At 41.3% G+C, this 60,948-nt stretch overlaps 2 protein-coding genes and 1 pseudogene across 2 annotated transcripts; 1 reads left to right on the plus strand and 2 right to left on the minus strand.

Moving 5' to 3' along the window:
• Window positions 1–5,926: 5,926 nt before the first annotated feature.
• Homez (homeobox and leucine zipper encoding) lies at window positions 5,927–16,486 on the plus strand. The gene is made up of 2 exons (XM_052191478.1): window positions 5,927–6,116; window positions 11,855–16,486. The coding sequence occupies exon 2, from the start codon at window positions 11,875–11,877 to the stop codon at window positions 13,411–13,413; it is 1,539 nt and encodes a 512-aa protein (XP_052047438.1). The 5' UTR covers window positions 5,927–6,116; window positions 11,855–11,874; the 3' UTR covers window positions 13,414–16,486.
• Rnf212b (ring finger protein 212B) lies at window positions 16,336–60,716 on the minus strand. The gene is made up of 14 exons (XM_052191479.1): window positions 60,617–60,716; window positions 57,774–57,826; window positions 57,491–57,565; window positions 34,136–34,251; window positions 33,081–33,141; window positions 31,971–31,999; window positions 29,580–29,626; window positions 29,309–29,351; window positions 29,080–29,140; window positions 28,657–28,705; window positions 21,536–21,575; window positions 20,845–20,939; window positions 19,709–19,770; window positions 16,336–16,401 (listed from the first exon to the last, which is right to left on the minus strand). Exons 1-14 carry the CDS (start codon window positions 60,714–60,716, stop codon window positions 16,339–16,341), a joined length of 894 nt encoding a protein of 297 aa, XP_052047439.1. The 3' UTR covers window positions 16,336–16,338.
• LOC127691095 (60S ribosomal protein L34-like) lies at window positions 46,649–47,022 on the minus strand (annotated as a pseudogene).
• Window positions 60,717–60,948: the final 232 nt, after the last annotated feature.

Raw genomic sequence — 60,948 nt, forward strand, 5'->3', positions numbered from 1 at the left:
AAAAAAAACCCAAAAAAGAAGAAAATGTCTTAATATGCTTACACTTATGGAGGCATTTTCTGTTCTCTTTTCCTTCTTCCTTCCTTCTTCTTCCTCCCTCCCTCCCTCCCTCCCTCCCTCCCTCCCTCCCTCCCTCCCCCCCCCCTCTCTCTCTCTCTCTTTCTCTTTCTCTCTGCTTGTTTTGTTTTTTGAGAAGGGGTTTCTCTGCATAATACTGACTATCCTGGAACACACTCTGTAGATTAGGCTAGCCTCCAACTCAGAGATCCATCTGCCTCCCGATCGTCCCGAGGGCTAGGATCAAAGGTGTGCACCTGGCATAGAGGCCTTTTCTTAATTGAGGTTCCGTCCTCTCAGATGGCTTTAGCTTGTGCAAAGGTATTAGTTACTTGAAGCTATCTAACGTAACACCTTTGCTCCCTGAGCTGTCTTCCCAGCCCTACTGGAGTCTTGGACCCTGTGAAAGCTGGGTGAGAAAATGCTACAGAGGGGTTGGCAGCCCTCACCCTGACACCTCAATCAGCTCCTTTTATTATTGATAACAATGAGAACTGAAAGTTTGGAGGGAGGGCTGAGCTCTAGCTGCCTGGCCCCCAGGGCTCGCTCTGGTGCAGTTGGAGGGACCAGCTTGGGAGGAGCTGATTTCTTCTTGGGTCAAGGCGCTTTATCATTCAGTGGCTAAGTTATATCCTGATTCTCAGGAGAGCAGTACAAACATAAGTTCCAAGCTTATCAAAGGCAACTCCGAAGCAAAGCAAGGGCGTCTAATCCACGATGGATGGAAAGACATCTTGAAGTCCTTGAGAAGGATCAGGTTTGAGCAGAACTGGTTCCCACACATCTGCATAATTAGTAATGGGATCAGCCACAGTGTAATGAGACAACAGCAGACCTGGTAGGGAAGCCCTAGCTTGTAGTGTAAGTAAAAGCATTAATTTAGCACAAACATTAGAATGAAATGTTTTTTCAGTGTAGATGGGGTAAATAGAATGAATCGTTTTCTAGAAGGACTTAGAGCTGGAAGGAATTATTGTGGAAAACGGTGATTGTTTTGTGTGATTTATAGAGGTACATTGTTGAAATAGCTTTACAGTATTTCCGTGACTTTGGACACAACAATCCTGGCACACTGGGGTGTCAAACATTATTGGGTACTGCAAACAGTGCAGAATAATCATGAAGTCACAGAGGTGTGATATTCCCATCACTAAACATAGGTCACATCAGGCTTTGGTATGAGGAACTAGTTTTACCCAAAGACTAACTTCTCTGTGACAATCAATAAATATGCCTTTGTACAGTTCAAGATTCAGTTCACAGTGGCCGGATCTCCCTGGGGCCAGCAAGGCCTTATTTCATCTGTGAGTGACCTTTCTTTGATCATCCCATGAGACTTGAGACTCAGAATACCGACACCAATTGGAGCATAGTCACAGGCCTCCTCATTACATCATAATAGTCAAGCTGTGATGTCATTGCAGAGCACCCACTCAGTATGTTTTGAAAGTGATACCATATGTGAAGGAAGACTCAGCATGAGGACCAGACACCCAGGGAGAGGTAGGTGGAGGCTGTGCAGAGGTTCTGTGGTCCTAGTCTTCCAAACTTAGACATCTTAGTTTGGTGGTGGGTTCCTCCGAACTCTTTCACAGAGGGCTTTAATGTAGTGTTTACTGTTTCAAATCCATCCCAGATTCCCAATACCCACACTTCCGATTATTCAGCCTTTCAGCTCCCTTGAATCTGGCATTTCATAGGAGAGAAGACACAGAAAACTGGTCAGAAACTGAACATGGTCATTCAGTTACAGAGTAGAGTCAGATGTCTGTGTCCCTGAAGTATACAACTTTTAGGAAAAAAATAAATACAAAAAAGGGCATAAAGTGAACATTTATAGAATGGGAAAATGCAAATAAGTTATAGTTTTAAAACTGACAAAAAATTATCTATCTGGCAAACAACTTTTTTCTATATGTTTGAATGCAAAAAAACATATTGAACCTTTTTGTTTTGCTTTTTGTTGTTTGTTTGACATGAGGTCTCAGTATATAGCCCTGGCTGTCCTGGAACTTACTATGTAGAACAGGCTGGCCTCAGACTCACAGAGATCCACTTACCTCTGCCTCCTGAGCACTGGGATTGAAGGTGTGCACCACCACACCTGGCCATACAAAGAGGCAGAGGACAGCTTTTTGGAATGGTGCCTGTCTTCCAGGGCGTGGTTCCCATAGCCTCAAACCTAGGCTATTAGGCTTGATGACTGGGCCTGTACCCACTGAGCTGCACCTGTCCTTCTGCACAGATAGCTTTCTCATAGAACAAGTAAATAATACTGTGAAGAGTAAGGTGCTGAACAGCTAGTCCCATCACTGGGGAGGCAGAGGCAGAGGCAGAGGCAGTTGGATCTCTTGAGTTGGAAGCCATCCTGGTCTACAGTGAGTTTCAGCACAGCCAAGGCTACAGAAAAAGTCTTGTATATGAAAAAAACAAACAAACAAAGAAAAAGGAATTTCAGTTTTCTAGCATGTTAATCTTCAGGTTATGGTAATTTTAAAAATTATCTTTACACCTTGTGATTGTTGTGGAGTATCCACCATGGAAGACTGCCTGGATACAGGTTTAAGCCATTGGGAAGCCTGTCAGTCAGCTGGTGACTATACTAGGTATGCAGGGTCCCAATATAGCTCTGATCCTTTCTCAGAGAGAACTTTTAAGCACAAAAACAATGTTCTCAGTTGACATACTTCAGTTATCAAGAACAGCTAAACAGAAGTAGAACTAAAAAAGCTAAAAAGCAAAGTTAGTACATTTTCAGACTTTCCCAGAACTATATCAACTGTGATGGATTAGGTCTTTGTTTTCATTTTGGCAGGAGGCACTGTCTGCATGCTGAGTTTTATAGCCTGAATGGCACTTCCATCATGGAATCAGTTATGCTAAGGTCTGGGGCCTGTTACAGTGCTTATGTTATAAATTTTTTTAGACCAGGCATAATGGCTTACACCTATAATTCTAGCCCTCAGGAGGCCAGTGGAGTTTGCCCAGAGTTCAAGGCTAGTGAGCCTTGGCTGCTGTTGAGAACATGTCTTAAAATACAAACAATATTTTTGCCAAACTTGGAAAAATGGACCATTTGTTTCATATATGGTGTACAGAATTAGACTAGGGATGTCAGAACAAAATGGTAGAAATGAAGCATTTTGTACCTTTTCTTTCATTTATTTATTTAATTTATTTTTGTGGGTGTTCTGTTTCCAGTGCTGGGGCTCCCACCTAGACCCTTGCAATCAATCGCTAGGCCAGCACTCTGCCTCTGAGCTAAGACCAGAAGCCTAGGATGAAGATTTTAATTTCATTCTGAGCTCTTTCCTTATCTTACAGCGTCCTCCACCCCCATGCTGGGTCTTCATGAAGCCCCTGAACGTGGCCTTGAATATAATCACTCTGCCTCTGCCTCTCAGAGTGCTGGGATTACAGCTGGGTGCCACAGTGTTTAGTGTCACTGCACCTTCATGTGATTCTCCATTCTCAATCACAGCCATGTCAGAACCTCCCTGCAAGGACAACAGTCACATTGTGTTAGAGTTTAAGACATCAATTACTGCTTCCAAGGTCTCCAGATGGCTTCATTGTGAGGCAGTGGAGTTCCTACTGCTGTTTCACCACTTTAACAAGGATTAGGAAGGATAGATCAGTCCAGAAACTCTGCTGTGGAATAATAAGTTATTAATAGGCATAACTGAAGATCACATAAGTATCCTTACTAAGCCCAAACTAAGTGTTTCCCAGCTCAGCCAATCTCAAATGTCTATGGCATTCATTGTCAACTGACAAAAGGGGAAGTTTGATGGAGGGAGAATTAAGAAAGGAAGGACACATCAATCTTAGCAAGTTAGCCTCTCCACTACATATATTTTCAAACATTACACCAACCTACCACCATGTTAATATGTTGCTGTGTTTCTCAGGGACTTTGCAAGAGGTCTGTTAAGAGAAAGACTCTGGAACTCCATAGGTTAATTGTTCCTCTGGTCAGCTAGTGTACCTCAGCCATTCAAAAGGAGAACTTTTTTTTTTTTAACTTAAATTTTTTTTCCTTCAAGACAGCTTTGGCTGTCCTAAGATGCACTTTGTAGACCAGGCTGGCCTCGAACACAGAAATCCACCTGCCTCTCCCTCCCAAGTGGTGGGATTAAAGGTCTGTGTCACCACTGTCCGGCAGACTATTTTTTTTAAATGATCTTGTGTGTGTGTGTGTGTGTGTGTGTGTGTGTGTGTGTGTGTGTGTGTGCCTGGGCGCATAAGTATGTATATGAATGGGCTCATGCAATGGATGGTGTGGAGGTCAGAGGACAACTTTCTGGAGTCAGTTCTCTTCCTGTGCGATCTAGGAACCAAACAGATGGCATCAACTCAAGCCATCAGACTTGGCGGCAGGTGCCTTTACTGCTGAGACATCTTGCAAGCCTGAGAAAAAAATTTCACCAAAGATAGGACATTAACATCTTTTGAGGATGACATGAGCCCCCAGTCTTAAGTACAAGCCCTGGAAGAGTTGTACTGCTAAAGGAAGGTTCTTTTTTCTATTTGAGCTTGGATGACTGCTCAGTAATTTTCACACCCAAGTCCACACCAACTTCTAAATCTGCAGGTTAAAACTTATAGGAAGCCTTTTAGCCTCACTGCTCCAGAACCAGGGGTTTCTTCTTTTTGTGGTTTCTTTCTTCCCACCAACCCCCCTCTCCTGATTATTTACTTTGAAATGTTTGAGTATTTTATGCCATATGTGTACCACATGCATGCAGTGCCCACAGGGGCCAGAAGAGGCGTTAGATCTCCTGGAACTGGAGTTTCAGATGGTTGTGAGCCATCCAGAGTGTTGGCAATCAGTACTCCTGTGAGTGTTGGCAATCAGTACTCCTCTGGAAGATCAAGTGTCCCCCCCCCCCTTTTTTTTTAAGATTTATTTATTTATATGAGTACACTGTAGCTGTCTTCAGACACACCAGAAGAGGGCTTCAGATCCCATTACAGAGTGCAGAGACTATTGCTCTGACCAGTGGGGGTGTAAAACTTACCCATTGGTGGAAGAGGCTTAATATCCCATGGTGTTTCTCCTTCCCGGCCAACTGCACCAATGAAGGACTTTGGGGTTAGGTGAGTGTGGCTAGGTGGCGTGGGGGAAGGTGTCCAGGCGGGCCCTTGCCTGGGCACCTCTGCCCCTGAGGGACCACACACACACACAGACATGGTATAGAATAGAGTTTATTCAGAATAGGGGATGGGAGTTAGTGGTAGAGAGAGAGAGAGGTAGAGAGGGGGGGGGGAGTGGAGGCCGGCCATGACCACGTGGAGGGGGGGGGGGAAGAGCCCCAGGGGCAGAGAGGTGAGAGTATGTGGGAGAGCGGAGAGCAAAAAGAGAGGGAGAGGAGGAGCAAGTAGCCCCTCTTATAGTGGGCCAGATCTCTGGGGCGGGGCATACCTGGCTATTGCCAGGTAGGTGTGGGGTGGAGCTTAGACAAAACCCCAACACTGGGTACTTAAGATGCTTGTCTTTCTGGGGGCTAAGCATCTGCTCCTTGTGCACAGTCTCGATGGCTTTAAGCGTTTCGTCATGGCTGCCGCTGCTGGTGGCGCTTGGGCTCCAGTTTGACTGGCGGTAGATTTTTAAAAGGTCTTCCGAAGGGCTTCCTGTGGGACCCGGGGCCAGCTCAGTGAAGAACTTTGGAAGGACCACAGGGTGCAGAGGTCCACTGCAGGCGCAGTGTCCATGTCCAGGAAAACATGTTCCCAGTCCCACGCTCCTACACAGACCGGGTCTCCGCAGCCAATCGCGGACCTTTGCCGGCACCCACGTAGCCAATGGCCGGCCCAGTACGTTGTGCTGATGCCCGCCCACCAATCCCGACCTCGGCCCCGCCTCCGCTTCCAGGCCGCACTGGTAGGGGCGGATCGCCTCGTTCCAGGGGCGGGGGGCAGCGGCGGTCCAGGGCTTCGCGTGGTGCCAGGAGTCGGGCGTGCCGCAGCCCCTCTCTCTTGGATCCCCTGCCCTCTTCCCCTTTCCCGCCCTGGCCCGCGGTGCGAGGCTGGGAGCCGCTGCCCGGGGCCGCGTCGTGGTGAGTGACCGACCCCACCCCCGCCCCCCCCAGGCCCTGGGCCTGCCTCCCGGCCGTGCGACACCTCCGACCCTCAGAGCCCCATCCTCGTGGTGGGAGGAGTATCCTCCGTTGGAAGTTGTCGGGTTCTGTCCTCCTTTCCTCCCCTAGACTTTCGAATCTGTGTTGTTGTAACGGGGGGGGGGGGGGGGAGGCTAAGGAGTGTACGTAAGGGGGGGGATGGGAAAGGTTGGGTCGGGACGCCCCCTGCGAGGATGCAGGTTCACCTGCCTCCTGGAGCTCACCGCCCCAAGTGCTGCAACTTTTTGTTCTCTGACCCAGTCGCTGGCCCTTCATACTGCCTCCCGGGCCTCCCCTGTCCCCATCACTACCTCCTGGCGACCTCCACAGGCATATACAACTAGACCTCACTTCTGGGGATGAAAATTCTCACATTTGGGAATGAAAGGGTATTTTTTGTTTGTTTTTTTGTTTTTAAAAACAAAACAAAACAAAACAAAACAACCACACTGGCCCCCGACTCTCTTACCCCGCCATACTGAGAAAACCAACCGGGAAACGAAAGCCCTCATAGGTTCCTGGTGTTGCGTCCCTGTCTGAAACTTGTCAGCTGGAAGAAAACTCATGCTTGAGAATTGTCTGAAAATCAGTGTAGGCCTAGATCGATGCATATTATGAGCTCTTCGTCATATATTTCAAATCCATTTATGGTATAAGGATAGGTAGGCAGCAGTAGTTACAAAAGCCAGAAAATAATTAAAACACATAAATTATCCTAAACCTTACAATTGAAAGTAAATCTCACCAGTCTTTTGTGTATTGTTTAACTCGTCTTTTTAGTATTAACTGCACCCTGAGAACTTTTAAAACGATGAATGCCTGTGTCCCAGTGCATTAATCAGAAGAGAATGGGGAGGAGGGTGGCCTTTTAAGTTTCTCAGGTAATTCTAGTATGCCACTCTAGGAGAGAGCTCACTTTGATCATGTTATCTCCAGTTTGGCTTTCTTTAAAATGAAGTGAGATTGGACCTTTGGAAGCTATTTGAGTTGGAACACCATCATCTTGCCCACTCCTAACGGGAGGGTTTTAATACATATTCCAAGTACACTGTAGCTGTCTTCAGATACCACAGAAGAGGGCATCAGATCTCATTATGGATGGTTGTAAGCCACCATGTGGTGCTGGTAATTGAACTCAGGACCTTCAGAAGAGCAGTCAGTGCTCTTAACTGGTCAGCCATCTCTCCAGCCCCTAATACATATTCTTGAATTAGGCTCTCCAAACATTTAATTTTTGTGTTTACACAGTTTTGCTCACACTGGCCTCAAATTTGCGATCCTTCTGCCTCAGCATGCTGAGATGTCTTAGTTTCCACATTTCAATAGGTTTGCATGATGTTTTAATTAACATTATTATACAGATACCCAGATATGACGTAGAAATGGGCAACTGTGTCAGAGCATAAGCAGCTGGAGAAGCACACTGTTTCAAGCATGACAACTGAGTAAAGCCAGTGTGCTGCACTAGGCAGTGGCTAACTTGTGTATCCAGGACACTGGATACTGATCATGTCATCTAGTGGGTCACTTAAACAAGGCTCCTGAACCACTGAGCAACTTTCCCACCCTATCTGGTACCACAAATACCCTGTCCCTTCTAGACAGCGTAATTCTTGTCTCCCACTTTTTCTATTAATTTACACTAAATTGCTTGTTAACTTTTTTTTGTTTTTTGGATTTGTTTTCGAGACAGGGTTTCTCTGTGTAGCCCTGGCTGTCCTGGAACTCACTCTGTAGACCAGGCTGGCCTCGAACTCAGAAATCCGCCTGTCTCTGCCTCCCAGAGTGCTGGGATTACAGGCGTGCGCCACCACCACCGGGCTGCTTGTTCACTTTTAAGTCAGATATCGCACTGCCTTCATTAAGTTCATAGGAAGACTTATAAAGCAGAGATCTGAAGCTGACCTCTTGGTAGTGATGTCTGTGAGTACAAGTGTGACTTGTATTGGGCATACATTTTTAAGTTATAAAGTTTGGAAGGTGTGGCTCTTAAAAAAAAAAGATTGATTTGTGTGTGTCTGTATTTGTGTGCAGTACACACAATCAAGCCCATGGAAACCAGAGGGATTTGGATCCCCTGAAACTGGAGGTATAGGTGGTTATGTCATCTGATATGGGTGCTTGGAACTGAACCTGTGCTGAGCCATCTCCTCAGCCCAAAGCTCTATGATTTTTATCTGATTCTCAAAGAAGTTGATCTAAAAAGTTCAGAAGCACGTAAGTTAAACATCACAGAAGTCCTCAAGGCCCTCAACACTATATCACCCAGACATACCTTAGGTGGTATTTCACATCTTCTTTGAATAAAGACTTAGGGATGGAGCAGGATTGTATCCAGTTTTCTGCTTTGTCTTCTGTTTTAGTGCAAGCCTATGTTCAACTGAACATTCCAAAGTCCCTTTTTTCCCCCTGCCAGTGAATGGACAGCATCTAAATTTCAAGTTTAGGCTGCTTGTCCTTTCTGTCTGTCTGGGTATATTAGAAATCAAAGGGAAGGAAGAGTGTTACGAGCATATTTTTAAATTAATGACTATACAGAATAATATATCTAATATCTGTAATAAGGATGCAGGTGTGATTATTCATAAAACTTACCACCACCCTCCAGTTTTGATTCTTTCTCTATCCAGTCCAAAATGGAGACACAAGAAACTATGTTGAGAACACTGGTCTATCCTATTGTCACTCTTGTTTTTGAGACAGTCTCTTTACATTGTGCCATTGTGGCTGGCCCCTGTCATTCTTATGAGCCATCCTGTTGTAGTGTGCTCCTAATTGAAAGACAGATTCTTCCAGAGAATTACCAGCTACACAGGGAAGTCTTGATTCTAGCTGGGTAGAGTGATACACACCTTCAATCTCAGCACTTGGGAAACATTTATGCCTGTGAGACATATCCATAGCCCTATTTTTCTTTTTTAATTTTATTTTACATGTTTGCTTATAATGTTGCACTTACGTCTGTTCAACACATGCATGCAATGCCCACAGAGGCCAGAAGAGGGCATCAGGTGTCCTGGAACTAGAGTTACAAAAGGTTGTGAGCAACCTTGTAGATGTTAGAACTGAACCTATCTCCTCTGGAAGAGCAGCCATGTACTCTTAAGCACCAAGTCTTCTCTCCAGCCCTTATATTTTTTTTCAAAGCAGCAAAATCTATTCTGAAATTGTTTCAAAACCTCAAAATACAGAATATAAAATCATGGAGCTGGAGCTGTATATAGCTCATTGTTAAACTGCTTGCCCACCAGAAGACTCTGACTTCTGCCCAGTTTAGAGTTCCCAAGTTAAGGGTATCTTTTTATTTGATAAGAAACTAAGCCACAGGTGAAATAACTTGGCTAAGGACAAATAGCATTCTAGAAAGCAGGGGAGCTGCAGTTAACCGCAAGCCTGCTATATACCAAACCCCATCTCCCAAAGCTGCTGTTTCTGACTTTATAATGCCTAGCATACAGATGCTTGATGACAATATGTAACTTTTCTGTAAGTACAGCATTCTTTTTTTTTTTAAGATTTATTTATTCGTTACATTTAAGTACACTGTAGCTGTCTTCAGACACACCCAAAGAGGGCATCAGATCTCATTATGGATGGTTGTGAGCCACCATGTGGTTGCTGGAATTTGAACTCAGGATCTTCGAAAGAGCAATCAGTGTTCTTAACCACTGAGCCATCTCTCCATCCTCTAAGTTCAGCATTCTTTACAGAGGAAGAAAATAGAGCGAAGAGTCATTAGGGTTTCAGTGACTAACGCAGAGCTAGATGCTAAGTACTAGTAGCTTAGAATTCATAAGCCGCTTCCACTTAGCTTTACCTCCTCACCTGTAAAGTCCCCTTCAAGTATAATGCTTTTAGGGTCTGCATGGCTTCTGGTCTGTTAGGTTTGATTGTCAGGAGCTATGGCAAGCAAACACTAGAAGGAATGTCCAGTTTTATAATCATAAAGCCTCTAAGGGCTGGCTCATCGGTTAGCACTTGTTGCCCTTGCAGAGAGCCTGGGTTCCATTCCCTTATCCACATGGCGGCTCACCACCAACTGTAAATCCAACTCCAGATCTGGTGCCCTCTTCTGATCTTTGAGGGCACCAAGCACGCACATGGTGGATATGTGCATGTAGATAAAAGTTATACAATCTAAAAAGACTTTTATAGAGTAAAATAAAGCTCCTAAGACTGGACCTTTTGGAGCATTTGTCTAGGCATGCAAAGGTTTCCAAAGAAGTGAAAACATTAGACACTGTCTTTGTGGACTTGAAATTTGACAGTTATTCAGTATTTATGTAGGAATCTTATCCTGGATAGACAAGAAGTAATATAAAACCAATGGGATTCCTTCAAGAATAAAATGTGATAAAGTATCTCTAATACCTAAGGAGGGAGCTGAATTAAAATGTTATAGAATGGGGTGGAGATGGCTCAGTGGTTTAGAGCACTGACTGCTCTTCCAGAGATACTAAGTTCAATTTCCAACAACCACAACCACATGGTGGCTCACAACCATCTGTAATGGGATTTGATGCCCTCTTCTGCTGAGTCTAAAGAAAGCTAAGGTGTACTCATATAAATAAAATAAATGAATTAAAAAAAAAACAAACTAAAAAAAAAAGTTACAGATTATTCAGTGAACAGATTTTGCCGGGCATTGAGGAATGAATAGGTCCCTATCCCACAAGCCTGGGATCTAGCAGTATTGTTTAATGAACTGGCCCTGCTGGTTCTGAGGAGAAAGCTGGACTGGAGAGATAAGAGCAGAGCCCTGTTGCCCTTTGTGGAGTAGGCTATTAATGGGGAGGGGTCATCTCTGGGCTCCTTAGACTGAGCTGAGAGAGGTGACAAAGACTCAGGGAGGGATTAACCTTTATTAAGCTGATTTGAGGGAGAAAACTGCCCTCTCCACAAGATCTAAGCCAAGGGGAATAAGGTTCTTTTATACCAAGCTTTCCTACTGGGATTCGGAAGAAAGTCTCTCTAGAGTTTAGGGTTTTAATGTATTATGAACAGTTTCCTGTTCCCAGTACCCCTGTCACCATGAAAATGGAGTGGGCATTTTTTAGGGCTGGGCAGACTATCCCACCCTGTTTTGCTTGCTGTTTGTATGCTGTGAGACAGTTTTATGTAGTTCAGGCTGTCCTTGAACTCCCAGTGCTACCGACTATCTCCCAAGTGCTGGGATTGTAGTTTTGTACTCCTGTGTCTGACTTGACAGGTTGTTTCCCTGTCTCTACGTTCTGGAAGTTATCCAAGATTGTTAGGCACTAAAGAGTGGTCATTCTGAGATGACAGCACGAGGTGCTGGATTTGTGTTAAATACAGTCTTGAGTACTGTTCCATAACCTCAAAGGTGAGAGCTGAGTGACAGCTGTCAGAAACAAACTGAAGTTGGAACAGTAAAGGCTGTGGGAGGATAACTTTTTTCCTTAGCCTCTAAAGACAGATTTTTGTCATGTGGCTTAGGGTCATTTTTATCCAAGCTTCTATGGACATTGTGTTTAATACAAAGAATACAGAAATTACAGCAGGTTCTGATGACTTGACAAGACTGTAAAAATTGCAAAATGATTTAAACATTTTAGGAGCAATACAACATGATTCAAATAGAAATTGTTTGGTTTCAGCAGTTTGGTAAAGATTAAATGGTGATGGAACTGTTTCTTTTCTTACATCTGTCTCTGCAGGGTACAAACCAGAGCACAACATGAGCCCTAATAAAGATGCTAATAGTCTCAACAGCTCAGCAGTGGGCCTTATCTGTCTCCCCCCAGTCTCCGAGGAGCTACAGCTTGTGTGGACTCAAGCCATCCAAACCAGTGAGCTGGATGGAAATGAGCACCTGCTACAAGCCTTCAGCTACTTCCCTTATCCAAGCCTGGCAGATATAGCTCTCCTCTGCCTGCGGCATGGGCTGCAGATGGAGAAGGTAAAGACCTGGTTCATGGCTCAACGTCTCCGCTGTGGCATTAGCTGGTCATCTGAAGAGATAGAAGAGACTCGAGCCAGAGTGGTGTACCACCGAGATCAGATCCTTTTCAAGTCTCTTCTCTCTTTCACACATCAGGCAGTGAGGCCCCCGCAGGAGATGCCTCCAGTGCCCCCTCCAGAGCAGGTTGCTCTTGGACCGAGTTCTCTGGCGCTTAGCGAGCCCACTCATGTGAAAGGATTGAAGGCTGAGCCTGAGGAGCCCTCTCAGGTATCACAGCTGCCACTGAATCATCAGAAAGTTAAGGAGCCTTTGATGACAGGCAGCAGAACATTCTCTCACCAATCAGATTGTCCGGATCTTCAGATCAGTGGCCTCTCTAAGGAGCAGGCAGGCGGGGGTCCCAACCAGTCATGCGGTGGAAAGACTGCTTCCTGGAATCACTCCACAGCTGTCCATCAGCCAGATAAGCTCCCACTGATCTCATTACTTGATAATAGTTGTAAGGAGGAGTCCGAGCCTAGTGGAACACCTCCATCTTCCTCTACCTCTTCTCCCTCTTTCCAGGTATTGGCTAATGGAACCACTGCCACCCCTAAACCCCTCCAGCCTTTGGGTTATATCTCACCTAGTGAGCAGGCACTGTCTCTACAAGTAGAACCACTCTGGCCCCAAAAGCTCTGGAATAACTCAGTACCAAGTAGGGTTGGCCCCACAGAATACCTTTCCCCAGATATGCAACACCAGCGAAAGACTAAGCGTAAAACCAAAGAACAGTTGGCCATCCTTAAATCCTTTTTCCTACAGTGCCAATGGGCACGACGAGAAGATTACCATAAATTAGAACAGATCACTGGTTTACCTCGCCCTGAGATTATTCAATGGTTTGGTGACACACGATATGCCTTGAAGCATGGGCAGCTGAAATGGTTTCGGGACAATGCGGTACTTGGTACCCCTAGTTTTCAAGATCCAGCCATTCCCACACCATCAACTCATCCCTTGAAAGAATGGGCCAAGACACCACCTCTACCAGCCCCATCGCCCCCACCAGATATACGACCTTTGGAGAGTTACTTGACAGTCCACCAGCAGCTACAGGAAGCTGATGTCCTTAGACTGAGTCAGGCATCAAGACTAAGCACTCAGCAAGTGCTGGACTGGTTTGACTCTCGATTGCCTAAGCCAGCAGAAGTGGTAGTTTGTCTAGATGAAGAGGAGGATGACGATGATGATGATGAAGAACTGCCAGAAGATGGTGAGGAAGAAGAGGAGGAGGAGGAGGAAGATGATGATGATGTAATCATACGGGACTGAGGGAGGCTGAGGCAAAGGGGAGTCTATTACTGAAATATTAACCAACTTAGTGACTGTTCAAACCTTTTTGAAATTGCTCTTGTAAAAAGTTTTGTATTCTTGAGTAGGCAAAGTGGGTAATCTGACAGTAGACTGGAGAGGGTGACCAGGATAAACTGAATGTATTGGATCAACAGAAATCCAATTCTCCAGCCTCCATGTAGAGCGAGTTTGGGATCTGGGCAAATAATGGCTGAAAAGAGCTCTTGCTTTGCTCTTGTTCTTAGGATTTTTAAGTCATGTCTCAGCCCCACATCTACAGGGAACCTGACTGGAGAAGTATTGTGATCCACCTGATCCCACTGCAACCTAGCATTTGTCAGAGTCCTTTCTGCCTGTCCTGTCTGAGCATGTCCAAGCACACTGCAGCTAGTGTTTGCAGTGTCTTGGTTTTGTAACAGACACGTCCTCAGACTCCTCTGATGTCTTACTTGATTTGTTACTAATTCCAAGCAGACTGTTCTTGCTTCTGATACTGGGACCAATCTGCTCTCTACCATTTTATTTCTATGAAATCCCCTCTTTGCTCACTATTGTCTCAGGGTAAATCTTTACATACAGAGTTTGTGAAATTTTTTTAATAATCAGAGTGTGAATATTAGTCTATATTTATTGAAGGCAGGAATGAGCCAGGCATAATGCCTGTGACTACTGTGCATGGCAGGTAGAGGCATGCAGATCAAGGTGTTCAGCGTCAGCCTTGACTACATATGAAGTCAGAGCCAGCCTGGACTATGTGCGAACCTGTTTTGAAACATAGCAGTGTGACAGAGGAGAAGGGCAGTAGGGTAGTTACAGGTTTGGATTTATAAACCTGACACTACTTTAGATTGATATAGATTGTTAGGTTGGTTTTGTTTTGTTTTTTGTTTCTGTTTTTAAGAGACAGGGTTTCTCTGTGTAGCCCTGGCTGTCTTGGAACTCACTTTGTAGACCAGGCTGGCCTCCAACTCAGAAATCCGCCTGCCTCTGCCTCCCAAGTGCTGGATTAAAGGCGTGCGCCACCACTGCCCGGCTTGTTTGTTTTTTGTTTTTTTTTTTTAATTTTGTTTTTCCTTTTTTACTAGTGCTTCAGTTTGTATCTAACAAGAGATGTTTCCCTCTTTATAGGATCTGTCTTGTGGACAGAAGGAGCATGGTCTTCTAACTCAGTGATGTTCTAGAACGGGGAATCACTGGTAACAGTTGGTTAGTCATCTGAAAATAGAGTGCAAGCCCCAAATTGCTAAATAATAAAAAAAAAAAGGCCAAAAATAAACTTGTTTCTCTTCTCCACTTTGCCACTCATATGTTTAAAGATATATCTCTTGTCTATCCATCCACTTTCATTTATGTGAGTACACTGTTGCTGTCTTCAGACACACCAGAAGAGGGCTTCAGATCGCACTTCAGATGGTTGTGAGCCACCATGTGGTTGCTGGGCATGTACTTAGGACCTGTGGGAGAGCAGTGTTCTTCACTGCTGAGCATCTCTAGCCTCATCTTCATTTTGTAAATGCCTGCCTTGAACTTGTGAAGCCATGGCTGTTGTTCAGCTTCTGACCTATCTGTTTCCATCTCCTAAGTGTATGTGCCATCATGCACAGTTTATGCAGTTCTGGGCCTCTGTGTATGGTAGGCAGATACTCTGCCAACTTGGCCACATCTGTACCCAGCCTGAGTCTAGGGATTTAATGCTGGCATGTAGCTCAGTGGTAGACCTCTTACCTAGTGTGTGTGACACCCTAGTTTCAAGCCCAGCACCACTTTAAAATTATTTCTGATTTAGTATATATTTATTATTTTTTAAAGAGAACATACTGCAGTAAATAAAAATAGAAGACAGTAATTCAGCATCTGTTGACACTCGTGGTTTCCAGCAGTCTGATGACAAGACTTAGTGGTCCTTCGGCAGTGGCAACAGGTTGTAACTCCACTTACTCATCTCACCATTCTAGAAACTGTTTAGCAAGAGTTGCAGTAGCCATACAAGGGTATATTTCTAATGATTTTTTCCTTTTTATTACTCTATATACCTTACTAAGCTAGAAATCTACCTGTTTTAACAGCAAAATCAAAGCTGGAAATGTATTCTACCTATTTTTTGGACAAAGGATATTCAAAACATTTCATAGCAGCCAGCTGTAAAACAAGAGGTAAACAGTATAATACCTTAGGGTGGGGACAATTGTTTATTTACATCGGCCACAGGATAGCAAAGTCCAGGGCTAAGCAGTGAAATCCAGAAATGAACCACGATAAATATATTAACCTAGTCTTCCTATGCCAAAGCATGAGGCTAAGGATTTTTGCAACTTTAGTTTCAAACTAGGAAATGAAAGGCCGTACACACGGGGGAGAAATGATGATCTTCCTGAAGCCCAGTGTAAGACCTCATCGCTTTCTTGTGTATTGATATAAGACAGAGCCATTGAGATGGCTTAGTCAGGAAAGGTACTTGCCACCAAGTCTAGTGACTTGAGTTGGATCCCCAGGACCGACTTTGTTGGAAAGAACTGACTCCTACAAGTTGTCCTCGGATCCCTCACAAGTACATACACAAAATAATAAAAACATGAAGGAGCTGGAGACAGTTCCCCAGCACCATGTCAGTCAGCTCACAAGCTGCCTATAACCCTGGCTTTAGGGGCTCGCACGCCCTCTTCTGGTTTCTGAGGGCACCTGCATCACAGGCACTCATAAGCAAGTAGTATACCCTCATATGACACACACACAAATATTTTTTTAAAAATTTTAAATGTTTTGGAGAGAAAGACATGTAAGATAAAGTTGAAAAGAACAAGCTGTAGGCTGAAACCAGGAAACACGTGCCCATACCTCCTAATAGTACTGGACACTGCAGTTCAGTCTTAGCATTCTGCAGAGATCAGACCTGAAAGAGGGATTCTATCTGGAAATGCTCCATCCGTCTCTCCTGGCTAGTCCCATCTGCCTCTGTTGGTAGAATGTCTGCAGCAGAGAACAGATTTGCATGTTATGACAACACAGACTAGTAAGAGTGTTCTGCCAATAAAGTTTTATTGAACAAAATCAACGCTATTGCTTCCCCATGGTTTTTCCTTATTGTATGATGACTAACTTCCAAACTAAAAACTTTTGTTTGAGACAGGGTCTCACTATTGCTGTTGGCTACATAAATCAGGCTGGCCTTGAATTCACAGAGATCTGCCTGCTTCTGTTTCCCAAAGGGCAGGGATTAAAGGTGGTCCACCATGCCCAACTTGATTAAGATCTGATGCCTCCTGTATGATGAGGGCTTTATTGTTACTTAAACTGTATGCTTCAGTGCTTTATGATGAGGTAAAATGTCTGAGAAGCTTTAGGAAGATTTGGAACATATGACTATTGTATCAAAAGACAATTACCAGGGAGGCAGAGATCTGACACCTTTAGTGATATGGCACTTTTCAGTAACTATTTTTAACTTTATAATGTTTTATCTTTAAGATTTTACATTTATGGATGTTTTGTTGCATGTATTTCTATGCTCAGATGACGACTCTGGAGATACACTGGGACTGGAGTCATAGAGGGTTGTGATCCACCATATTGGTGCTAGGAATCAACCCAGGTCCCCTGGAAGAGTAGCCAGTATTCTTAACTGCTGAGTCATCTCTCCAGGCCCAATAGGTTTTGTTTTAAAACAGTGGTTCTTAACCTGTTGGTCTCCACCTCTTTGGGGTCAAATGACTCTTTTACAGGGGTCACATATCAGATATCCTGCATATCAGATATTTATATGATTCATAACAGTAGTGGAGTTACAGTTATGAAGTAGTAACAAAATGATTCTATGGTTGGGGTCACCATACTTGAGGAACTGTATTAAAGGGCTACAGTAGTAGGAAGACTGGGAACCACTGTTTTAAAGAATAGACCAGAATAATGAACCTGTCATCCAAGCTCAACAAAACTCATGGCCAATATTACTCTTTCTATTGCTTCTTTTTAGTAAATTATAAAGCAAAATCTAGTTATCATTTAACTTCATAAAATTTTTATTTACATATATATGGGTATGTACTTATTTGTGTTTGTATATTTGTGTATGTAAAACAGTCATCAGACCTGAACTATTCCTCATGTTTACAGTTCTTTTAATAACTTCTGGAATAGCACACACCTTTAATCCCATACTCAGGAAGCAGAGGCAGGCAGATTTGTGTTTGAGGCCAGCTTAGTCTACAGTTCTAGACCAGCCAGGGTTTCAAGTGAGAGCCTGTCCCAGAAAAAAGTCTTTAATAGTACCCAACAGACTAAGATTCCTCAATTGTCTCATACAAGCAGGGTTTTTTGTTTGTTTTGTTTTTGAGAGAGGGTTTTATATAGCTCAGGTTAGCCTCAAAGCTTGCTATTTAGTCAAGATGATCTTGAACTCCGAATCTTCATACCTTGGTCTCTCAAGTGCTGGGATGACAGGTATGCACCACTATATCCAGTTAGAAATAACTGTTTCTTAACACAATTCAACTTGGAGCCACATACTTAGAGATCTGCATTTCCTTATCAGTTTATCTCTATCTTTGAGGTTCTGTGAGAGGACACTGTTTCTTCAGTATTACTTCTTACAGCTTAAATCCCAGCCTTTTCTTGGTTTTGAGATAGCTTCTGTTATCTCAATCTGCCCTTGAACTCCTAATCTTCCTGCTTCTACCTCCCAAAAGCTGGGCTCGAAGGTGTGGGTCCCTATGCTGGGCTCCTGATATCTTAAAACAAAACAAAAACAAACAACAGAAACAACAAAAACACCTTCCCTTCCTCTCTCCTCTCTACTGAGACATGGGCCTTGAACTTCATATGTAAGCAAGGATACCTTTGAACTTCTAGTCCCTCTTCTGAGTGCAAATACCTAGATATATGAAATATAGGGGATTGAATAGTAGGACTTAGCACATGCTGGGCATGTACTCGACCAACTAAGCTATATTCCTAGACCTTTTGTTTTAAAACTTAACATTGTTTTAAATGTCCATACAAAGTTTAATTATTAAACCTTAATTTCTTTTTATTCTCTTGTTTCAGGGGTTGATATCAACCAGGGCCTGGTGGATGCCAGGCAAGCATACTTACTATTGACCAATATTCCTAAATAGACCAGGTTTGTCTATTCTTTGACCTGAGATAAGGTCTCTAGCCAGCCTGGCCTGGAACTTGATGTATAACTCAAGATGGACTCAAACATGTGATTCTCCTACTTCATCTTCTGAACCCCTGGGATTATAGGTACCCTATACCATACCTGGCAACTTTTCATTTTTCAGGCAGGGTTTTATTAAGGCATGAAACTCACACTATAGCCCAGGCTGGTTTTGAACTTTGTGTTTCTTTTTGCTTCAAGCTCTGAGTAGCTTGAATTACAGGCTTTTGCCACTAGGCTCTACTTAAATTTTGATTCCTTGCTGATAAAGGGCATTTTAGATTATGGAAATAAATATAACCCAGTTTTACTATCCAGGAGCTATTCCTTGGTTTGTGAGAGACTTTCAGTGAAAATAATCTCAAAAAACTGCAAAGACACAAAAGTGGAATTAAAAGGCAAAACTGAATTTTTCACTTACTGGATATCCTTACAAACTTCTACCATACCCATTCTTTTTGTTCTTTGAATTAGAATTAGTCCCATAAATTCACCTCTGGAGGCATACATCCTTTCCATAGTTTGTGCAAAAGATACATTCCATGGAAAAAGAGTCTTCATTGCCAGAGCTGATAGTGAGGCCTGTGCTCACTGCTGTGTGGTAGGCTGAGTCAAGTAAGTCCATGGCCAGCCTGGGCAACTCACTTAAGATCTGACTTAAAATGAGAAAGGTCTAGGGAGACAGGCAGCTGGGAGAGCACTAGCCTACAATGTACTAGGTACCCAGTGCCCAAGACAAAACAAATACTTTGTTATGAACCAAGAAAAAACCAAAACAAAACAAGACACCAAACCAGTGGATAGTTCTCTGAGTTCAAGGCCAGCCAGGTCTACAGAGTGAGTTCCAGACAGAGAAACCCTGTCTTGAAAAACCAAACAAACCGAACAAAATTACATTGTTCCCCCACAACCAAAAAACAAAACAAACAAAACCAGCAGCAAACTAATTTTACAGTAAGAATCATTGAAGCTGAAACCATCCTGAAAACTGAATGCCTGCTTATCACAGGGATATCTAAGTCACTCTCCGTTGGTTGTCATCTAACTAAGCCTCAGCCTTTAGCACGAAGGCCTAATTTGCAAAGTTCTATACACTGATAAGTTACTGTCAGGCCTCACCTGTAGGACTGGAAGTTGGAAACCAGGAAGACTCTTTGGCGTGGTTCTGCTTTCCCTCTGACCTGAAGGGCAGGACAGAACTAACCGTAAGATAACTTTCTCAGTTTCTCAGCCATGTTACTGAGGACCATAATATCTAGGAAGCTCTAAAACAAAGAATACTACAAAGGGAAAGACAGCTTGGCACAGTGGTGTTTGCCTGTAATTCTAACACCTATAAAGCAGAGGCAGAAGAGTTATGAGTTTGAGACCAACCTGGCCATAGACAGTTCAAAGTCAGCTTTAGCTAAATGGAAAGGGTACTCTTTAAGAAAGGGTACATACCTCTAATCTTACACTTGTAATCTTGTCTCAGTTACAATGGGAATTCTAGGCCAGGCTGAGCTACTTGAAACAGGACAGTCTGAGACTTAAGTTTAATTATAAGTTGAAAGAGGCAGGATAAACATTTGAGTAAGCATTGAAGGTGACAACAGAGCTGGTGACAGAGGTACTTTAAAAACATACTGGTTTTTATAACCTTTGGACCAAACACCCAGTATGTTCACTGTGGGATCTAAAAATCCACATCTTATTTTCTTTAATATTTATTACTTATTTGTGGTGTGTGTGTGTGTGTGCACCCCTGCCATATACACATATGTCCAAGGACAACTTTCAAAAGCTGCATTTCTTCCTTCCATTATACAATTTTCACACCTGTGAGTCCTAGGGATCAAACTATGTCATCAGGCTTGACAGAAAAATCTCTACCTGCTGCCCTCTTACCAAATCCTAACATGAAATGTAGAAAAAAAAGCCACACCTAGTAGTATATGCCTGTAATTAAAACACTTGGGCAGTAGATGCAGGATGATCACAAGTTTGAGGTATACCTGGACTTCATAGATAGTTGAAGGCTAGCTGATCTGCACAAGACCTGGCTCAGAAAACCTAATTTGTGGTTAGTAAACACTTTTAATAAGGTCCTGGTCCTGGGTTTGATGTCTAGCTTGTGGAGATGGGGATGGGGAGCCAGCCTGATCTTATAGGTCAATTTGTATATAATAGGATTCAACTGGTACAGGTTTGTACTAGTCAGGCAAAATTCAGACCATTCCCCTAACTGTAAAGAAAACTTGAGAACATTAACTTACCAGAATTGTTGGGAGTGAGGACTCTTGTGTGGCCTGAATCCCCACTGAAGAATGGTCTAAAAGAAACCCCCTGTCCAGAGGAGGCAGATGAAGGTCTAAGGAAAGGAAATAAAAGCATCAGCAAAGCTAGAATTGTACCAACCCAACTGTAATCCCAGGGGGGTGATGATCCATAGAGACAAGAGGACTGAATCAAGTTCAAGTCCAGGCCAAGTTACAAGACAGAATTACAGACCAAGAGTTGTCTTAAAAACTAATCAACCAACCAACAATAAACAAGGTAAACTCAATAGTGAAAAGAAAAGATAAAGGTAAAAGTGCATGTAAATAGTAAGCCTTTAGGCCAGAGACGAGAGAAAATCCTGCCTACAACTAAGAAGACAATAATCTTAACTGTACATTATATATAGTACTACTCTATAAACTACAGATTTTGAATGCCAGTAATATAGGCCATTGGGCAAGAAACACTAGGAATTCTGGTAGAAATATTGTGAACACAACCCTAGAAAAGGAAACAAGACAACTAGGTATGGTTGTGCTTACCTATGATCCCGGAACTTGGGAGGCAGAGGCAGGAGGATTAGGAGTTCAAAGGCAGACTCAGCTACATAGTAAATTTGAGGTCAGCCTGAGCTACATGAGACTCTGCCTCCAAAACAAAACAGAAATGAAGTGCAATGTTACTTACCTATAAGAGAGGCTATGAGTTGAAGCTGGTGAAGGGGTTTCTGGAAAGCAATAAATATGAACCAGTGAGAATTCAGAAGGGATTCAGGGTCTAGGGCAAGAGAAATAGGGCCAATGATTTCTCACATATATTTTAGTTTGGTAAAGGCTTGTAAATCACATGGCAGCACCCCATCAAGGTGCTCTGTTCACTTGAGTTTGGAGTTGGGCCCATCACTGTCTGATGCGTGTTAATGTAGCTGTGTTTCAGCTCTCTAAGACAGCACTAAAAAGTAGAGCTGAAGGAGAGACATCCGTGAAGAGTGAATCAGAGCTCCAAAAATGAGCCCCAGCATCCAAGGCAAGGAGAAAGCTGGCAAAAGCAGTCAGAACACCCTTTCAGGACTCCTGGAATTATAAAGATCTGGTGGCAGTCTAGAGAATGTACATTAAGAAAACCAAAACCAAAACCAACAGTAAAAGTGAGTAGAACTCACACACCTATAGTGAACACTATAACTTTTCAACTGTAGTCATGTCTCCTCTGGCTTCATGGTAGCTTTGAAAACCAAAAGGCCATAATCATGTATAAAACAGGTTTAATAGTTATTAGAGGAAAGGACTGGGGTTGGAGTTTTTTTCAAAGCTGCCATCTCTATATATGTGTTCTATAGGTGTGAATGTGTATGCACATATATGTGGAACCCAGAAGTTGATGTCAGGCATCTTCTATTGCTCTGTGAACTTTTTTTTTTTTTTTTTTTTTTTTTGGATTTGGTTTTTTTGAGACAGGGTTTCTCTGTATAGCCCTGGCTGTCCTGGAACTCACTCTGTAGACCAGGCTGGCCTCAAACTCAGAAATCCACCTGCCTCTGCCTCCTAGAGTGCTGGGATTACAGGCATGCACCACCACTGCCTGGCTGCTCTGTGCACTTTTAAAAGCAAGGTCTCACTATGTAGCCCTGGCTGATCTATAGAGTTCACAGGGATCTGCCTACTCTACCTGCCAAGTGCTTGGATTAAAGGCACATGCCATTACACCTAACTAGTACCTTATTTTTTTAAAAAAGGTTTGTTTAAAAATTACATATATATGTGCATATGAGGATATGTGCCCAAGTCATGGGATCCCCCAGAGCTGGAGTTATAGGCAGTTGTGAGTTGCTGTTGTGGGTGCTGGGAATAAGGGCACCATGAGCCCTTAACCACTGAGCCACCTCTCCAGTCCTAATACCTTCTTTTTTAAGACAGGCTCTTATATAGAATTGGGAGCTCATTAGTTCTGTTCATCTAGACAGCCAATTAGCACTTCAGGAAATCCTCTGTCTCTACCTCCCTGATGCTGATACATCCCCCTATGTAACCTGGACTTTACATGTGTGTTGGAGAGTCAAACTGAAGTATATGCTTGGGCCTGCCAAACTACTGAGCCATCTCCCAGGCCCTTAAAGCTGCAGTTTTAGACAACTGCCATTATTTGAACTGTTTAGCTCCCTGGAAGACCTCATGCAGGACTGTTTGATGACTTAGTTTTTTATGTCAGAGTTCACCACACACCAGCTTCTTCCCCTGCAGTACTGTTGAAAACAATTAGAGGCACTTGCTTTGGCCACTTCAGAAAACATCAGTTGGGACAAATAACAGTCTGAAAGACAGAGGACTGGGGGAATGAGATGTGTGAGAACTTTGAGATGTTCTAACATGTCCAGGATCTAGGCTCAGAACTGTGTACAAATGCAGGAGACAGTTGAAAAGGCCTAAGCTCTCACCTTGAACTAACCATGAGGCTATACAAAGGGAAGGTCTCAAAGAACAGTTGTCAATTAGATGACTGAGTGCCAAAGTATGCAAATTGTGACATATAAAGAAAAGACTATGGCATGTATAAAGAAAAAAAAATAAATAATCCACAACTGAATTTTCCAAAGATCCAATCACCCTTTTAAATTACATTTAAAGAAGGAAAGTAAATTATGTTTAAAGCACCAAAAGTGGGTTGCTGAGATTTTCATCCCATAAGAATATTTGCTTTGCTATACAAACCTAAGGGCCTGAATGCCTGGGTCTGATCCACAGAACCCATAAGAGAGAGAGCTGATTCCCAAAAGTTTCCCTCTGTCTACCACATGTGTGTTAGACCTAGCACTAGAGTCCTGCCTGCCCCACCCCTCCATTATATTAACATGCTAAAAGAAAGGATGAGAATAGTACTTTATCAAATCAAGAAAAAAATTATACAAGAAAGAACTAGTAGGGTGGAGGTAGGGGAGGAGGGACGTCTCAGATAGTAAAGGGCTTGCTATGTAAACATGAGGACCTGGGTTTGGAACCCCAGGACCCATGTAAAACCCAGGCATGGCATTGCAGTGTGAGCTTGTAACCCCATCACTAGAGAAGACCAGAAAATCCCTAGAATTTTGTACCCAGGCAGTCTAGCAGAAATGGCAAACTCAAGTGAGAGACATTGTCTAACAAATTAAAATGGAGCTTCACAATGTTCAGGAAACACTAAGATGGGATGAAAAATCTAGGACCCTGAGGATTGGGAGGGCATACTATGTGCTACTGCATTCATCAACCCCCAACAGCAATGGTTACCTGCACAGGATGAAACCAGTAAACAACTTCACTATGGACAGTGAGGGGGGAAGGCTATGAAACTTCATCCCAACTGAGGAGTTCTTGGCAATTGAAGGGCATTATTTTTCTTTGGGGAAGTAGTAGGTAGGTTGCCTATGTTCATATAGGCAGGGCTGACTGGACTCAGTGGATTATATGTATTTTTAAAAAGAACATGAAAGTGGGAGGGAGGAGTGGGGTGACTGAGGGTAGATACATATGTATGATCAAGATACATAAGTATGTATATAAATAGGAAATTACCAAATAAAATTTTTAAAAAACCTGGGCATGGTAGTGAATATTTTGATCACAGTGCTGGAGAGGTAGAGGCAGGTGGATCTTTGGAGTTTGAGGCTAGTCTGGTCTACATAGTATGTTCTAGGGCACATAGTGAAACCCTGTCTCAAAAAAAAAAGAGGAGGAAGAAGAGGAGGAAGAAAGAGAGAGGAAGAAAAGAAAGGAAGGAAGGAAGAGAAGAGGGAGGGAGAGAGGGAGGGAAGGAGGGAAAGAGGAAGGGAGGAAGGAGGGAGGAATCAAGGTGACTGGGCTGGTGAGATGGCTCAATGGGTAAGGTACTTGGTACCAACTGATGATTGGAGTCAGATTCCCAGAACCCACATGGGGGAAGGAGAGAACCAGTTCTCAAAAGCTGTCCTTTGACTTCTGCACAGACACTATGGCTCATTTGTACCCACATACATATACACACTAAATAAATTAGTAAATGTAATTAAAACATTTTTCTTGGGAGCAGGTATTAAGACAGAGTCTTTCTATGTATCTTTGGTTGTCCTGGAATTCTATGTACATCACGTTGCCTCGAACTCAGGGATCTGCCTGCTTCTGCCTCCCAAGTTTAAAGGTGTGTGCTAGCATACCCAGCTAATAATCATGCTTTAAAATGAAGTAGGTAATGATTGAGGAAGACACTCAAAGTTAACCTCTGGACTAAATAAAAGACAAAAATCTACTTAAAAACTATCCCTAGGACTGAGGTCCTTTGTATGGAAGACCCAAACATTTGAGAAATGCTGTTTTACACTTGGGTAGAGAAGGAACCAACAAAGGGGACTCTGGTGGAGAAGCCAGAGAAGTCAAAGGAAAATTTGAATTTAGAATAAGAAAAAAAAAGTAAGAAATTATTTTAAGAAAGGATTAAAACGATCAATGCTGGAAAATGGCTCAAGGTCTTGTGGGAGAAGACTGAAATGTTTTCAGTGAATCTTGTGGTTGCAGTGAAGTTGAAGGGTAGAGGATAATTGAAAAAGTCAAATGGTATTGGGAAAAAATTTAAAAAGCAGCTAGGCATGGTGACAAATACCCAGAATCCCTCCCAGTACTTGGGAGGATGATGCAGAAGAATTTTGAGTTCAAGGCCATTTTGGTCCAAACAGTGAGACCCCATTTAAAAAACAAAACTGGCCAGTCGTGAGTTGTGAGTTGTAGAGTCCCCCTTTAATCCTAACACTTAGAAGGCAGAGACAGGGGGATCTTTGTTGAGTTTGAGGCTAGCCTAGACTACAAAGCAAGTTTCAGGACAGTCAGGGCTATTACAGAGAAACCCTATCTTGAAAATTCACCAACCCCCAACCCTCGATATACACACACACAAACAATAAAAACAAAACAAATAAAAACTAAAACAAAGCTGGCAGGATGTGCAATACCATTTAACTTACGAAACAACAAGGAGTTTCTCTAACAGTTGCCTATATTTTGCTTCTTGTCATAAAGGTCAATGATTAATTGACCTTGTTTTTTTTTTTTGTTTGTTTTGTTTTGGTATTTATTTATTTATTTATTTTTGGTTTTTTCGAGACAGGGTTTCTCTGTATAATTTTATTTATTTATTTTTGGTTTTTTCGAGACAGGGTTTCTCTGTATAGCCCTGGCTGTCCTGGAACTCACTCTGTAGACCAGGCTGGCCTCGAACTCAGAAGTCCGCCTGCCTCTGCCTCCCAGAGTGCTGGGATTACTAGGCATGCACCACCACCGCCCAGCCTTAACCTTGTTTTTTTGAGACAGGGTCTCAAGTATCCCAGGATTTAGCCAAAGATGACCCTGACCTCCTGTTAGTCCAGCCTCAGTCTTCCCAGTGCTGTAATTATAGGTGTGTGCCACCATGTACAGTTGAAGACATGCTGGGGATGGAATCATGGCTTCATGGACCTATGGGCTCTACACGCCGGGCCACATGTCCACTCCCTGGCAAAGAGTCTTAAAAGTAGCAAGAGAGAAGCTACTCATCACAGATAATACTCAGCAAGATTAATGTTGACTTCCTCATCAGACATACAGGGACCAGAGAACACTCAAAGTTCCCAAAGATTATCAACCAGAAGGAAACTTATTTCCAATAACACTATCTCTCAAAACAGGAGGAGGAATTAAAATATTCCTATATAAACACAAATTTAGACAATAAACTTATCACTCTCAAACTTGCCTTATAAGAAAAACTAAATGGAGTCTTTCAGGCTGAAATGAAAGGAAACTAATTAGTAACTCAAATGCAGAAAAGATAATTATATAGGTAAATACAACAAGACAGTTTAAGTGCATTTTTCTTGGTGGCTCCCCCCCCAACAGATTTAAAAGACAATTGTATAAGGCAGTAATTTAAAATTTGTGTTGCTGAGAATATAATTTAACGGAACCATGAAGTTTTGGCAAGTATTGATGTTAACTGTGGTACTAAGTTAAACCAGGCTTTTATAAATTATGTTAGCTGTAATCTCAAAACAGTTTTGAATATGGTAAAGAAAATAATAGATCTAAAATCTACACTAGAAAACAATCAATTTAACAAAAAGGAAAGCAGTAATAAAGGAATTAACGTCAAAAGAATGACATTCATAAAAGAAATAGCAAAATGGCAGTTCTTTCTTATTAGCAATTATAGATATATTAAAGTTTCCAATTAAAAAGCAGAAAATCAGGACTAATGCTGCTTAAGCCTGGGGACCTGAATTCACCCCTAGAAACCACCTAAGGTAGAAGGAGAGAACCGGCTCCACAGAGTTGTCTTCTTACATCCACACAGATGTCATGGTTTGGTATGCATTCATGTGTACACACACTAAATTAAAAGAAATTTACATAAAATCAAAACAAGCTGGGAATAGAGCATAGGCATTTGCTTAGAATGTATTTGATTGAAAAGAAGGAAAAAATGAAGGAAAACAGAAAGCAAATAAGGAAAGAAAAAAGGAAGGAAAGAAAAAGATTGTGTATGTACCTCAATGGGAGTACGTCCCATTGAGTGAGTTCCCAGATTCCATCCCCAGCCCTTCATACACATGGCCTTCCAAGAAGAAAGCAAACAAAAAGCTCAAGTGGCTGTAGTAACAGATAAAACAAGACTTTAAAAACATTGTTGCCACAAGAAAGCCCATGGTTTACCTTTAATACAGCATGAGAAAACAGACACCTTTCAGGTTACAAACTGCTATTTTCTGTGCTGGTGAGAAGGCTGAGCAGATAGAGCTTGCTCAAACCTAATGACCTGAGTGTGACCCTGGAACCCACAAACATGTCAGCAGGGAGAATTGACTCCACACCTTCACATGTGTGTCATGATACAGGAAAGTAGAAATAAATTGTCGTCATTACAAAAGAAATGGTTAACTTTCCTTTTAGACTTCATTTCTACTGCCATCTTGTGGCAATTTTGAAAAGTCAAATCACTTAAGTTATTCTATTCTGATCAGTGTTTTTTGTTTTTGTTTTTTCTTTTAAGTAGAGAGAGATAGAAGAGATAGAAGACAGGTAGAGAGGGAGAGGGGCAGGGGCAGGGAGACACTGTTGTGCCATGGTACACATGTGAAGACCAGAAAACAACTTTTTTTTTTTTTTTTTGGATTTGGTTTTTTCGAGACAGGGTTTCTCTGTATAGCCCTGGCTGTCCTGGAACTCACTCTGTACACCAGGCTGGCCTCGAACTCAGAAATCCGCCTGCCTCTGCCTCCTAGAGTGCTGGGATTACAGGCGTGCGCCACCACCGCCCGGCTGAAAACAACTTTTTAGTTGGTTCTTTCCTTCCATCTTTTTAAAGATGATTTATTTATTTTTATTTTATGAGCATCGGTGTTTTTCCTGCATATATGTTTGTGTGAGGATGTTGGGTTCCCTGCAACAGGAGTTACAGACAGTTGTGAGCTGCCATGTGGGTACTAGGAATTGAACCTGGGTCCTCTGGAAGAACAACCACTCTTAACCACTGAGCCATCTCTCAATCTTTATGTTTGTTGGGGGAATCAAACTTGGATTAGCAGACTATAACCCACTGAGCCAGCCTTTGATCAGGTTTTCAATGGCTATTTCTCAACTTTTTATTTTCTCACTCTCTGCTTCAGAAAAAAAAAATCGTATTTGTTAAACTGTAATCCATGTCTGAATACCTAGAATCATTTTTTCAGGAAAAAAGTAAACCAGCATTATGTCATGCATAGAACACTAGAAATTTCTAGTATCTGGATAGAAGACACAGACTTCAGATACCTTCCCCCTCCCCTCTCTCACCAGTGTAAGAGTCTCTGGGAGTGTTCCTTTCGTGCAGGCCTCTGCTTCTCTGACAGAAAAATAATGACCATTAATTACTTTACCCTGATTCTCTACATTCCCGACTCCCCATTGTTTCTCAGTAACAATTCATTCACACATATATTATTCTCCCACATTGTGTGGATTGGTCTTAAGAGGATCTATGCTCTTTTACTTCAAAAATGCCTGTGGTAGATACTGTGCATTCAATTCTTGAACACTTACACTACAGCCACCTCTGTTGATTCTGTGTCATTTTCTAATACTGAGTATCCAAAATAGGCTCCACATGGCATGAAAAGATTTGTGCCAAAACCAATAAAAATTTAAGATTCTTGAATTAGTCTTGCCTTTACTAAGCATTAGAAACCTCAATATAAAAAATAATATGACCACTCTTACCTGTTCCACATGACCAGTGCCAGCTACTGTGTAAGGGATGGACTCCGCAGAAGAGGAGCGACTACATAACATGAGGGAAAACAAGAAGGCAAACAAAACAATAACAAATACAAAAACTGGTGTTACATCTGACTTGGCAGTAATTCTCTTCAGTTTCGCTTTGAGCCACCTCATTCATCTTCCAACTTTGTCAACAGCTACACTGTTCAATAATAGGCTTTCTACTCACCTGACTACTTGGCTGCTATGCTGGGAACTGGGTTGTGGAGCAACTGAAAGAGCAAGAGGTGTAGGGGAAAATTGCCATAAGTGGTACACGTTGCCTTATCTGGCTAATTCGCTTTGAGTGGTTATCTGGCTATATCATGTTTTACACATTATATGTAAGATTAGCAAAATCATATTATGGTTTCTGAGAAAAAAAAACAGCTTCCATATGAGGAAAAGATATTTAGTCATCTCACACAGATATCTGGAAAGAATTAGTTTTTGTTTGTCACCTGACTGTGATGGAGAAGTAATACCCACGGGTCGAGGTGTGGTTAACCTACAAGAAAAGAAAAAGAAGGCAGCTTCGATCTCATGGAGCAGAATTAGAGGTCACATTAGAAAGTCAATCAATCATTGATTATAAAAACAGTAGCTTTGAGGCTGGAAAAATGGCTCAGTGGTCAAGAGCAGGGACTGTTCTTGCAGAGAACCCCAGCTCATTTCTGAACATCCATGTCTAGAAAAGAAAGGAAGGGAACAGCAGCTTCTTCTCTAAGTATAGAATACTTACTCCGCCATAGTAAAGGCATCGATCGTCACAGCAGACAGAAGTCAAGTTTCCTTGTGAGGTCCCTTTACTCTGCATTTCCCCAGTGGCTCCTTTTTCTACTCTCTTGTAGAGTAATTCTGGAGTCTTTTCTTTCTTCCTTCTTATAGCACCCTACCAAATATTCTCAACTTTATATCTATTCATTCATTCATTCATTCATTCAGCCAGCCAGCCAGCCAGCTAGCCATTCAACAAACATACCTATGCTCTATGCCTTGAGATTAAAACAATTAGCTATAAGAGATTCATAGGCTACTAAGAGAGAAGGAAAGACTCAGGCCTGGATAGAACCCAGTGGCAGAGTGCTTAGCAAGTCTTGAGATCTGACATGCCAAGACCACAAAGGAAACAAACAAACCCAAGCACAACAATGTTTATATATTATAATGGATATAGAAAAATACAAAAATTTGAAATACTAATGCAAATCAAAACAACCCTGAGATTTCACCTCACACCAGTCAGAATGGCTAAAGGTCAAAAAATCAGGAGACAGCAGGTGTTGGTGAGGATGTGGAGAAAGAGGAACACTCCGCCACTGCTGGTGGGATTGCAAGATGGTGCAACCATTTTGGAAATCAGTCTGGTGGTTCCTCAGAAGTCTGGGCATGACACTTCTGGAGGACCCTGCTATACCATTCCTGGGCATATACCCAGAGGATTCCCCGCATGCAATAAGGACACATGCTTCACTATGTTCATAGCAGCCCTATTTGTAGTAGCCAGAAGCTGGAAAGAACCCAGGTGTCCCTCAACGGAGGAATGGATACAAAAAATGTGGTATATTTACACAATGGAGTACTATTCATCCATTAGAAACAATGAATTAATGAAATTCTTAGACAAATAGATGGAGCTGGAGAACATCATACTAAGTAAGGTAACCCAGTCTCAAAAGATCAATCATGGTTATGCACTCACTGATAAGTGGATATTAACCTAGAAACTTTGAATACCCAAGACATAATCTACATATTAAATGATGTCCAAGAGGAATGGAGGAGTGGCCCTTGGTTCTGGAAAGACTCAGTGCAGCAGCATAAAGGAATACCAGAACAGGGAAGTGGGAAGGGGTAGATGGGGGAACAGGGGGAGGGAAGAGGGCCAGAAAAGGGGAAATCATTTGAAATGTAAATAAAGAATATATCAAATAAAAAAAATTTGAAATACTGATAGTAACCTCTGTGACTTCAGGAGTGCTATATCTTCTGAATACTTTCACCATTAAAAATATTTAGTAATTGGTAGGGCACAGACATGAATAGAATGCCTGCTGTTGCTGTGCATGGCACTTAATAGATAAACAGTATTGCTGAATGAATATTTATTGTATGAACAAATTCCAACTCCGTCTGATGCAGTCATGATGGAGAAAGTAATCCATGTTGGGCTCTTGAAGGATCAGTAGGAATTTACAAGACAGTAATCAAGGGTGAGCATTACAATCAAGATTTCACTTCAGAGCTGAGCATGGTAGCACATGTAATCCTAGCTATTCAGGAGCCGAGTCAAGAGCACTAATTCAAAACCAGTCTAGAAAACTTAGTGAAGCTGTCTCAAAATGATTAGTAAAAAGAGGACTGGAAGGGTGGGGTGAGGGACCATGGTGGTGCGTACCTTTAATCACAGCACACAGAGAACAGAGGCAGTCAGATCTCTGAGTTCCAGGATGGCCAGGGCTACACAGTGAGAGTCCCTGCTCCATGGAAAAGGGGGTGCTAGCTCAGTGGGGGTGCTCTTGAATGCATTAGCTCATTGGCAAAGATCTCACAAGACCCTAGCCCCCACTGTACAAAAAATAAAACAAAAAGATGTCACTTCTGTCAGAGACTCAGGAAAGTAAAAGATAAATTCATCAACCACTGTATCCATCATGGAAGCACACAATTAGGAGTCAAGAAAATGGTAAAGGATTAAGAAGAGAGAAATGCTAGGTACCATGAATTGTTCATTACACACTGTACACATGTAGCACATCATCATATATTTATCTACAATTGTAAAACTGAAAATGTTTTGAAGAATAAATCAGAAAATTTCAAGGTAGAGGGCTAGTATGGTAGAAACCGACCTGCTTCCGTAGTAGCAGCGTGGCGATCCCTGTAGGTGGAAAATGGAAGTGAGGGAAGCTATAGTTAAAGGTTCTAATTAGTGGATTTTAGACTGATTTGTTAGATAATTTACCAGAAAACTCCCCTAGCTAAGGCTGCCAACAGAAGGACAAAAAACTGTGTTTCTTTAGAAAATTATTAGCTTTAACAGAATAAAAATTTCGTTTCTTTTTATAAAGCATACTGGGGAGCTAGGCATGCAGCACATACTTGTAATCTCAGTACTACGGAAGGGAGACAAGAGACTCCAGAGGCCCAGGCTAGCCAGCTCAGTAAGAGGGTGCAGTTGGTAAAATGCCTGCTAAACCTGACTCCATTTTATCCCTCATTCCCACCGTGGAAAGAGAAAACTGCTTCCTTAAAGGTACCCTCTGACTGACACCTGTACTCATGCACACAACACATACACATCACACATCTTACACACATACACATCACACATCTTACACACACACACACACACACACACACACACACACACACAATATTAAACAAACCTTTAAAAAAAGAGTTCAAAACTGAGGATATTTTAGACTCAATCTCAAACAAACAAATAAACAGAGCAAGGAACAGATCCCGAGGTATTCAGGACTTCTTTAAGAGAAATGTTAAGTTGAAATACATTTCTTATTGAGGAATTCTCATCAGTTATAGCACTACTCACTGACATTTCAGAATGGGTCAAAAATGTGCTAACTATTGATGCTTTCAACCCTCCAAAGTCCTCTGTATCCTTATTTATTTACTACAGTGTGCTTACTGAATAAATACAAGTTTTCTGAAAAGCACTATGTTTTATATTCTATGTAGCCATCTAGAAAGATGGACACGGTAGGAAGTAAAATAATAATAGTCTTCTTCAACTGGGCATGGTGACATGGGTGGTAGTCCTGGACCACAGGAGATTGGGACAGAAGTATTCTGAGTTTGACGCCAGCCTGGACTACACAGTGAGAATCCTGGGTATGCAGCTCAGTTACTGAGCATGTATCTAGCATGTGTATGAACCTGAATTTGATTTCTAGAAACACAAACCAAAAAATGTGAAAAATAAAATCTATTTCATTCACCTTTAGGATGTCTAGAATTTTCTTCAGTTCTTCATTCTCTTTTCGTAAGACTGATAGCTCTCTAGGCAAAAGATGGAAACAATCAGGTCCAGGTCACTACGATAAAAATTATTACTATTATCAACATCTTAGTTAATGCTTACTGAGAGGTGTTTGCAGGTATCGGATCTGGTGATTCAGGGAGAAAATGGCAGGGTTTGATGGTAAAAGCAAATGAAGAAAATAAGCAGTTATTTGGTATGATTTCAAGGGGGTTTTGCATAGAATTCCATTTCTTCTTCATACACAATCTTGGACTATTGATATGTGAAAGTTTCCAACAATGGGACCTTTGAGAAGGCTCAGTGGAGAAAGGCCTTGTACCAGATCTGACGACTTGAGTTCAATTCCCGGAACCCACATAGTGAAAGGGGAAAACCAACATCTCAAGTTGTCCTCTGACCTGGCATGTTCAAAGGACAACACATATCTATAAATAAACATTAAACAATTTAAGTTTCCAACAAGGATTCTAGTTTTTTCATTAGCATCTTATTTTATGTACATTGGTATTTTGTCTACATGTATGTTTATGTAAGGGTTCCCAGATCCCATGGACCTGGAGTCACAGGCAGCTGTGAGCCACCAAGCGGGTGCTGGGAATTGAACTGAACGTGGGTCCTCTGGAAAAGCAACAGTGTTCTTAACTGCTGAGCCGCCTCTCCAGTCTCAAAGATTCTGTCTTTTAGCTTAAGATTTACAAAATGCACTCCTTCCACAAAAACATTTTCAATGTTATATCTCAGTGTTATCAGTATGAGTCAGCTACATCTGATTTCACTAAAGAGATGATTTTGGATATAATGAAGTAGAAAAGCTATAAAGTAAGGAGAGTCCATGGAGTGAAGAATGAAAAATAAGAGAGATTAAGGGGAAAAACCAAAAATTTCACACCTAACTTTCCTAAGACAGATACAGACACACATAGGGCAACTTTCAGTGTTTCTATCTGGAAAGGCCTATGGTTTTACTCAAAGAAAGAAAAGATGCTGGCTGGAGATTTAACTGGGGCTTACTTGTTCTGGCTGGCCACTCTTTCCTGGGCTTCCTTCATAGCTGCTTCTAATTTTGTAATTCTGTCCTTATAAAAGGCGATAAGAAGATCTGTTTGTTTCTTCTGGAAGCACCACACCTACTAGGAAAAAAGAAGTCTTTGGCATACACTTTTATTAACTCCTTCATATTACTTTTGACTATAAAGGGAAGTCCACTAAATCGTAGTTTAGAACTAATTGTTCTTCTCCTAGACTCTTTAGTATAACTTGTAACTCAGGCTGGAGAGATGGCACCAACTGCTCTTCCAGCAGTCCTAAGTTCAATTCCCAGCAACTACATGGTGGCTCACAACCTTCTGTAATGGGATCTGATGCCCTCTTCAGGAGTGTCTGAAGACAGCAATAGTGTACTCATGTACATAAAATAAATAAATAAATCTTTAAAAAAAAACTTGTAACTCTCCAAAACTGTAGCGTTTAACACTACTAGGGAGAGCTGAAGCTTTCCATTTTAGGACATTGGCTTTCTCTTACCTTAGTGAGAATATTCTGGCATTATAGAATATATGTATATATTCATATATACTCATTCTACATGTATATGTGTGCATGTGAATATATATGTATATATTTATATGTATATGTATATATGTATACATATATTTATATGTATATGTATAATATGTGTGTGTGTGTGTATATATATTTGTTCTGAGTCAAAAAAACAAAACAAAAACAAAAGAACTTTCAAGCTCCTAATTGGTTCTAACTTACCTACTTATTTAATTTCCACATTTAGCTATTACAACGTATTTTCTGTAATACTTAGACTGTGCTATTTGAAGGTTGTTTGTGCTGTTCCAGTACCCAGGATACAGGAGGTAGAGGCAGAAGGATGAGGACTTCGAGGATAGCCTTGGCTGGCCACAATGTGAATTTGAAGCTGGCATGGGCTATGAGATCCTGTCTCAAGGAGGAAGGACATAAAAGGATATTTCTGATTTTTTTTTAAGTTTTATGATTTATTTCTGGATATAGGCATATAACTTTATCTTTTGTGTTATTTTGCCATTTGCTACACTAATGTACCTATCACAGGATTGTTGAATCAGAGTTAATATTTACAAAATGTTTTTGCTGTGTCAGGCTCTATTCTGAACACACAGCAGATTTTATGTCTCACCTGCTTTCTCCCTGATCTGACCCTAAGTCTTTATCAAGGCCTCCCTGGGTGTTTGTACTCTTCTCATCATTTTTTTCCTCATCTGATTTGTTTATAAAAGTAAGATTTTAGAAAAAATTGAACAGAGCAGAAGCAGAAACAAAAATTACTTAGAATCTTAGGAATGATCTGAAATGGTGGGAAGGTTGTTTGGAAGTAATAGTTGCTATAAATAAATATGTAATAAGACACAGTATCACCGACACTCTAGTTTTAGCTGTGGGATCAACATGGAATGAAATGAGTTATTATAAGGCATTTAAAGTCTTACCTGACTTTGATAGTTCATGACTATATTCTTAGGTCTTACAAGGCTGAGGTAGGAGGATTGTAAGTTTGAGGCCAGCCTGAGCTACATTAGTGGCCAGCAAAGCAAGATCCTGTGATAAAAAAGGCAGGTAGGCCGGACTAATGAGATGGCTTCAGTGAGTGCTGTCAACTTCATGACTTGAGTTCAATCTAGGGACCCACATGTTAGAGGAAAAAACAGACTCCTGCAAGTAGTCATCCGACTTCCACACATGAGGTGTGGCATGTGCACATAAGCATACATACACTATACTACACACACACACACACCCCAGTTATTAGACACCATGCTCTAATAAAAGAAGTATTAATTGGGGCTTGTTTATAGTGTCAAAGGGTTAGTACATGCTCATCATGCCAGGGAGCACAGTGTCACACAGGCAGGCATAATGAAGAAGTAGCTGAGAGCTTTACATCTGGATCTGGGGCAGGGCTTCAGAAACAGAAACACACTGGGCCTAGTTTTGAGGTTTCAAAAGCCTGCAGTGATGTACCTCCTCCAACAAGAACACACACTCCAGCAAGGCTGCACTTCTTAAACCTTCCAAGCAACTAACTAACTGGAGACTAATCATGTAAATATATTTTTGGGGGGAAGGGCTATTCTCACTCAAACCACCACAACATGCATTCACATAAAAATTTTAAAAATAAAATGTATAAAACTTTAAAAATTAACAAAAAATGGAGACTGATCAAAGCCAAATCCTACTTTAGTCAAGATACAGCTCACTTTGAGACTGCCAAGAGTCACAGGTACACTGAGACTAGATCATACTACAGAACTGAAGGAACCAGATTAGATTATGGGAGATCCCTTTGACTAGTTTTAAACAAGCCTTCTTTGCCTTCTTACTGCCAACCCCCCCCCCCCCACCACCACCACTGAAAGCTATATCTCAGATGCAGGCATTGGTTATGTAGCAATTTCCTCTCTATAAAACTTCCTATTTTTGAAAGAAGCTCTTTAAGACACGGGATGGTCTAAAGGGACATGAAACATTTCATTCTGCAGAGAAGCTCTTTAAAATTCAGCAAATAACTCAGCTTCAGGAAGTCCCTAAAGCTGACCAGACTCACTAGGCCCCATCATCCCCAAAATATGTATTGGCCAGAACTGCTGAAACTCTCAGATAAGCTAAGCTACTTGGAAGAGGCAGATGAGCCAAACTGCCTGGAAGAGCCTCAGACCAACTGAGCTGCCTGTTAACTCCACCCTGTTAAATAGATCATTTTTTTTTAGATCATCATTTGCTTTAATATAGTGACCCAGAGCAGATAATAAAAGTTGTTATGCTACTGACTATACCATCTAGATAATGCGAGTGTTAATACTATTCCTTTAATTATAACACTATGTATTATAATTAATACTACTTCCAGAACCAGACACCATTCCTTCACCTCTACTCTACTATCAGAAGGTAAGTACCACAGCTTCATGTTACAGACTTTTGCTCACATTAGGCTGGCAGTGCATGCCTTTGATCCCAGCCCTCAGGGGCCATGTACATTTTTGTGAGTTTAAAGCTAGACTGGTCTTCACAGCTAATTCAGACCAACCATAGTTACACTGTGAGATTCTGTCTAAGAAAAATAATGTACAAAATTTAGCTTATAGATACTAATAGGCTTTTATAAAATTTACTGAAATACTTTAGATACTAACAGGCTTTTTATAAAATTTACTGGAAGCTTCACTATAGTGACAACTTTAAAATTTTGGTTTCTTTAAAAAAACAGAAATATTATGAAAATACACTTTCGTTTTGATCCTAGGTATAGGGATGTGGGGATACTTCAGATCATATGAAGTAGCTGGCTATGATTTACCTGGTGCTCTAACAGAGATTTGGTTTTGCCAGCTGAAGATAGCTTTTGCAACTGTGTAATGTTTGAAATTCTGGGAACTTTTCAGAAAATATATGTTGCAGGATATTTGATCATACGGTGAACCCTGAGATTGTATACTGAAAAACCCTGTCTCTAGTTGTGGTGTGGCTCAACCCAAGCACACACCTTTAATTCAAAAGTGTTACTGGTTATTTGATCACACTGTGAGAGTGTGTACTGGAAAAATCTGTTTCTAGTAATGGTGTAGCTCAGTCCTAGCACATACCTTTAACACAAGAGCTTTCTGTTTATTGTAAAAAAAAAAAAGATTGAATAAAATCAACCATAGGTCAAGAGATGGAACAAGCACCAGTTGAAAGGAAGTAAACAGGAAAAAAACAGAGTGAGAGGAAGTCAGAAAAATGGGGAGATGCAAAGGAGACAGAAAGGAGGTTTTTAAGGTAGTATGAAAAGAACTGTTTAAGGTAGTATTGAGAAGAACTGTTTTTGTTTTGTTTTGTTTTGTTTTGTTTTTCCTTTTGAGACTTCAGATGAGGAAGATGATCAGCTGGGTGCTTTCTCTGCCTTTCTGAGATAGCAGGCTTTTACCACAGTGCCTGATCTTCATTTGGTAAAATGTAATGTTTACAATTTTGTTTCAAAAACAACAGGTATGGAAAGGCTTGGACCCTGAGAGGTGAGGTAGGTGGTTGTTGGTCACTGAGGGAGATTCATTTCAGTTTGTTATTAGTCATGCTCAAAGAAGACACAAGATATTAGATTCAGAGATCTTTCTCTATATATATACTTCCTCTCCTATCTAGTAAAAGTAGTGAAATGGGGATAAGATCGGGCAAAAGAAGAACCCACAACACAGCAAACACCAGCTACACTTCACTTTTCTGGGATTTTAGTTAAACAGGGTGCAGTGTGGTTTAAAGTATTTTCAGATCAATCCTTGTAGTACTTGTGTTTGAGTAACTTTTACTGTACTTAAATTGATGCTGGCAACTTGGAAACGCCAACAAGAAACCATGAAGTGCTTCCTTTAAGTGAAAAGGTACAAGTTCTCAACTAAAGAGAGAGGGGAAAAATGTGTGGAAGTTGTTAAGATTTTGCTAAGAACAAGTATACACATGTATCTTAGGGTTTCTATTGCTGTGATGAAACACCATGGCCAAAAGCAACCTGGGGAGGTAAGTAACTTAGCTTCCATTTCCATATCACAGTTCATCATCAAAGTCAGGGCAAGAACCTGGAGGCAGGGGCTGAATCAGAGGCCAAGGAGGAGTGCTGCTTACTGGCTTGCTCCAAATGGCTTGCTTAGCCTGCTTTCTTTTAACTTTAACCCAGGGCACCACCCTAGGGGTGGCACCACTCACAGTCAACTGTGTTCTCTCACATCCATCATCAATCAAGAAAATGTACTACAGGTCAATCTGGTGAGGACACTTTCTCAATTGAAGCTCCTTCTTCCCAAAATGACTCTGGTTTGTATCAAGCTGTCATTAAAACAAACCAGCACATCGTAAAACTGTGCAGAAGGAAAAAGAAGTTCTTCAGTTTTTGCATTGTGAATATATATTTTTTTAAAGATTTATTTACTTATCTATTTCTTTCTTTCTTTTGGTTTTTTGTGACAGGGTTTCTCTGTGTAGCCCTGGCTGTCCTGGAACTCACTCTGTAGACCAGGCTGGTCTCAAACTCATAAATCTGCCTGCCTCTGACTCCCAAGAGCTGGGATTAAAAGCATGCACCACCATTGCCTGGCTTATTTAACTATTTCATGTATGTGAATACAATGTAACTTGTCTTCAGACACACCAGAAGAGGGCATCTGATCTCATTACAGATGGTTGTGAGCTACTATGTAGTTGCTGGGAATTGAACTCAAGACCTCTGGAAGAGCAGTCAGTGTTCTTAACCCCCCTGAGCCATCTATCTTTCCAGCACTGCATTGTGAATATATTATTGTGCCTAATTTACAAATTCAGCTTTACTATAGGTTTATGTGTACAGAGGAAAACTATAGCACATATAAATTTTAGAACTATCTGCTGTTTCATGAATCCACTGGGGATCATGGTATTCCTTGTGGCTAAAGGAGGACTGTATTGTTTATGATTCCTAAATTAGGTGTTATCTCTCTATAAAACAGGTAGATCTTGATAAACTGAGAATTAGAGGCAGAAAAGGGCTGAAGAAAACAGCAACAAAAAAGCAGATTAACAATTTTTAAATATACCGGGCGGGCGTGGTGGCGCACGCCTGTAATCCCAGCACTTGGGAGGCAGAGGCAGGCGGATTTCTGAGTTCAAGGCCAGCCTGGTCTACAGAGTGAGTTCCAGGACAGCCAGAGCTATACAGAGAAACCCTGTCTCAAAAACAAACAAACAAAAAAGCAAAACAATTTTTAAATAAAGTTTTAAAATAATTTGAAAATTATTTTATGTAGCCCAGTTGACCTCAAACTCATGATCTATTTCTTCACCCTTCCAAGTCCTGGAGTTATAAGCATATACTACCATGCCATCTTCATATTAGTAATTTCAAAGTAAATTTCTTATAAAATTAAAAACAAAAAGGATCTCTTTATCATTATGAATAAAACTTTCATGTTTAAAGTTGGCTATTTTCCCTCTTCTCCCTCTCCACCCTTCTTAGGCAGTCAAATAAACAACTTAGTTGGGACTCGGTGGCATGGAATGTCTGCATGAATAGGTCTATTTGTTTTGGTCTGCTGGGCAGCTCAGTCTAATCCAATAGTCTCCTACAAATTTTATATATAAATTTTATTTAATACAGAACATATTTGTTTTTGTTTTGAGACTAGGACTTACTACATATCCCTGGCCATCCTGGAACTTGCTACAGACTTGGCTTGCCTTTATCCCACCGAGATCTACCTGTCTTGCCTCCCTAGAGCTGGTATTAAAGGTATAAAGGCACCACAATGCCCCACTAGAACATAACTTTTTTTCTGATGCAAAAGCAAGAGGAATTTATTGTTCCAACATGTTAGGGGTCGCCCTGCACATGGAGAGAGAACAAACATGCACAGCCCATCCGGAAAGCCTTTATACAGTTCTCAAGGCAGCAGCCATTAAGCACAATGTGATTGGCAGAACAATGTGACTTTTAAACTTACTGGTCTTTAGGGAATGAGATAGGTGGCCAACAGTCACAGACTGTGTCTATGAGCATCTCCTGTACCTGCAGGAGGCTTGGTGGTCAGTCCCTCCTCCCTGTAATTAGCCCTTCAGGAGGGGAGGAGCGCATGTGTTTTTTATGACCATTCTCTTTCAGGAAAGGAGGGGTCTGATGGAATTTTTCAAAGTTTCTGAGCTGACCTCTTCATTCCCTCCCTTTTCTTTGTGCATGCTTCAATCCTGAAGCTACTGCTAGAACATAACGTTTATTTATTGAGGAGAGCATTGTAAAACTTCAGTTCTGAGTTAGGTCTATCAAAAGGCTGGAGAGAGTAAAGGAAAGACACCTGAAAAGAACTGTTCATTAGCTTATGTCTACAGTGACAATATAATGCCAATTATGTATGAGAAGAAAAGCTTTGGGGGCTTATTGTCCTCTAGGTTATAGTCTATGCATACCAATTATATTAAGTACTTTTCTGTTGCTGTGATAAAATGCTATGGCCAAAGGAACAAACATAAAAACCTAATCTATGCTACTGTTACAGAGGGTTGAAGTCCACAATGGTAGAGCAGGAAGCCAAGGGTTTGTTTACACAGAGAACTGCAGCATAAAGGTGAGTGAACTGGGAGCAAAAGGCTCTGACTTCTTAGAGCCCACCCCTAGTGATGGACTTCCTCCAGCAGGGTTACATTTTCTAGACTTCCCAAACATCACCATCAACTGGGAACCAAGTGCTCAAAAATCTGGGAAGGGGTGCATTTTCATTCAAAGCACCATACCAAGTAACCTTGGTTTTGGACCTGTGGCAAGCACAGTGGTAGGCCTTCAACTTTAAATGGCTGGCAGAAAGAGAGAGAGGAAGGGACCAGGGTTTCCATGTTTTCAAGGACATGTCAATTATCTAACTTTCTTATACTAGCTTCACTTAGAATAAAACAACACAAAAACCAGGGTCTTGAACTTCATGTAGCTGATGATGCCCTTGAACTTCTCATCCTCCTTGCTTCACTTCTGGAGACCTGGAATTAGGCATGTATCACTGTGCTCAGCTTTATGCTAGGGCGTGAATCCAGGGCTTCATGCATGCTAGGCAAACACTATCAACTAAGCTACATTACCACCGCAAACTTTATCTCCTCTAGGTTCCACATACTCTAATAGTGCCATAGACAGGTGGCCAAGTGTTTAACATATGAGCCTTTAGGAGACATGAGCTTCCAAACAGTAGCAGAGGCATGGTTATGGAAGCAAAGCAGGAGCTCAGCAGATTTACTTTGTGTGTGTGTGTGTTTTGATTTTTTTAAACACTATTTTGGGAGGGGGCACATGTGGTCATCAGAAAATAGTTTGAAGGGTTCTGTTATCTTCTTTCATGATGCAGATTCTGGAGACTGAATTCAGACCATTAGGCTTGGTTGTGAGCCCAGCCTTTAATGGCTGAGCCATCTTTCCGGGCCAGGTCATTCCACTTGGAAAGAAGTGCCCTACCCACTGAGCAATTCTATTGACTCCAAATGTGGGTTATTAAAACAAAGATTTTGTTTATAAACTGTTTTAGAAATGAACATTACTTGTAGCATTATTATTATTTTATTATTATTATTAATTGTTTTCTTTTGAGACAAGGTCTTAGTATAGTTCTTTCTGGCTTGGAACTTGCTATGGAGACCAAGCTGACCTCAAACCTGCTGTGATCCTTCTGTGCTGGAAGGTATATGCTTGACAAAAGTGGCTTTCTTTTTTTAAAAGTAGTCTTACTTTTTAAAGTTTCCTTGTGTGTATGTGCAGATACCTGTGTATGCTTGGGGAGACCAGTGGTTAATGGTAAGTGTCTTCTTCAATTTCCTTCGCCAAACTTGACTTTATCATTTCCACTAACATCACTGGCCTGTGGCCAACTAGAACCAAAATAATGTGTGTTGTTTTTGGTCCCTTTAAAAGCCATTCATTGCCCACTTTGATGTCTGACCTGATACTATCCTGTGACTACTAAAACCTTTTAAAATGTATCCTTAGCAGACTATTATCTACCGTCAGTTTTGAAGGCTAAGAAGGTTGTGAGAAAGCTGTGAGACAACAGCAGAATTTTCCTTGCTTTGCTGTAACGCACCTATCTGTGTTTTCAACTTTATGACTTTATGACTTTGTCCTATAACTTATAAAACTTTATGCAACCACTTCTACATGACACTTGCCCTCAGGACAATGAACCCACACTGCCACACTGCACCCACTCACATTCATCTCTAGAGTAAACTGTATTTTTATACTGCCTTTGTGCTGAGAGCTATTGTTTGCACTGACACTAAGTTGATTTTCTGAAGAATGCATTTGTGATATGAACACAATTCCTAAAATTCATGGCACTGTCCTCAGTGAGAGAATCCAGTTATTCACAGCCCCTTTCAACCAGGCCTGAATTATGTGTTAATGAGATGATTCTTGATGAGATGGGAGTTGGTTGCTGGAGAAACCAGCACTGATTAGAGGGTCAGAACTTTCAGCCCTAATCCTTCTCTTTTCTCCAGATATCTATGGAACGGATAAAGGCTAAGAGAGTAAGTTCAATCACTAGTGGACAATTATTTAGTCAGTCATACCCAATGAAATGTTCATAAACTAATTGAACAAGAAGGTTTGGGTGCTTCTGAGTTGCTGAACAAGTTAGAAGGTGCTAGAAAGATGGTTCTATTGCAAGAACAATACTCAACTTCATATGGAAAAAGAAAAACCCAGAATAGCTAAAACAATCTTGTACAATGAAAGAACATTCAGAGGTATCACAATCCCTGATCTCAAACTATACTATGAAGCTAAAGTAATAAAAAAAAATGTGTGGCATTAGCATAAAGAGAGATAAATTGATCAATGGAATCAAATCAAAGTCCCAGACATAAATCTACATACCTATGGATGCCTAATTTTTTTGATAAAGAAGCCAAAATATATATAATGGAAAAAAGAAATCATCTTCAACAAACATCCTGGTCTGACTGGATGTCAGCATGTAGAAGAACACAAGCAGATCCATCTCTATCACCCTGTATAAAAGTCAAGTCCAAGTGGATCAAAAGCCTCAACATAAAACCAGACATACTGAACCTGACATACTGAACCTGACAGAAGAGAAAGAGGGAAAGAGTCTTGACTGCATTGGCACAGGAGACAACTTCCTGAACAGAACACTGATAGTATAGACTCTAAGACTGACAATAAATGGGACCTCATGAAACTGAAAAGTCTCTGTAAGTCAAAAGGACAAAACAGCAGCCTACAGAATCGGAAAAGATGTTCACCAAACCTGCAGCAGACAGAGGACTAGTATTCAAAATATAAAGAAGTCAAGAAATAAGACACCAACAAACCAAATAACCCAATTAAAAATGCAGTATAAAGAGAAAAGATAGCACTCAGAGAAATACAGCTATTTAAGAGAGGTACAGATGAAGATGAAGCCCAAAAGGACACAGTCCAAGTTGGTTAAGATATTCAAAGGATATTTCCAAGCAGAGAAATAAGACTTCAGATATGGCAAAGAGAACATTTATAATAGAAACAAAAATTATCTATTGATTTTGATGAGGATGTTGATGCCCTTAGCAGGGGCAGTTTTTAATGCACCAGTTAGAAGCCAGATCACAGAAGTCTGTTAGGAGGTAAAATAGATGAGAGATGCTGGGCAGTGGTGGCGCACGCCTGTAATCCCTGCACTTTGGGAGGCAGAGGCAGGTAGATTTCTGAGTTCGAGACCAGCCTGGTCTACAGAGTGAGTTCCAGGACAGCCAGAGCTATACAGAGAAACCCTGTCTCAAAAAAATCCAAAAAAAAAAAAAGATGAGAGATAATTACCCAGCAGTAAACAATATAGTGTTAAGACTCTGTGGAGGATGACAATAATGTTTATACTGCTAAGGCCAGCCACCTCTGATTTTTACTCATATGATTCTGACTTCATCTCTCAACAGTATTTGACTCAGCTGACTCTATCTACCTTTGGAAACACTTTTATTCCTTCACTTGTCTTCTGGGACACCACATATTTTTGTTTGTTTTTACTTGTGATTGCAGTTTTCCTAATTTCTCTTTTTCTACCTAATTGCTTAACATTGAAGGGTCTCTACTTTCATGACCTTATTTATTCCCAAGACTTATTTTCTCTCTCTCTCTCTCTCTCTCTCTCTCTCTCTCTCTCTCTCTGTGTGTGTGTGTGTGTGTGTGTGTGTGTGTTGGGGATGAGGATAGGGGATTGTACATGGCTCTGGTATTCTAACATTCAGAAAGGTATACACTCTACTACTGTACTGAGCTAGCCCACACTGCTCTCCCTTCTAAGTCTTTTTTTTGTTTTGTTTTGTTTTTTGTTTTTTGGATTTTGGTTTTTTCGAGACAGGGTTTCTCTGTATAGCCCTGACTGTCCTGGAACTCACTTTGTAGACCAGGCTGGCCTCAAACTCAGAAATCCGCCTGCCTCTGCCTCCCAGAGGGCTGGGATTATAGGCGTGCGCCACCACCGCCCGACTCCCTTTAAGCTTTAAAAAGGATTTTCTGGCAAGCTATGAACTCATAGCTCAATTTTTTCCTATGCCCTGAGCTCCAGAATGAGCTCAGCCTTCCTTAAAGGTGCCTTTTCCACCTAGATTTCTGAGAAATATCTAAAACCTAATGTGTCCATATCTTCCTGGCAGATGCAGGAGAAAATCAACCAGGAAAAAAATGGTTGTAGATTTTTGAGGAAACAATTAAAACAAGGTAAATACCTTTTCTTGCTTTGCACCAGCAACATTACTTCTTCACTCTTTAGAAAATAAGTCATGCCAAATGTGGTATTGCACACCTTTAAAGGCAATGGTAGGTGGATCTCTGTGAGTTAAAGGCCAGCCTGGCTTACATATTGAGTTTTAGGACAGCCATGACTATGTAGAGAGACCAGGTTGCAAAACAAAGCAACACACACATACATACATCCCCAAACAAACAAACCCACAAAATAAGCTTTTGGGCTCTTTACTTAGCTTCCTTAGGCTAGTTCCTACTTCTATTCCTAAAAATGCTTCACTTTCTATTTGTTTATTTATTCATTTAATATTTTTAAAGATTTATTTATGTATGTATTTTATGTATGAATGCTCTATCTGTATGTGCACCTGAATGCCAGAAGGGGGCATCGGATCCCATTATAGATGGTTGTGGGCCATCAGACAGATGCTGAGAATTGAACTCAAGACCTCAAGAAGAGCAGCTCTTAATCACAAGTCATCTCTGCAGTCCTTCTCATTTGTTTGTTTGCTTGTCTATTTGTTGTTTGTGTATAAGTATTTTCCCCGAATGTATGTATACTATGTTCTGCCTGTGGAGGTCAGAAGAATGGGTCTGATCCCTGGAACTAGTCTGATCCCTGGAACTAGAGTTATGGATGGCAGTGAACCACCATGTGTGTTTTGGGAACTGAACATAGATATTGCAAGAACAAGTGTTCTTTATCACGGAGCCATTTTTCTACCCCCTCCCCCTTTAAAAATAGTCTGTCTATTTCTAATGCCTAACTCAAAAGGCATTACTTTTTCACTACTTCTCCTGGCAGCTGCTAGTATTTTCACCTAACCTGTACTATGTTTTTTCTTAAACATTAATAAAATTGTCCTTGAGCTTTCAGAATACAAAACAAAACACAAATAATGACTTTCTCTCCTGTGTGTGTGTGTCTTGAGAATCAACTTGGGAAAAGCCTCTGCTACTGAGCTATAACCTTTATGCATTTTTCCCTTTCTGCTGCAAGCACTGATTCAGTGCAAGCAGTCTGCTTAGATTTTTCCCTCCCGACTGGTCTTCCTGTCTGTACTCTTAACCTTATCTATGGCCTAGTCACTCAACAGCCATATTCTCTTTTAAAACTATACCATATTAACATCATTTCCTTGTTAGAAAACATTCCAATAGCTCAAGTTAAAATTAAATTTCTTATCAGGATCTACAAGTACCTACTTCTCTGACCTTATCTTTTTTTTCTGCACACCAAGTCTTGATTTTTATTACTTAAAAAAGCTGCACATTTATTTTGCTTTCTGACTCTGAGCTTGTGCCTTCAACACTTTCACCACAATTTTCTGCTCCTCAATAAGGAATGCCCACTTGATCCTGTGACGGATGCACTTGGCATACACGGAGCCCCCACAGACCCTACTGACATGCTTTTTGTCTTAGACAATCTCATAAGGACTTTGGGTCTCACAGTGAGAACCCCTTGCAGTCTGCCTCGGCATATGCCACATGCCGATTTAGGTGCCTTCCCAACCTTCTTGGTGTAAAGGTAAACAATCCTGTTGCCAGGGGTTCGAGACAGCCTAGTTTTATTAGAGGCTGTATTGTAGGAGAGCCTACGACCGAGGGTAAGTCAATCAGTGCACCATCCTGAGTACCCCTAAACACCGTCCCAGAAGAGCCTCTGACCTTATCTTAAATAAGCTTCCTCTTTTTTTATATTTATTGATATATTTATTTACATTTCAAATGATTTCCCCTTTTTTGGACCACCACTCCCCAAAAGTCCCATCAGTCCCCTTCCCTCCCCCTGTTTTCCCACCCAACCCTTCCCACTTCCCTGTTCTGATTTTGCTCTATACTGCTTCACTGAGTCTTTTCAGAACAAGGGGCCACACCTCCTTTCTTCTTGTACCTCATTTGATGTGTAGATTATGTTTTGGGTATTCCAGTTTTCTAAGTTAATAACCACTTATTAGTGAGTGCATACCATGATTCACCTTTTGAGTCAGGGTTACCTCACTTAGTATGATGTTCTCTAGCTCCATCCATTTGCTTAAGAATTTCATGAATTCATTGTTTCTAATGGCTGAATAGGACTCCATTGTGTAGATATACTACATTTTTTGCATCCACTCTTCTGTTGAGGGATACCTGGGTTCTTTCCAGCATCTGGCAATTATAAATAGGGCTGCTATGAACATAGTAGAGCATGTATCCTTATTACATGGTGGGGAATCCTCTGGGTATATGCCCAGGAGTGGTATAGCACGATCTTCTGGAAGTGAGGTGCCCAGTTTTCAGAGGAACCGCCAGACTGCTTTCCAGAGTGGTTGTACCAATTTGCAACCTCCACCAGCAGTGGAGGAGTGTTCCTCTTTCTCCATATCCTCGCCAACACCTGCTGTCTCCTGAATTTTTAATCTTAGCCATTCTGACTGGTGTAAGGTGAAATCTCAGGGTTGTTTTGATTTGCATTTCCCTAATGACTAATGAAGTTGAGCATTTTTTTTAAGGTGTTTCTCTGCCATCCGAAGTTCTTCAGGTGAGAAATCTTTGTTTAACTCTGTACCCCATTTTTTAATAGGGTTGTTTGGTTTTCTGGAGTCTAACTTCTTGAGTTCTTTATATATATTGGATATTAGCCCTCTATCTGATGTAGGATTGGTGAAGATCTTTTCCCAATTTGTTGGTTGCCGATTTGTCCTTTTGATGGTGTCCTTTGCCGTATAGAAACTTTGTAATTTTATGAGGTCCCATTTGTCAATTCTTGATCTTAGAGGATATGCTATTGGTGTTCTGTTCAGAAACTTTCTCCCTATACCGATGTCCTCAAGGGTCTTCCCCAGTTTCTTTTCTATTAGCTTCAGAGTGTCTGGCTTTATGTGGAGGTCCTTGATCCATTTGGATTTGAGCTAAGTACAAGGAGACAAGGATGGATCAATTCGCATTATTCTGCATGCTGACCTCCAGTTGAACCAGCACCATTTGTTGAAAAGGCTATCTTTTTTCCATTGGATGTTTTCAGCCCCTTTGTTGAGGATCAAGTGGCCATAGGTGTGTGGGTTCATTTCTGGATCTTCAATCCTGTTCCATTGATCTGCCTGCCGGTCACTGTTTATATAACACTACTGCTCTGTAGTATTGCTTGAGGTCTGGGATACTGATTCCCCCAGAATTTCTTTTGTTGCTGAGAATAGTTTTAGCTATCCTGGGTTTTTTGTTATTCCAGATGAATTTGAGAATTGTTCTTTCTAACTCTGTGAAGAATTGAGTTGGAATTTTGATGGGTATTGCATTGAATCTGTATATTGCTTTTGGCAAAATGGCCATTTTAACTATATTGATCCTGCCGATCCATGAGCATGGGAGGTTTTCCCAATTTTTGAGGTCTTCTTCCATTTCTTTCTTCAGAGTCTTGAAGTTCTTGTCATACGGATCTTTCACATGTTTGGTAAGAGTCACCCCAAGGTACTTTATACTGTTCGTGGCTATTGTGAAGGGGGTCATTTCCCTAATTTCTTTCTCAGCCTGCTTATCCTTTGAGTATAGGAAGGCCACTGATTTGCTTGAGTTGATTTTATAACCTGCTACTTTGCTGAAGTTGTTTATCAGCTGTAGGAGTTCTCTAGTGGAGTTTTTTGGGTCACTTAGGTAGACTATCATGTCATCTGCAAATAATGATAGTTTGACTTCTTCCTTTCCAATTTGTATCCCTTTGACCTCCTTATGTTGTTGAATTGCCTGAGCTAGTACCTCAAGTACAATATTGAAAAGATAAGGAGAAAGGGGGCAGCCCTGTCTAGTCCCTGATTTTAGTGGGATTGTTTCAAGTTTTTCTCCATTTAGTTAGATGCTGGCTACCGGTTTGCTGTATATTGCTTTAACGATGTTTAGGTATGGGCCTTGAATTCCTGTTCTTTCCAAGACTTTAAGCATGATAGGATGCTGAATTTTGTCAAATGCTTTTTCAGCATCCAATGAAATGACCATGTGGTTTTTTTCTTTGAGTTTGTTTATGTAGTGGATTACATTGATGGATTTCCTTATATTGAACCAACCCTGCGTCCCTGGGATAAAGCCTACTTGATCATGGTGGATGATCGTTTTGATGTGTTCTTGGATTCGGTTGGCAAGAATTTTATTGAGTATTTTTGCATCGATGTTCATAAGGGAAATTGGTCTGAAGTTCTCTTTCTTAGTTGGATCTTTGTGTGGTTTTGGTATCAGCGTAATTGTGGCTTCGTAGAAGGAATTGGGTAGGGTTCCTTCTGTTTCTATTTTGTGGAATAGTTTGAAGAGTATTGGTGTTAGGTCTTTGAAGGTCTGATAGAATTCTGCACTGAAATCATCTGGTCCTGTGCTTTTTTTGGTTGGAAGACTTTCTATGACCCCTTCTATTTCTTTAGGGGTTATGGGACTGTTTAGATGATCTATTTGGTCCTGATTTAATTTTGGTATTTGGTATCTGTCTAGGAAATTGTCCATTTCCTCCAGATTCTCCAGTTGTGTTGAGTATAGGCTTTTGTAGTAGGATCTGAAGATTTTTTGGATTTCCTCAGTTTCTGTTGTAATATCTCCCTTTTCATTTCTAAGTTTGTTAATTTGGATACTTTCTCTGTGCCCTTTGGTCAGTCTGGCTAAGGGTTTATCTATCTTGTTGATTTTCTCAAAGAACCAGCTCCTGGACTCTTTGTATGGTTCTCTTTGTTTCCACTTGATTGATTTCAGCCCTGAGTTTGATGATTTCCTGTCTTCTACTCCTCCTGGGTGAAATAGCTTCTTTTTGTTCCAGGGCTTTCAGGTGTGTCATTAAGCTGCTGGTATATGCTCTCTCCATTTTCTTTTTGGAGGCACTCAGGGCTATGAGTTTTCCTCTTAGCACTGCTTTCATTGTGTCTCAAAGATTTTGGTATGTTGTGCCTTCATTTTCATTAAATTCTAAAAAGTCTCTGATTTCTTTCCTTATTTCTTCTTTGGCCAAGGTGTCATTGAGTAGAGTATTGTTCAGCCTCCATGTGTATGTGGGCTTTCTGTTGTTTTTGTTGCTATTGAAAACCACTCTTACACCATAGTGATCTGATAGGAGGCATGGGAGTAGTTCGATCTTCTTGTATTTGTTGAGGTCTGTCTTGTGACCAATTATATGGTCAATTTTGGAGAAGGTACCATGAGGTGCTGAGAAAAAGGTATATTCTTTTGCTTTAGGGTGAAATGTTCTATAGATATCAGTCAAATCCAACTGGTCCAAAGCTTCAATTAGTTTTACTGTGTCCCTGTTTAGTTTCTGTTTTCCTGATCGGTCCATTGACGAGAGTGGAGTATTGAAGTCCCCCACAATTATTGTGTTAGGTGCAATGTGTGCTTTGAGCTTTAGTAAAGTTTCTTTTACGAATGAGGGTGCCCTTGCATTTGGCGCATAGATGTTCAGAATTGAAAGTTCTTCTTGGTGTATTTTTCTTTTGACCAGCAAGAAGTGTCCCTCAGTGTCTCTTTTGATGACTTTAGGTTGAAAGTCAATTTTATCTGATATTAGAATGGCTACTCCGGCTCGTTTCCCGAGACCATTGGCTTGTAAAGTTGTCTTCCAGCCTTTTACTCTAAGGTAGTTTTTGTCTTTGACATTTAGGTGTGTTTCCTGTATGCAGCAAAATGTAGGGTCTTGTTTCCTTATCCAGTCTGTTAGTCTATGTCTTTTTATTGGGGAATTGAGTCCATTGATGTTAAGAGATATTAAGGAATAGAGATTATTACTTCCTGTCATTTTTGATGTTATTTTTATATTTGAGTGATTATCTTCTTTTGGGTTTGATGAAGGAAGGTTACTATCTTACTTTTTCCAGGGTGTAGTTTCCCTCCTTGTATTGGAGTTTTCCTCCTATTATCCTTTGTAGAGCTGGGTTTGTGGAAAGATATTGTGTAAATTTGGTTTTGTCATGGAATGTCTTGGTTTCTCCATCTATTGTGATTGAGAGTTTTGCTGGGTATAGTAGTCTTGGCTGACATTTGTGTTCTCTTAGAGTCTGCATGAGATCTGCCCAGGATCTTCTAGCTTTCATGGTCTCTGGTGAGAAGTCTGGTGTGATTCTGATAGGTCTTCCTTTATATGTTACTTGGCCTTTTTCTCTTACTGCCTTTAATATTCTTTCTTTGTTTAGTGTATTTGGGGTTTTAATTATTATGTGGCGAGAGGTATTTCTGCTCAGATCCAGTCTGTTTGGAGTTCTGTAGGCTTCTTGTATATTCATAGGCATCTCTCTCTTTAAGTTGGGAAAGTTTTCTTCCATAATTTCGTTAAAGATATTTGCTGGCCCTTTCAGTTGTAAATCTTCACTCTCATCTATACCTATAATCCTTAGGTTTGGTCTTCTCATTGTATCCTGGATTTCCTGGATGTTCTGGGATACAAGCTTTTTGCATTTTGCATTTTCTTTGACTGTTGAGTCAATGGTTTCTATGGTATCTTTGGCATCTGAAATTCTCTCTTCCATCTCTTGTATTCTGTTGTTTATATTTGCATCTATGGCCCCTGATTTCTTCTCAAGGTTTTCTATCTCCAAAGTTGTCTCCCTTTGTGATTTCTTAGTTGTTTCTACTTCTGTTTTTAGATCCAGGATGGTTTTGCTCAGTTCCATCTGTTTGTTTGTGTTTTCCTGTAATTCTTTAGAAGATTTTTGTGTTACCTCTTTCATGACTTCTGCCTCTTGACTCAAGTTCTCCTGCATTTCTTTAAGGTTTTTTTGCCTTTCTTCTTTATTGGCTTCTATCTCTTGAGCCTTACTTATTCTCCTGCATTTCTTTAAGTGATTTTTCTGTTTCCATTATACGGGTTTCTAGCTTATTCATGTTCCCCTGTATTTCTTTAAGAGATTCATTTATGTCCTTTTTGTGTTCTTCTAGTAGCATCATGATCAGTGATTTTAAATCCAAATCTTGCTTCTCTGGTGTGTTGGTATAACCAGGACTTGCTGATGTTGGAGAGTTTGGTTCAGATGCTGCCATATTGCCTAGATTTCTGTTAGTAGCGTTCCTACGTTTGCCCTTTGCCATCTTGTTCTCTGGATTTAGTTGGTCTTGTCCCTGGCTGGTGTTTGGGCCTCCTGAGGGGCTCTGGGGCTATTACTGCAACACTATATGGCTGGGTTTCCCCTGTCGTAGATTGCTGCTGTGCTGTCCTCCTCTTGGGTGCCCTTGCAGGTCTAGTGTGCTTTGCCCCAGATTATGTCTGTGGACCAGATGGAGCCCATGTGCACCCCCAGGGAGCGCCGACAGTGTATGCTGCCGGGACCTCCCCTGAGTGCTGATCACTCCGCTGGGCAGCCGATCCCCCAACCGGGCTGGCGCACACAAGGTTAGCCTGGCTGCCCAGGCCCTGAGTCCAGGCAAAAGCCTGGGAGGCCAAGGTCCGAGCAAAGTTCCCCTCGAGCTATGACTGTTAATTGGGTCTGCCAGGTGACCGGGATGGCGGGCGTGCGCGCTCGCGCTCCCTGAAAGCGTCGGGAGAATCTGCTGGGCTAACAACCTTCTGGGCGGGTTGACACACAGATGGCCCACCAAGCCGCCCAGTTCTTGGGGTCAGTCCAGGGCCTGTTGGGGCCTAGACCCCCGCTTTGTTAGCCTCAGGCTATGCCTGTTAGCTGGCTCTGCCCGCCAGAGCTCTCTGGCGTCCTGTAGGCAAAATGGCAGCGCGCATGCCGGCCAGGGCAAAAAAACCTCCTGGCTGGGTTGGCACCCGGATGGCCCCCGAACAGCCCAGGGCCTGGGTGCAGGCCAACGCCCGTCGGGCTCAGACCCCCGTGGTGTTGGCCTCGGATTATGTTTGTGTACCTCAGTCTGTCCGATCTCTCTGGAGTCTGAAACCAAGATGGAGGTGAGTCTCTCCTGACTGGCGGGAGGCCGAGTTCTGAAGTGGCTTCCATGCAGCGAAAGGCGCCGCAAAACCGCAGCTGCTTGTAGCCCGGCTGGTCAGCGAAGGTCAGTGGTTGTGGGCACAGGGCCTAACTGGACCCTGTGTCGCCTTGGTTCCACTGCTGATGGACTTTCAACTGGACCAGCCACTGCTGCACTGCCACCACCGCCACTCTCTGAATAAGCTTCCTCTTAACTGTCTTCATATTTCGCTCATTTACAAACATTTCTGCTTTTGTTTTGTTTTATTTGTTTGTTTTTTGAGACAGGATCTCTCCATGTATCCTGGATGTCCTGGAATTTGCTATGTAGACCAGGCTGACCTCAAACTCAGAGGTCTCCCTGTGCTTCCCAGTGCTGGGATTCAATGGTTTTTGCCATCATACCTGCCTCTACAAAGCATTTCTTATGAACATAATTTAGGTCAGACATCTAGTTAGACATTAAGTGCTACAAAGATGCATCTGCCTTTAAAAAGTGAGAAAAACAGATCAATCAGATATGTGAGGAAATAAATCATTTTTTAGAGTTAAGTATTTTGCAGAGTTAAAAGTAATATAGGGTACAAGAAACAAGACAAACTTCTGTTACAGAAATCATGGGAGGCTTTACTAGAGAAGGAACACCGATGTGTCCTCTATACTTTCTTGCCACTGGCAGAACTTCCCTCCCCCCTGCTCTTTCCCAAAGCTAACACAGGGTTCCCCCTCCCTCCCTGGCCTTTCAAAGAGGACTTGATCTTGCTATCCCCATTTTCATAAAGACACTCCCTAACAAAAACCTCCTGGGAACAACAGATGCTGGCTTGAGAATAGACAAACAACAACATACCTCCCTTCCCCCCCACTGTCACTGAGGCTGGCACTCTCACTGATAGACAGCTAAGCACATCCCAGTGCAACAGGTATCTACCCTTGGGAGGAGTGAAGAAGACCAAACATCCTTGAAGAGATAAGGATCCCAAGTCTGGGCCATAAAAATAGGATAATCAAGCATCCTGACAGACACACTAGTTCCTGATCACACCATAAAGTTACTTCCCAGGTCACAAGAGTTCCCCCTCCCAGTTGTGAGATTCTGCTCCACTGCCTGAACAAAGGATATCATGTTTAAAAAATGACTTCCCTTGTCACCTCCCCTGTTACCCTAAAATCCAAAGAATCCCTGATTATGCTTGTATAAAATGCCAAAACCTTTAGGCGCAGGGTCACACTCCTGTCCTGCGCAGTAGGAAGGTTTGGCATCCAAGTCTGACCCAAATAAATAAAACTCTTGTTTCTCTACATTGGGTGTAGTGGTTCTTAGAGTTCTCCTGGGGATCCTGCAGTGACTGGGACACAACCACACTACTGCATGCATTTGGAAGTGCCTATTTGTGAGTAAAGATGGGGGTCTATGGTCTAGCAGATTCTCACAAGCTCTTCAACTCCCTTGGAAAGTTTAGAGTAGAGTCAAGAATTCAAAACAGGAAGCTTTATCAAGAATTAGAACAGAGCAGAAAAAAAAAATGTCCTTGTTGAGTCATTATAGAGAACAGAAATGGACATTTAGAGCAACAGTCCATTCATTCATTTAAGGGCAATGTTTTTAGATGTTTATTCAGTATTAGAAATTATTCAAAGAGAACAACAGACTAATCTGACCAAATCTCTGTCCTCATAGAGCTGAATTTCAGTGCAGGATTCAGAGGCAAACAAGCACACAGGACAACAGACAGGAGCTGTAATAAAAACACAGACACAGAGTAGATGCTGGCACAGCTTCTACAATGCTAGGGAAGATCCTTCTAGGAAAGAGACTTTAAGCAGAAGCCTGAATGACACTGTTTAGGGGTAGGCACCACATTAGTTATTCAACTTCACTGATTAGGAAAATAGATTTTCAGATTGCTTACTTAACCAAACTGACCCACCACCAAAGTGATAATTAACTGGCCCTTTCTATTTATTTTACCTTGATTATTTGACCATGTATAATTGGTCCCGTGATTAGGCAGGTTAAGATTTAGACTATACATAATTTCTTTACTGATCATTAACTAACCGTGGGTTAAATATTAACCAAAGTGCCACTCTTTCTCTTGTTCAAGTGACCTCTTTTACATTTCTCCTTGGGTCTCAGCTGGATTTTTATCTACTAACAACATTGAATATATCTCAACATAATAACTCATCTAAGTGACTAAGACAGCTACAGCCAAAGCTTTAATTCTGCTTACTGTATTTCCAGTTTAGAAAAGGCATACGTAAGCTGGTTGTGGTGGGACTTGCCTGTGATCCCAATTCTTGGGAAATGGAGGAAAAACAATCATAAGTTTAAGGTCATCCTTGGCTATCTAGGAAGTTCAAAGCCCTCCTGGGATATAAAGAAGCCTGTCTCAAAAAAAAAAAAATGCTTTCTTAACAACTGATACTGATAGAGAGCTTGCCTGGTATGTGTGGGACTCTGGGTTCAACACCACACAAAAGAATAAGGAAAAGAATATCAAGGCCAAGTATGGTTCTTGGCACATGCCTCTACTAAATGCCTTGTACAGCACTCAAGAGATAGGCAAGAGGATTGTGCATTTAAGGTTAGCCTTGCCTACAAAGTGAGATTCTTTCTCAAAACAAAACAAAAACAAAAAGCTAACATGTTGGAGCTGGAGCTCAGGTGATTAAGTGCTAGCCCAGTATGTGTAAGACCATGGGTTCTATTCCCAGCACATGTAAACCTAGCGTGGCAGGACATTCCTGTATTCTCAGTATGCAAGTAGAGGAAAAAGGACCAGAAATATAGGGCCATCCTTAGCTACACAGTGAATTACAGCATACAAGAAACCTTCCCTGGGCCAGAAGATGGTTCAGTAGGAAAAGGCACTAGCCACCAAACCAGATGACAGGATTTAATCCATAGCACCCACGTGCTGGAAAAAGAGGAGAACCAACTCCTACAAGTCATCCTACATTTTTGCTGTGGTATGCAATGGTCCTTTCCCTAACACATGCGGAGCACACATACACAGTATACAGCTGTGAGTTCGAAGAGGGGGGTAGAAGAAAGGCTCCCTTTGAGGACAACAAGCAAATAAAAAAAAAAAAAAGACAATAGTTGGGGATTAGGCACAGTGGTAGAGCACTTGCCAAGTATGCAGAGGGCCCAGGGTCTAATAACTAACCTAGTAACAACAAAATGAAGTCATAAAATCATTCAAAATTAGGTATTTATCTTGTGTGCCCACACATGCATGCATGCACATGGAAGTAAGAGAACAACTTTAATGGTAGAGTTCATGTGAGATCCAGAGATTAAACCCAGGTTGCCAGCATGGCAGCAAGGGCCTTTACCCACTGAGCCATCTCTCTAGCTTGAAAAGTTTGAAGAGTTGTTCCAAAAGAGGTATCCCATAATACTAAAAATCATCTCAGCAGAGAACTAGAGAGTGAAAACTTAAAAATCAAAGTCTTTACAACTTGGGAACTTTCTGAAATAATGATAGTACCCTTTCACTGCCTTTTGCTATATTCTACTACTCCTGATCATGTAAATCATTTGCCAGTATGTCAGGAAAGACAAATATTTTCTAACATTCAAGGAACTGGTTAACACCATATAAAGTTGAAAAGGTTATTTATTGCAAAGGTTACTGAAAAACAAAGAATAAGATAAACATTTATGGATATAGGTCTACAAGCAAAAGGTCACAAATTAAATTACCAAATCCATTCTTTGTAGGCCTAGACATGCCAATTTTTAAGAAAATGCCTCTGTCTGCAGAGAAAGATGATAAGGTTCCTTACAGTACTATTGAGTCACAAGAACTGGTTACTAGAAGTAAGAACTACAAAGTAAAATTCAATTAGATTGCAGTTTTGACTGCATACCATAGATTCTGGGTCAGTAAAAAGTTAACTGGTAGAGATTTATATCAGGCAAGAAAGCAAAGAGAGCAGTTTCTCTCCACTGTGTACAAGGACCTTTTAAAGAGAAACTCCCTGCCTGGTGGTGTTTGGTTGCACAAACCTGTAATCCAGGCAAAGGCAGAAGAAGGTGGATTTCTGAGTTCCAGAGCAAGTTCCAGGACAGCCAAGGCTAACACAAACCTTGTCTCAAAAGAGATGGGAGGGGGCTCCCCTCACCCTTTTATTGGAGACAGGGGTTCTATGTAGCCAGCTGTATTCAAGGTGGCCTTTTCCACCTTTTGGTTCACATACCTGAGAAATGTGACTAAAGCACTGCAAAGCTGTCTCTACAGGGCTTTTGAAGAACTTCTTCTCTTGAGGCTTTAGCTATGAGGAGAGGAAGACACACAAGTGAGAATATCCACAACAAAGTGAAAGAGACTACTGACACTGCAATTAAATAAATACCTTTTTACAACTGCTATCTTTAAATCTGCTGTTTCTTTTTGTTTTGAGATGCTCATTATCTGTGTTATTATACTTCCTACAGGTCAGGGACTGGATGAGGCAGTTTATGACAAAGGTAAAAACTTACATTATCAGAAAGAGCCAGATGCTTGCAAGGACTTCCACAAACAGCACATTTTTCTGAGAGAAAAAGAAAAAAATATATTTGTTTTTAAGGGCAGGAGGTAAGATTTTCCTAAAGTATGTAGTAACTGTCAAGCAGGCTAGCAAGAGAAAAAGAGATTCTTAACTAAATTTAGATTATCACTGTGCTATAAAAATATTTTACCTTCATCTCTGTTCTCTAAATCAGCATTTCCAAACAAATGTGCAGAAGTATGAGGGCTGTGCCCTTTCTGTCTTCTTTCCTTTGTTTTAGAGACAAGGTTCCAGACTAGCCTGAAGCTAGTAGCAACCCTCCCATCTCAGCCTCCTGAGTACTGGGACTACTGGTGTTTACTGGTAGTTTCTACTGTGCCAACAGAAGTACAGGAATACATCTGCAAGTGTTCTGGGACAAATACAAGAGTACAATAATTTTCACTTCATGTGACTTTTAAAAAAAGATGTATTTTATGAATTTTTGTGTATGCCTGTGTACAATTTACATGTTTGATGCCTGAGGAAACCAGAAGGTGTCAGATCCTCTGGACCTGGAGTTATGGAACAGTTGTGAGCCACCATATGGACGCTCAGAATTGAACCTGGGTTCTCTAGAAAAACAGCTAGTGTTTTTACGCACTGAGCTGTCTCTCCTCTGTCTGACAGCAGGCACACACTGGGTACCATAAGAGGCTGGCTCCCCAGTTATCCTCCCCTTCTGGCACTTCGCGAATATTCCTACTCTCCTACTCTCACCAACTAAAGCACTCTGAAAGAGGCAAAAAGTGCCCTTCCTAAGCTTTCCTTATAAAATGCAGTATCCGCAGTGGTGCTGATGGTAAATGTCTCAGGGCTATGGGTGAGGCTCAGTGACAGATACTTGTTTAGCATGCATAAGACCCTAGGTTCATCCATGAAAAAAGAAAACATAAATGCCATGGCAGGAAAAAGCATTATATGGCATTGTGCTTTGCAGAGACAATTGCCCCAAAGTGAGTTTCTGTAACCACACTGAACACTCTCATTACATCAGCAGATAACTCAACAGGGTCATGAGGCTTACTCAGGAGGAAAAAGTTCTCCAGATACTATTTAACATAACTGTTCTTTCCTTGGGGAATAAAGCTTCTTCTCCAGTCTGTCCTATATCTTGATCTTGGTATGAGCCAAAATCAAGCAAGTGAAAAAATTCTGTTTAAAAGAAAAACAACCTTCTACAGTATTCTAGAACCAACAGGGTAACAGTTCAGGATCCATTTTGCCACTGCCTACCTCTAGCTTCATCCTTCACCACCTTTCTCTATTCTATCTTAACTCTGCTTAAGATCTGCACTGCGATTTAATGATGCCATGTTACTTCACATGCTACTGTTCTAAATTGTTTTAAAAGATGTATTTTTATTCTATTTACACGAGCAACTGCCTACATGTAAGTATATGTACCATGTGTGGTGTGTGCCCAGTGCCTGTGGAGGCCAGAAGAGGGCATCAGATCCCCAGAAATAGAGTTCCAGATGGTTATGAAGGCAGCATGTGGGAACTGGGAACCAAGCACATATCCTCTGCAGGAGCAGCAAGCGCTCCTAACCTTGGAGCCATCTGTCCAGCCCCAGTGGCAAGTTAAAATGATCTTTGCCAAACTTGGCAAACTCCAGTTTATTGTTCAAAACCCTACTGCAGCAGAACATCTTTCTATGGTGTTTTCCTTGATCCTGTCCTAAGTAGGGGAAATTCCTTTTTCTGGACTTTGAATAATTACAGTTATTCTCAGACAGAATCTGTATGTTGCCCATACTGGCCTTCAAACTCCTCTGTTCCAGTATCTAACCCTCTTGACTGAGCCTTCCTAGTAGCTAAAGTCATAACCCCCATGCAAGCTTACCCAGCCCTAAGAATTTTCACATTAATAAAAGAAAATAGTGATTAGGGGTGTAGCTCAGAGTATTTGTCTAGCATCCTAGAGGCCCCAGTTCATTTCCCAATGCTTACTCTGAAACAAAACTCAGCTCTCTTGAGGCAAATTCTCACATTGTAGCTCTGGCTGGCCTGGAACTCAGAGATCTGCTTGACTTTGCCTCTCCAGGGTTGTGATTAAAGAAAGGCATTTGTCTCCATGCGCCACCTGGCCTTAGTTTCCACTCTAAAATTTGATAGTAGTAGGAAGTTGGCAATCATTTATTCTCTCAGATAATTTCCTCATTTACAAAATAGTGCTGCCAGTAATTACTACCAAGGACTGTGGTGAAGATTATATAAAACTGGTGCTAGAGACTGGGTATTGGGTATGGTGGTACATGCCTGAAACCCAGCATTTGGGAGGCTGGGGCAGGAAGATTGTGAGTTCAAGGACAGTCAAAGCTATATAGTAAGATCCTGTTTCAAAAACAACAGAAAAAGCAAAACCTAATTTTAAAAATCTGTTTATTGAAAATAACCATTGTGCCTTGTTTTGAATTGTATGAGGGCTTAGGATGTGAGCCCCTGGTAGGGCACTTACCAAGCATGTGCAAAGCCCTAGTTATACTCAGCCAAAATAAAGAAAAGGAAGTTGCTTATGAAACTCCAAGGTATCAACATCAGTTTTCATCCATTATGACTTTTCCTGACACAACTCAAAACACTGAAGAGTAACACTATTGTTAAATCAGTTAGTTCCATACTTTTATTAATAGATTCCTTTAATTTTCAAAATGAACAGCTACATACAGTATCCATATTATCACTGATGCCTATTAAATGACATTTATTCTACATCACACAGAGAAATGACTACTCATTATATCTAAGTTAAAAGCCATTTTGGGATAAATCTGAAAAGGAGTCACTCACCCAGAGTCATACACTTTTTACAGAAAATATGGCCACAGCTGGTGACAAAGAAATGGGCCCCATCTTTGCGGAAACACTGGTTGCAATGAAACCAATCCATTCTGGACCAAATAGAGAGAAAGAATAAGAATAATGTGGAGCATAACATAATTATAGCTCTTAAAATAAACTGCTTAACTTTTGACAGTTTACCAGGTATGGGAACAAACTTGTGGGCATTATATTTGTCTGTAGGGATATACATATAACATGAGAAAAAAAGTCACCTAACTACCTTCACTTTATGCCGTGTGTGTGTGTGTGTGTGTGTGTGTGTGTGTAAATTGTAGAAA

This window comes from Apodemus sylvaticus, chromosome 8 (assembly GCF_947179515.1).
Source record: "Apodemus sylvaticus chromosome 8, mApoSyl1.1, whole genome shotgun sequence".
Taxonomy (NCBI): domain Eukaryota; kingdom Metazoa; phylum Chordata; class Mammalia; order Rodentia; family Muridae; genus Apodemus; species Apodemus sylvaticus.

Coding starts and splice junctions, on each gene's coding strand:
- Homez (XM_052191478.1), top strand. CDS start 11,875: ATGAGCCCTAATAAAGATGCTAATAGTCTCAACAGCTCAGCAGTGGGC.
- Rnf212b (XM_052191479.1), bottom strand. CDS start 60,716: ATGGATTGGTTTCATTGCAACCAGTGTTTCCGCAAAGATGGGGCCCAT. Junction 57,827..60,616: donor TAAAAAGTGTATGACTCTGG/GTGAGTGACTCC, acceptor TTTTTCTCTCAG/AAAAATGTGCTGTTTGTGGA. Junction 28,706..29,079: donor GCACTGGTCATGTGGAACAG/GTAAGAGTGGTC, acceptor TTTTTCTGTCAG/AGAAGCAGAGGCCTGCACGA.